Source organism: Scyliorhinus torazame, chromosome 3 (genome assembly GCF_047496885.1).
Source record: "Scyliorhinus torazame isolate Kashiwa2021f chromosome 3, sScyTor2.1, whole genome shotgun sequence".
NCBI classification, from domain to species: domain Eukaryota; kingdom Metazoa; phylum Chordata; class Chondrichthyes; order Carcharhiniformes; family Scyliorhinidae; genus Scyliorhinus; species Scyliorhinus torazame.
Genome location: NC_092709.1, coordinates 320321163 through 320393251, shown reverse-complemented (window position 1 = coordinate 320393251; position 72089 = coordinate 320321163). Strand labels below are relative to the sequence as shown.

The window sequence follows — 72089 nt, the reverse complement described above, 5'->3', positions numbered from 1 at the left end:
TGGACATTAAGGATCACCTCCATTACACACTGACCCTCTTGACCCACCACGGGATTCATCACGTCAGGGTCACGCTTACAAATACCTGCACCAATGCCGACCGTATGCATGTCGTCTGAGAGGCCTGGCGCATGACAGGGGCCTGGAGAATCGGGCTTCCAGCCCATTAATCGGATGAAAATGGATGCAAATGACCCATGTGCATCATCCCGCTGGTGCTGTTTCCAACAGGGGAATGGACCATCGGATGGACTGGCACCAATCCAGTATCTAGGCTGCGCTCGATTCTCCGCCGGATCGGGGAACCCGCTACCGCCTGCGGGTGGCAGAGAATCCATCCCCTTAACTCTGATTCTGTCTCTACAGATGCTGAATGACTTTCTGAACCTTTCTGCATCCAGATTTTCTTTCAGGTTTCCAGAATGCAAAACCGCTTGCTTTTTTAATATTATTTTACGTCTCTCTTATTGAGTCCTATTATGTTACAGCATGCGAGCAGATAGAATGCTTTCCTTTACTGGTGAGGTGTTGACTACAAAATCAGGGCTATAATGATGAAACTATATAAACCACTGGTTAGGCCACAGCTACAGCTTTGTGTGCAGCTCTGGTCACCACATTACAGGAAAGACATAATTACTCTGTGGAACGTGCAGAGGAGATTTACAGGAATGGTGCCAGGGCTTGAGAACTGCAGCTATGAGGAGAGATTGGATAGACTTTCCTCAGAACAGAGGAGGCTGAGGCGTGATCTAATTGAGAGATACAAAATTATGAGGGGCCTAGATAGGGTAGACAGGAAGGACTTAGTTCCCTTAACGGAGAGGTCAATTCCTAGGTGACATAGATTTATGGTAATTAGTAGAAGGATTAGAATAAAGAACAAAGAACAATACAGCACAGGAACAGGCCCTTCAGCCCTCCAGGCCAGCACCAATCATGTGTCCCATCCAGATCAACCGCCTGTATCCTTCTATACCCCGTCTATTCATGTGTCTATCTAGATAAGTCTTAACGGTCACTAACGCATCCTCCGGTTGCTAACGTATCTGCCTCAACCACCTCACCTGGCAGTTCATTCCAGACCACCCTCTGTGTAAAAAAAACTTCCCCCGCACATCTCCACTGAATCTATTCCTCCCCTCATCGTGAACTTGTGCCCCCTTGTAATTGTCATTTCCGCCCTAGGAAAAAGCCTCCAACTGTTCACCCTATCTATACCCCTCATAATTTTATAAACTTCTATCCGGTCGTCCCTCAGCCTCCGTCTCCCTCGGGAGAACAATCCCAGTTTATTCAATCTCTCCCCATAGCTAATACCCTCCATACCAGGCAACATCCTGGTCAACCTTTTCCAAAGCCTTCACGTCTCCTTAGAGGGGACATGAAAAAAAATCTGTGGAACTCTTTACCGCAGAAGGCTGTGGAGGCCAAATCATTCAGTGTCTTTAAGACAGAGTTAGATAGGTTCTTGATTAATAAGGGTATTAGAGGTTATGGGGGGAAGGTAGGAGAATGGGGATAAAAAAATATCAGCCATGATTGAAAGGTGGGGCAGACTTGATGGGCCGAATGGCCTAATTCTGCTTCTATGTTTTATGGTCTTATGGAGAAGGGCTGGGGGGTTGAAGGGGGGAGTCCTGGAAGCGGGGGTCCTGAAAGGTGAAGGTAAAGAGATTGGGGCAGCAATTCAAAATGGCACCCCGATCCTCGAGGAGCCGGTGCTGCTGGTGAGCTCAGCTCCCCAGCGCAGGAAAACATTCTAAGTGTGACCTCAATGGGGAAAAACTCCCCGAGCCCCAGAAAAACGGCTAAGTACCGTTGAATAGCAGTGTCAATTTTGGGATGACAGCCATTGAGAAATACCCCGCTAAACATGTCCGGAACAAGATATTGAGGTTTTTCTGCTGTATCGCGCCCTAAGTGCTTCCGGCAGAGTAGAATCTGCGTTGGCACAAGGAGCAGCGCTCAGGAGTGATTCCCTCTCCTTTTCCATGAAAATTTATGCCTGGAGGGGAACTTATAATAATAATTATAATCGCTTATTGTCACAAGTAGGCTTCAATGAAGTTACTGTGAAAAGTCCCTAGTCGCCACATTCCAGCACCTGTTCGGGGAGGCTGGGTACGGGAATTGAACCCACGCTGCTGGCATTGTTCAGCATTACAAGCCAGCTGTTCAGCCCACTGTGCTAAACCAACCCCTACTTGCAAACTTGCGGATTCTATCAGAATCCCGGAATCAGGGGCGAAATTCTCCGGAAACGGTGCGATGTCCGCCGACTGGCGCCCAAAACGGCGCAAATCAGACGGGCATTGCGCCGGCCCAAAGGTGCGGAATGCTCCGCATCTTTGGGGGCCGAGCCCCAACATTGAGGGGCTAAGTCGGCGCCGGGCGAATTTCCGCCCCGCCAGCTGGCGGAAAAGGCCTTTGATGCCCCGCCAGCCGGCGCGGAAATGACATCTCCGGGCGGCGCATGCGCGGGAGCGTCAGCGGCCGCTGACAGCTTCCCACGCATGCGCAGTGGAGGGAGTCTCTTCTGCCTCCGCCATGGTGGAGACCTCCTTAGAGGGGACATGAAAAAAAATCTTTTTCACCTAGAGGGCGATGGGTGTCTGGAATTCACTGCCTGAACTGGTGGTTGAGCCATAATCACTCACCTTATTTAAAAGGTTCCCGGATCTGCATCTGAAGTGCTGGAACCTGCTATTGGCCAGGTGCTAGAAAGTGAGATTAAAATCAGCGACAAGTTTATTTTTTTTCTCTTTTTTGGATGGTGCAACCAGGATGGGCCTCTTTCTGCACTGTAGCATTTCTGTGGCTCAATGTTATCCATTGTATTGATGGCCTGCATTGAGAAAAATAAAACAGAAACACGGGTCACTATTTTGTAGGTATTACAGTAGTTGATCTTTCTACTTCGAATGTCTTATAATTGTTTGGAGAAATCAGAGGTCATCAAGACATATCAGTAAGACTTTATCAGGCAGGGTCAAACGTCATCAAACAGATTTCTTTGATTGTCAGTGCACAGAATCGGAGAATCTTAGAATGCAGCATAGAAGGATTTCATTTTGATCACGATTTCCGTGCCGACTCCTCAATTCAATTCACCTAGTCCCACTCCCTTTTCCTTTTTCCCATAACTTTGTAAATTATTTCATTTCAAATCATTATCCAATTCTCATTCGCAGCTTTCAATTGAATATCCAAGGAGAACCCCTCCAACATCTCCAACTGTTCCTGGAATTGACGTTCCTCAGCCCCGGAATCATTCCCGTGAATCTTCTCAGCACTCTCGCTGATATCTTAACATCCTTCCCGAATGTGATGCCTGTGGTAAACCACTGTGGCACCTGTATTAGGTGATGTACGGTAGGACCTGTACTACAGGTTCGCCGGTAGTCCCTGCCTGCTGGCTCCGCCCAGGAGGCGGGGTATAAATATGCGTGTCCTCCAGCCAGCAGCCATTTCGCCAGCTGCTGTGGAAGGCCACACATCTGATAGCAATAAAGCCTCAGTTGGATTCAACTATCGTCTTTGTCCAATTGATCGTGCCTCAATTTATTGCTATCAGTTTCTGAGGATGGACCTGCGTATCGCCTGCAGCTGGATCCGCACTCAAGCGACGCCAGAAAGGACTTCCAGCACTGGCTAGCTTGCTTCGAAGTGTGTATCAACCAATCCCTGTTCCGGAGGCTCAGAAGATTCAGATTTTATATTCCAGGTTGAGCTCCAAAGTCTTTCCGTTAATCCAGGACGCGCCAAACTACGCCGAAGCCATGACTCTACTCAAGGACTACTACGCACAGAAAACGAACACGCTCTTCGCCAGGCACGTACTCGCCACTCGCTCTCAATCCCCATGGTGAGTCCATAGGAGACTTCTGGCGAGCCCTAATCCCACTAGTCCGGGACTGTGACTGTCGGGTCGCTACGGCCACAGAACACTCAGACCTCCTTATGCGGAATGCTTTTGTGACTGGAATTGGGTCAGATTTCATATCCCAGCGTATGAGAAGGGGCCTAGAAGGGGCCACGCGCGATCTCGCAGAGGCTAAAACGCCAGCGCTCTCCATGACGGTTGCCCCGTGCAACGTCCGGTCCTACACTCCCAGCCATGCGGCCCACCCCTCCTACGCTTCGTGGACCCCACAGACAGCCACCCCAGCAGGGGCGCTGCCCACCCAATACGCCTGCGCTGCATGCTTGCCAGCGAACCCCAGGGGCCCCCGACGCTATTTTTGCGGCCAACAGAAGCACCCCCGCCAACGCTGCCCGGCCCGCGCTGCCCTTTGTAAAGCCTGCAGGAAGAAGGGCCAGTTCGCCGCGATGTGCCAGGCCCGCTCAGTAGCTGCTATCGCCCCACCCTCCTCGGTCACGGACAATGGACGCCGCCATCCCCCCCCTCAGACCACGTTCGGCCAGTGAGCGCTGCCATCTTCCCCTCCGCGCAACACATGCGTTCCATGTGCGCCGCCATCTTGTTCCACCCCCGCAATGTGCGTTTCATGGGCGCCGCCATTTTGTAACCCTCAAGATCTTCGGGCGCCGCTATCTTGTCTACCCCTCAGCACATGGGCACCACCAGCGTTCCAGGACCCGGGCTCACCAGCTGCCCCATTACCCGAAGACCAACCAAGACCCGCCTCCATGTCAATCGACCAGTCAGTCTCGTCCGCATAACCTGACCAACGCATCCACCAGCGTGAACGTCGACGGACATGTAAACTCCTGCCTGCTGGACTCCGGGAGCACTGAAAGCTTCATAGATCCGGATACGGTAAGGTGCTGCTCCCTCACAATGCACCCCGCCAACCAAAAAATCTCCCTGGCCTCCGGATCCCATTGCGTCGCGATCCGGGGGTACTGTACAGTCACGCTCACAGTCCAGGGCATAGAAATCAGCGGCTTCCACCTCTACGTCCTCCCTAACCTCTGCGCTGCACTAATCCTCGGCCTTGACTTCCAGTGCAACCTCCAGAGCCTAACTCTGAAATTCGGCGCGCCTCTACCAACCCTTACTGTGTGCGGCCTCGTGACCCTAAAGGTTGACCCACCTTCCCTCTTTGCCAATCTAACTCCAGATTGCAAACCCGTCGCCACCAGGAGCAGACGGTACAGCACCCAGGACAAGACCTTCATCAGGTCCGAAGTCCAGCGGCTGCTTCGGGAAGGCATCATCGAGACCAGCAACAGCCCCTGGAGAGCTCAAGTGGCAGTAGTTAAAACTGGGGAGAAACACCGAATGGTCGTGGACTACAGCCAGACCTTCAACCGGTACACACAGTTCAACGCGTACCCCCTCCCACGCATATCTGACATGGTTAACCAGATTACGCAGTACCGAGTCTGCTCAATGGTGGATCTGAAATCCGCCTACCACCAGCTCCCCATCCATAAATCGGACCGTCCATACACCGCCTTCGAGGCAGACGGCCGTCTATACCACTTCCTTCGGAGTCATGTGCCCCCTCATGGAGCTTCCCCTCCCCCACTGCCCCAAGGCCCTCAAACGCTGCCTGGGGTTCTTTTCGTACTACGCTCAGTGGATCCCAAACTATGCGGACAAGGCCCGCCCACTCATACAGGCCACCCAGTTCCCCTGACGGTCGAGGCCCAACAGGCCTTTCCCCGGATTAGAGCTGATATTGCCGAGGCCACAATGCACGCTGTAGATGGGACACTACCCTTCCAAGTAGAAAGCGACGCATCAGACGTCACCCTTGCCGCCACCCTCAATCAGGCAGGCAGGCCCGTGGCATTCTTTTCCCGCACCCTTCATGCCTCAGAAATTCGGCACTCACCCATCGAAAAGGAGGCCCAAGCTATCGTTGAAGCTGTGCGGCATTGGAGGCATTACCTGGCTGGCAGGAGCTTCACTCTCCTCACTGACCAACGGTCGGTAGCCTTCATGTTCAACAACACACAGCGGGGCAAGATCAAAAATGATAAAATCTTGCGGTGGAGAATCGAGCTCGCCACCTATAATTACGAGATTATGTATCGCCCCGGCAAACTCAACGAACCTCCAGACTGCCTAGCAAGAGGTATATGTGCCAGCGCAAAAGTAGACCGACTCCGGGCCCTACACGACAGCCTTTGTCACCCAGGAGTCACACGGTTGTACCACTTCATTCAGGCACAAAATCTGCCCTACTCCGTCGAGGAAGTAAGGACAATCATCAGGGACTGCCAGGTCTGTGCGGAATGCACGTCGCACTTCTACCGGCCGGACCGCGCGCGCCTGGTAAAGGCCTCCCGCCCCTTTGAACGCCTTAGCCTGGACTTCAAAGGCACCCCCACTCTCCACCGATCGTCACACATATTTCCTCAGTGTGATCGATGAATACCCTCGGTTCCCCTTCGCCATCCCTTGCCCGACATGACATCTGCCACCATCATTAAAGCCCTCAATTCGATCTTCACTCTGTTTGGTTTCCCCGCCTACATCCACAGTGACAGGAGATCCTCATTCATGAGTGATGAGCTGCATCAGTTCCTGCTCAGCAGTGGTATCGCCTCCAGCAGAACGACAAGCTATAACCCCCGGGCAAACGGACAGGTAGAAAGGGAGAATGGGACGGTATGGAGGGCCGTCCAGCTGGCCGTACGGTCCAGAAACCTCCCGGCCTCCCGCTGGCAGGATGTCCTCCCTGATGCACTCCACTCCATTCGCTCATTATTCTGCACTGCTACTAACAATACACCCCATGAACGTCTTTTTGCCTTCCCCAGGAAGTCCACATACGGGGCATCACTCCTGACTTGGCTCACAGCTCCGGGAACAGTGCTTCTTCGTAAACATGTCTGACTCCACAAGGTGGACCCGTTGGCGGAGAGGGTGCACTTGCTTCACGCAAACCGCCAGTACGCCTACGTGGCGTTCCCCGACGGCCGCCAGGATACTGTTTCCCTCAGGGACCTGGCACCAGCAGGTTCCACCCCCACACCCCCTCCGCCCCCGGCGCCACCCTCCCCTCCCCCGTCGCTCCCAACAGCACCCCCCCAGGACCATCCATCCCCCCCCTGCCTACGTCCGATGCTGAAGAGGATTTTGGCATGCTCCCGGAGTCACCATCGACCAGATCAGCACCAACATCGCCGACACCACTGCATCGCTCCCAGAGGAACATCAAGGCCCCGGACCGGCTAAACCTCTAACCGGTCCACCGGACATCAAAGGACATTTGTTTGCTCAAATCTTGTAAATATTAACTCATTGTTGTATATAGTTATCCACCACCCCCGCCAGACTCAATCTTTAACAGGGGGGTGAATGTGGTAAACCATTGTTGCACCTGTATGAGGTGATGTATGGTAGGACCTGTACCACAGGTTCGCCGGTAGTCCCTGCCTGCTGGCTCTGCCCAGGAGGCGGGGTATAAATATGCGTGTCCTCCAGCCAGCAGCCATTTCGCCAGCTGCTGTGGGAGGCCACACATCTGATAGCAATAAAGCCTCAGTTGGATTCAACTATCATCTTTGTCCAATTGATCGTGCCTCAATGCCCAGAAGTGATACAATATTCCGGGTGAGGCCGAATTGATATTTTACCCAAGTTTATTGTAACTTCTTTGCTCTTGTACTCCCCTCCATCTGCCCTTATTAAAAAGCCAGTGCTCCTGTATTCTTATAACCACATTCTCAACCTGTCCTGTGACCTTTAATGTTTTGAACACATAGATACCCTGGTCCTTCTGCTCCTGTGACTCTATAAGAATCATTTTATGTGTCTCTCATGCATTCAGAACAAATCTCTTCACACTTCTCTGCATCAGATTTTATCTGCGTCTTGAATGCCCATTCCACTCACCGGTACTTTTGAAGTGCTACACTATTCTCCACACAGTTTGCAATGCTTCCAAGTTTCGTTTCATCCACAAAGCTTGAAATTGTGCACCAAAATCTCCTTCATTAATATGTATCAGGGAGAGGAAGGGTGGCAGCAGCTACCCCTGGGGAACTCCACCATCAATCTTCCGCCAGCCCCCGAAACATCCATTGACCATGACTCTCGGGGTTGGATTCTCCTGCCCCGCCTGCCGCAAGAAAGCCACGGATGAGCCGAGTACAATGACCTTGGGCGGGATTCTCCGGTCGCACATGGCCAGAGAGTTCCGCCCTCTGTTCCTGTCGCTCAGCCAATTGAATTGATCCATGTTACCACTGTCCCTTCTATTTCATGAGCTATAAATTTTCCTACAGGCCTGTTGGACAACTTTATCAAATGCCTTCTGGAAGCCCGTGTGTCCTCGACAAAATACTCCAGCAAGTTAGTTGAATGCAACTCACTCCAAACAAATCCATGTTGGCTTTCCTTCATTAACAAGCATTCACCGGAGTGACTGTTAATTTTGTCCCCAAATTATTATTTCTGGAAACTTTCCCACCACGCCGGTAAACCCTAATATCCTTTTTTGAACAAGAGTGTCAGTATAGTATAAATGGTTAATGTTAAATATGTAAATATATAGTCTACATGATAGTGATGTGAGATCACATAATTACAGAGCATGGAGAACTTTGTGTAAAGAGGACAGCATGGTGGCTCAGTGGTTAGCACTACAGTCTCATGGCGCTGAGGTCCCAGTTTCGATCCCGGCTCTGGGTCACTGTCCGTGTGGAGTTTGCACATTCTCTCCGTGTTTGCGTGGGTTTCACCCCCACAACACAAAGATGTGCAGGGTAGGTGGATTGAACACACTAAAGCTACTAAAATGTTATTTGTTAACACGGGAATTCTTCAAAGCTGAATCGTGTTATTAAATAGTTCACAGGCAACTGCTAAAGGTTAGTAGTCCTGCATAATGTTGGATTTTCTCTGCAGAGAACCTTGTGTAAAGACTACCTATAAGACCATAAGGCCAGAAGATATAGGAGCAGAATTAGGCCATTCGGCCCATCAAGTCTACTTCGCCATTCGATCATGGCTGAAATGATCCACGTCGTCATTTTCCTGCCTTCTCCCCATTACCTCTGATCCCCTGATTATTCAAGAAATCCCCTTATTAACCAAGAACGCCAGATTTGTGCGTGAGCTGTTGTTACCGACAGGGCCACAGACCAAGAGCTGGAAAGTGGAATCAGACAGAATAGTTCTTTCTTAGAATATAAGAACATAAGAACAAGGAGCAGGAGTAGGCAAATTAGACTCTGAAGTCTGATCAACGGTTCAGTACGATCATGGTTGATCTCATCATGGCCTCATCTCCACTGTCCTGCCCGTTCTCCGTAACCCTTCAACCCAATACTAATTAAAAATCATTCTAATCCCTCCTTAAATATACTCACTGTCCCAGCATCCACCGCACTCTGGGGTAGCGAATGCCACAGATTCACAAACTTTGGGGAAAGCAGTTTCTCCTCATAGATAATCAGCTCAATGTTAATAAAAGATAGTTTGCTGACTATATTGCCTCCCACCTTTGCTATGGTTCAAGGCCCATGACTACCACATATCAGACCAAAGACAGCAATGACAGAGTAATATTTGTAATTCTTCAGCCCTCTGCCATCACCTCTGTCCCTCTATTCCTTTCCTGATTTATCTTCAGTTCTTTATGTGCCTGTAAGCTACTTTACTGTTTCCTTTCTATTCCTCTGCAATTTACTTGCAAATTTTGTCTTTCCTTTCTTTTCTTTAACTTCTTTCTTAATCTTTTCAAATTTCCTTTTTGCCTCAGTAATTAGTGTCTGCCTTCATCTTTAGTTTCAATTGCATCCTTATTTCTTATTTATCCATGGTGACTTTTTACTGGCCAATTTGTACTTACTTTTTATTGGGATTTATTTCTCCTGAATTTTATTTCTCACTATTTTACAGACTTTCCACTGTTGTTTATTTCTTTGTTTGTTGTATATTTGCCCATTCTCGTTCCATTAAAATCACCTTTCGCCCAGTTTATTATTTTGATCTTATTTTCATTTATGGTCTTTGGTGGGATGTGGATTTTTTTTGGGCTGAAGCCAGCAGTTGTTGCCCATCCCTGATTTCCCCGTTGTGGGGAGCTGCCTTCTTGAACCGCTGCCGTTCATGTGGTGTAGGTATACCCACAGTGCTGTTAGAAAGGGAGTGGCAGGATATTAACCCAGCGGCAGTGAAAGAATGGCTATAGAGTTGCAAGTCAGGATGGTGAGTGACTACGAGGAGCATCTCCAGGTGGTGGTGTTCCATTTCACCTGCTGCCTCTGCCCTGATAGATGGTAGAGGTTGTGGCTTTGGAAGGTTGTGTCTAAGGAGTCTTGGTGAGTCAACATGGTGCATCATCTTGGTACACACTGCTGCTACTGTTCATCAGTGGTATCATAGAATTTACAGTGCAGAAGGAGGCCATTCGGCCCATTGAGTCTGCACCTGCCCTTGGAAAGAGGACCCTACTTATGCCCACATCTCCACCCTAGCCCCGTAACCCCACCTAACCTTTTGGACACTAAGGGACAATTTACCATGGCCAATCCACCTAACCAGTACATTTCTGGACCGTGGAAGGAAACCGGAGCACCCGGAGGAAACCCACGCAGACACAGGGAGAAAGTGCAAACTCCACACAGACAGTCACCCGAGGATGGAATTGAACTCAGGACCCTGGAGCTGTGAGGCAGCAGTGCTAACCACTGTGCCACCGTGCTGCCACTGTGCGTGGTAGAGGTGAATGATTAAGGTGGTGCATGGGGTACATAGCCAGTGGGCCACTTTGTCCTGGATGGTGTCGAGGTTCCGATGGGTTGTTGAAGCTGCATTCATCCAGGCAGCTGGAGAGTAATGGCTGTGATACTGGGTTAGTAATACCAAAAGGTTGGATTAATAATGTAGTAGAATGAGCGTTCAAAACCCATTGTGTCTGGTTGCGAATTTAAATTCAACAACTTACATTTATGTAACACCTTCAACCAAGTAAAGTAGCCTCTGATGCTCCATTGGAGTGATAGCAAAGAACATTTAACACTGAGCCAAAAAGGGAGCTATTTGAACAGGGCACCCGAAGCTTCAGTTAAAGGGCACGTTCTATGGAGGGTAGGCAATGAGGAGATGTAAATAGAAATGAACAATAAGAAACGTGTAGTGTTGATGGACTTGGGAATGTCGTGGCAGCCAACAGGCGTGTGTGAACGGACACATGGAAACCTATATTGGCACAGTTACATAGGGCTGCGTGATAGAGCTTCGGAACAATGGAGAGCTGCCAACTCAGGAGACAGATCAAAATGAGTGGAATTCCTGAATCAAAATATTGGGGTGGGGGGGAAGAATTGTCATCAACGACCTCAGGTAGAACACAGTGCTTTCTTCCCAGCTGTGTTCTGTTCTGATCCCTCTAGTGCTGTGATATTGAAGGAATAACTTTATTTCAGTCCCAGCAAACATGGTTATTCTCCATGTATCCATCCTTCCGGCTCCAATTACAAACCAGCAACAAAATCTTCCAGTGAAGTCAGACATTCAAAGGGGTAAGTGATATTTAAATCTCACAATGTTACAAGGTTGTGGCCACTTCGGTCAGCAGTCCTCCCTATTTACTCAGCTTATTGAGAGAAGGTACGCTAAGAATTGGGCGGAATTCTTTCAAAAAATGACTAAGGGGCTGATTCTCCTCAAAAATGACTACGGCTGGGATGCTCCACTTCCCCCGTTAAAATCGTGAATCCCAATCGGGCAGAAAATTCTGCGCTGGTTCAAAATTGGGATCAGCGTCAGGCGGCAGACATGTCCCGAGTCTCCAGTCCCGCTCTGCCGGCCAAAATGAGCTTCCCGCCTAGAGTGGGTGGGAAGCCTCTAATTATGTGAAACTACCTCGTTTTCATACAATTGGCGGGCTTCAATCCTGATGCTAAGCACTCCCATTCTGCTCCACCAGACCCCAGTGAGAACTCCATCGGGCGGGCTTTGGTGCAGGTCTTGACAGGCGTAGACCTGGCACGATGGACGCTGAGGGGGGTGGGCAGGGCCAAGGTTCTTGGGTGTTGGGAGGGCTTGGGCTGAGGGTAAAGGGTTAACCTCAGGACTCTCCCCCCTGGGAAGGGGGTCCTGCGGCTGGACATTCCCTTCTCGCCCTGCAAAACCTGAAGATCACTCTTGGCATGGTGATTTCAGACAGCTCTCTGATCAAATCATCATCCTTCTTGTCTCCTTTGAAAACATGTCCTTTAAAGTGGTCTGCTCACTTTGAAATGCTCTGCTTGACAGCTGGTGAGCAATCAGTTCACTGAGGATACAAGCCAGGAAGCTGCAAGTATTTTCCCTTTACCCACATCAGTTCACTCACCCCATGCTTTTAACACTCAGCTTTTTGAAGTCCATGAGCCTTCAGAAAATACTCACAACCCTTGAAAAGCTTTGAAGTCCCCTGAGAGCCTTTGAAATGCTTTGTTTTCGTTCAATTTGATGGCCCCGTAACCTTAACTAGCCTTTGAACAAAGAACAAAGAAAAGTACAGCACAGGAACAGGCCCTTCGGCCCTCCAAGCCTGCGCCAACCATGCTGCACGTATAAACTAAAATCTTCTACACTTTCGGGGTCCGTATCCCTCTATTCCCATCCTATTCATGGATTTGTCAAGATGCCCCTTAAATGTCACTATCATCCCTGCTTCCACTACCTCCTCCGGCAGCGAGTTCCAGGCACCCACTACCCTCTGTGTAAAATATTTGCCTCGTAAATCTACTCTAAACCTTGCCCCTCACACCTTAAACCTATGCCCCCTAGTAATTGACCCCTCTACCCTGGGGAAAAGCCTCTGGCTATCCACTCTGTCTATGCCCCTCATCATTTTGTAGACCTCTATCAGGTCGCCCCTCAACCTCCTTCGTTCCAGTGAGAACAAACCGAGTTTATTCAACCTCTTGTCAAGGCTAATGCCCTCCATACTAGGCAACATCCTGGTAAATCTCTTCTGCACCCTCTCTAAAGCTTCCACATCCTTCTGGTAGTGTGGCGACCAGAATTGAACACTATACTCCAAGTGTGGTTTAACTAAGGTTCTATACAGCTGCAACATGACTTGCCAATTTTTATACTCAATGCCCCGGTCAATGAAGGCAAGCATGCCGTATGCCTGCTTGACTACCTTCTCCACCTGTGTTGCCCCTTTCAGTGACCTGTGGACCTGTACACCTAGATCTCTCTGACTGTCAATACTCTTGAGGGTTCTACCAATCACTGTATATTTCCTACCTGCAATAGACCTTCCAAAATGCATTACCTCACATTTGTATTGACAGCTTAATGGTTTTTGCATAGCAGACAAGAGCTTTGTTTATTTATCATTCCCTTCACAGTTGAATGGATCTGAAGTACCCCCCCCCCCCCCCCCCCCCCGTTGTTTCAAACTGCAAGATTATGAGAGGCATAGATAGAGTGGATGGGCAGACACTCTTTCCCAGGCTGGAGGAGTCAGTCAATAGGGGCATAATTTTAAGGTCTGTGGGGTAAAGTTTAGAGGAGATGTGTGAGGCATGTTTTTTACACAGAGGGTGGTGGATGCGTCGAACATGCTGCCCGGGGAGGTTGTGGAAACAGGTACATTGACGGTGTTCAAAAGGCATCTCGACAAATACATGGAAAGGATGGATATAGAGGGATACGGCACAAGGAAGTGCTGAGGGTTTTGGCCAAGGGTTCATGACCGGTACAGGCTTAGAGGGCCGAAGGGTCTGTTCCTGTGCTGTACTGTTCTTTGCAATGCTTATCAACACCCTTGTTCTAATAGACAACTGCAGGCAACTTCAGACATGCTAAGTGCTTTCAGTTGTTCTTTCCGAGGCGGTGTTTTGGTGTTTCAACTTACCTTCTTGATTGCACCCCCCCCAGCAACCGGGATTCACTGAGTCAGGAGAAAGTGTCACTACCAGGGGTTCAGTGTCAGGGGAAGTGCACTGTTGGCAGTGCCATGGGGTGCGGCCTGAAGGGGGGGCCGCAGTATGATTTCACAGGGACTGTTGGTCTCAGGGGGTTGTGGAGGGGGCTGAGGGGGGTGTGGCTGAAGGGGCTGAGAGGGTGGACTGATCGGGGTTCAAGGACAATTAGGGATCGGCAACAAATGCTGACCTTGCCAATGACATCCACATCCCATGAAAATTTTTCTTTGCAGATCTGCGGAGCCTTGCAGCATGGTGTACTGTCAGCGAAGTTACACTCCTAATAACATCACCAAGTGAAGACACACCTCCTGAGCTCAGCATACAGCTCAAAGACAGGTTTTATTATGATTTTAAATACTTTCAAATACTTTTCCAGTGGTCTGAAAAGGGCTGATATATGCAACAAGACAATTTAATTTGTTACAGAAAAGAACTCTCCAAATCTGCTAGTGATCTGACTATACGATTGTCCAGGCTTTTTTCCCTCCAAGTTTATAATGTTGATTTACAGATACATGAAGGGCTATGTGCACATTGATTCTGGCATGGTACTAGGTGTTGCGGTGTGGATGTATTGATGGTTCAAAAAACACTTTATTAAAAAAAGAACTGTCGTAATTATAGCTGGCAGATTTTAATACCTCATTAAATATTGAGAGACTGGGGCCTTGGGGATGTGGTTTTCATTTTCCTCATCTTCAGCAGAACATTAGCTGCATCCTTAAGACTCAAATTGATTTCCTTCCCACACTGTTTGAAGCAAATTTGTGAAGGATCGAAGAAATAGAATTATGCTTAGCTGAGAAAGCATGGAGTGGACCAGCCCACAGAGTGAGTGAAGAGTCGCTAAGCTCAGTAAAATAGAAATGCTTCAGAATCCAGATCATGTTGACTCAGGTTTATAAAATGATAATGCATCAATTTTCTTCCCTCCCACCCTCTGTCGCATCTGTTTTTCCCCCCATCAAGATCGTGAAATATCACTACATCATCCATTTGGAGAAAAACTATTCTGTGATCCAGTAATTATTGTTGTGGTAAGCACACAGCTTCCCCGAAAACAAAGATGGAACAGGCCATTAAAACGCAGCGTGATTTCACGGGGACCATTACAGCCGCACTATGTTCTCGTGAGCTGTGATCTGATGTTGTCATGTTGAACATGAAGTGCTGGCAGGGTTAACTTGATAAAACAGGCGACACGAACAGCATAGTATTGGATTTGGACAGATGATGAATAATTGCACTTTAATGAAAGACACTCAACCAATTACAGCAATCAGACAAGAATAGATTCAATCACAAGGAATAACTTCTTCAACAACGGTTAAAAATCACTAAAATAAAAACAGAAAGTGCTGAAAAGACCCAGCAGGTCTGGCAGCATCTGTGAAAAGAGAAACAGAGTTAATGGACTCAATTCTCCTGTTTCGAGTCTTAGTGCTCCCGCCACGGTTTCCCACTGCCGTTAGGAGCGATGCTGACCTTCCATTCAATTGCACTGAAATTTTTTTTTCCACAGGATCGGGTTTTACATTGGACTTCTGGGGGCAGGGCCTGAACTGTTGACTGGTCCTGTTCCTCAGAGATCCATTTTTAAATTGCTCCCCAATCTCAGAATAATGTTGCAGCTTCCCCCCCCAATCACTGGAATGGCCAACCCAATCCATAGAAAGGGGCCCCCAATCACTGGAAAGGCAGCCCCCAAGAAAGTGACATCCTGTTATGGGATTACCCATTCGGATCCCCTTCAGCCACCCCCCCCAAAAATCCGCCTTTCACCCCCCTCAGCACACCCTTGGCAATGCCGACTTGGCACCTTGCACTCCAAGAGAGGGAAAGGGGGTGAGTACCCTCCCTACAATTGCCTCCAGGGTACCCTGAAGGGTCCTTCAGGGGACGGTGGATCAGAGGGGCTTGGGCTGGCCTGACCTGGGGGGGCTCAGATCGGGGGTCTTTCCCAGGATCGGGGTCATTTTGCTGATCTTCCCATTTGAAGCCATAAAATTTATCAAGCTGCTTTTCAGCATGTCAATTGTCAGTTTAATGTCTTCCCTGATGTGTTGGAATCTTCCAGAATATCAATATTAATGATCTGCAAGAGGAAAGTGCAAGTTTTCTTTCTGTAGCCTTAAATCCTGAGTTCTGCCCCCACACTGGGTGTTTCTGCGAAGCTCTTCTGAACAAAGAGACAACCTCTTTAAAAAAAAACGCAGTTAGAAAGAACACCTGCTCAAAAGAGGAAGTACTTCAGAGTTAATGGATCCCTCGAGAGCTATGTAAATAAACAACGGTAAGCCTTGCTTTGCAATTGCCTGGACCTGTCAATCACGATGCTTGTAAAAGGCAACGGATTGTGAAATTGCATGTAACCAATGTAGTTCAAAGCTTTTAGAATTCTAAGCATGCACAGAGGCTTGAAAAAGTGAAAGGGCAATGATATTGACTGTGAAAAAAAGCGCTTGAAAGGTTTCCACCACATTAAAGAGAAGACGTTCACCTTATTCTTACAGATCATTGATTCACATGCTGGGAGGGAGTTTAAAGGTGACCCGTCATTGTTCGGTGGCGGTATCGTCTGGTTCCACCACTGTCAATGGGATTTCCCATTGAATCCATCTCCCGCTACCAGGAAACCCGTGGTGGGGGTTTGCCGCTGGCGACACCGGAAGATCCCGCTGGCGAGAATGGCTGGAAAATATCCCCCATTAACTAATAAATGTAAAAGATAATCAGGAGAAATGTATTTACCCAAATAGAGCATTGCATGTGGAGCTTGCTACCACAAGGACTGGATTATGGTAAACACCATTAGTGTACAAGATCAGGACACGAGGGAGAAAAGGATAGAAGGATACGTTGCTGGGGTGCTGGGGTTAGACGAAGATGGCTATTAAGAGGCTTTTATGGAGCATAAATAGCAAGATGGAAATGGCTGGGATGAATGGTCTGTTTTCAGTGCTGTAAATACTTTTTAATTGACAAAGTTGCACCGGATTCTCTTTTTCTACCTCGAGCTAACAAAGTGAAATTCAATTTGTGTTTGAAGTACCAAATCAATACCATTCTCACTTCTGCTTTTTAACAAACACAATTTGATTATCACGAGCAATCCAGAGTCAATTGTTTATTTTGGCTCACCTTCTTTCTTCCTCTTACACTCAATTTTGTCCTCTTGATTTTGGGAACTCTTTTTTTCTCTCTTACTGATGAATAGCTTCCCTTGCATCAATCTCCCTTTTCACTTCCCTGCACTGCTTACCTATTGTACACAAGTACTGTGTACAATAGCAGATTATTGAGCACATTTCCTCCCACACAGCGCCCTTCAAAAAGACGTGGTATTAACTGTGCAGAGGTTTGCACAGTTTAACCTTTCACAGTGTATGACCATCTCTAATTGAACAAGCCCAGTGTTGGCATGGTTGCTCTGTACTCGGTTCATATATTTTTTTTGATGTATTTACAATTTAACAATGTTTCTTCCTTCCTCTTAGCTCGATTTATGCTTGTGAGGTTCAGGGTGCGGTGTCAGGTCACGCTGGCAGCCTCCAGGTTGTGTGGGCGATGAGGCACCTCGCATGCAAGACACCCATTTCAGACCCTAAAACAGGACCTCAAGGAATTTCAACCATCCGCCCACCACTAGTAGCATCATTGCTACCATCCCGTCACTTTGCTGTTCTATGCATGGACTCAGGACCCCTTCTGTGAAAGGAGCCCTCCAGTTTCATAGGCTGCCACTGTTTTTGGCTTGGACACCAGAAGGATTGAACTAAAAAAATGACAGAAATCAAGGTGAATGTTGACTGAAGAACAAACACAGTTCCACCATTCCACACAATCACCTTTGAGGGAAATTGCCAGCAGTTAATTAATTAAAATCAATCAATCATTGATGCAGTCCTCGCTATGATGTCTGGTTCTGCTCGAAATTGTTAAATTGGTAATACAAATGGATCAGCTGAAGCCATTGAAGTAATTCATTAACCATTAATGACAACAAAATGCATCATTGATTCAATAAGTCCTTTAAAGCTTGGGATGAAGGACATCAGGCATGAATTCCGGAGGATGCAAAGCATGTCAGAAACATTAAGTATGAAAGCTCAGCTTCAGACAAACATTTGCCAGACCTTGGGCTGGATTCCCCGTGACATCACGCCGAAATCAGAAACGCGATCGGCCGGAGAATTGGCTCCGATGCCGAAATCGGGCTTGATGCCGATTTCGCGCAGATTCGGCATTCTCCAGACCCCCCAACTCCATGAAATTGCAGCGCCCACCGCGCAGCCCGGAAGTACAGTATGCATCTAATTATCTGCCTGACAACTGATTTTCCGGGGCCTCAGCGATTCTGCGCCTCGGATGGGCCGATTTCTGGATGCCGTGATTCTAATGTGCTGTAAAAAATCGTGAAGCTGGTGAACTGGCTTAGGCGGCTGCGAGAGGAGGTAGGACTGTAGGCTCCAGTATCGGACACCGGCCACGCTTTCTGTGTGTGTGGGGGGGGGGGCTGCTAGGGCCGGGGGGGCGGGGTGCCTGCCAGGGCCGGTGGGGGGCGACAAAAGTGGGGGGGGACAGCCCGAGCGGCCGCGGAGCTCCCGAGCGCCATTACGGTGGCCATCTTGCTGGCCGCCCACCCTGGCCCCTGGATGGACGCACAGAAAACGGCCGTATGAGTGGGCGCCTGCCCCCCTCCCCGGCCATTCCACTCAACCGCTGACACCAACCAGGGCCACACCGACGGACCCTGTGAGGGCTGTGCCATCAAATGGTGGCCCTGGCAGCAGGGACAGGCACCGGGACCAGGGACACCGATGGGGCCGTGGTGCGGAGGTGGGGGGGGGGGGGGGGGGGGGGGGGGGCTGGGCTAGGGTGCGCGGTGACAACCGGGGCCATTGTGCAAACCACGGTACCTGGTTGTGCACGGGTATATGCGCCATGATTACATGTTTTCCACTCACCTCCTGCAGGTAATTATGTTCGGTCATCAACCAGCGATGTTGCCTGCCGTGGCGATGGCTGCTGCCCTGCATGCAGCCCTGTGGCAGTGTGAGCGGGGGCGGCTCAGAGAGGAGGGGGAGGCTGTTGCAGAGGAGCAAGCTGCAGAGGGACAGGTGCCAGCCGCTCAGGCTGGAGGGCCGGCCGCCCGACAGGATGAGGGGGAGGAGGAGGAGGTGGTGCCAAGGAGGCATCGGATGAGGGCACGCGTATGCTGCGACCACATGCCCTTTAGGACCTCCCGGACCGGGCATGCAGGAGGAGACTGTGGCTGAGTAGAGAGACAGTGAGACACATCTGCCACATGATGACAGACCTGGGGCCGCATGGGTATGGGGGAGGACACCCGCTCCAGGTGGCCCTCAACTTCTACACGCTGGGGTCTTTCCAGTCGCCAAGTGGGGACCTGTCCGGCATCTCACAGTCATCGGCTGCACAGGTGCATCCATGCCGTGACTGACGCCCTGTATGCCCTTGCGGACCGGTACATCCAGTACCCAGTGGACCGCTCCCACCAGGATGCCCGGGCAGCGGGGTAATCGATGGGGTGCATGTCGCCGGGCGGCCATCGGCGGATAACAGGCCGCTGTTCACCAACCGAAAGGGGTACCACTCCATGAATGGTCAGGTGGTCTATGACCACCAGATGCGGATCCTGCACGTCTGCGCCCGGTACCCGGGCAGTGTGGATGACGCATTCATATTGGCACAATCGTTCATCCCGGATCCCAGCATGTTCGAGGGACACCCCCCACCGGCTGCGGGGCTGGTTGCTGGGCGACAGGGGTTCCCCATTACGGTCGTGGCTGATAATGTCGATGCCCAGGCCACAGGCCGATGCGGAGCACCGCTACAATGATGCCCATTGTGCGACCAGGGGCATTGTTGAGAGGTGCTTCAGGGTCCTGAAGATGCTCTTCAGGTGCTTGGACTGTTCTGGACGGGCCCTCCAGTACGGGGCAAGCAGGGTCGGCCCCATCGTGGTGGTCTGCTGCATCCTCCACAATATAGCAATCTGTGCCCTAGCCTCTATAACCCAACTGTGCCCTGCACCCATGCCAACTTAACTGGTGTCTAACTTTCTGGTCTTACGGGCCCTACCACTATGTCTTTGTGGTTCCCCAGACGGTACAGCAGGAGTGGAGGTGGACTGCTGTGACTCCTGCCCTGTGATCCCCGTTGGTGCACGCCTCCTGGGCGGCCTGGCCTGGATGGGCCCAACTGCTCCTCGGATGTCCCAGTTGGCATGGTGCTGCCCTGTTTTGGCCTCCGCCCACCAGCTGCACCAGAGACAGGATGTGGCGGGGGGGGGGGGGGGGGGGGGGGGGTGGAGTCCGAGGTGCTGCAGTGTTCCGGGACCTCCCCTGCAGGAGTCACTGGCATGGGGCCAGCACCTCCTCCTCCCTCGGGGTGCCCGATGGCCCCCGGGCTTCTCCATAGGATGGGGGTGCGAGCGGAGCCATTTCCCGAGGCCCCCCCCAAATCCCTCAGCAATGGCCTGCTGTGACTCAGCCACCCTGAGGAGCGCCGCTGCAATCTCCAGCTGGCTCTGGAGAGGGCAGCCCTGACCTGGGCCTCAGGCCCCGCCTGCACAGAATGCCCCAGGCCATGCACACGCTGACCCATGTCCGACACCGTCGCCCCCATTGCCTCCACCGTGGACACCACCCGTGTGGTTTCAGCCTGGATTGGCACGATCCCCTGCTCCTGCAGGCGGTTGGACTCCTCCACCTGCCTCTGCAGGTGCTGGAAGCCGGCCGTCATCCCCTCTTGTGGGCCTTGAGTCTCTGCCTGCACCTGCACTGTGGCTGGGACTGGATCTTCCAGGAACCTGGGACCCATCTGGGCGGCAGCTAGTTCCTGGGGCAAGATTGCCCTCCGACCATCCGGCCCCGCGGCTGCTCCTACCTCCACCTGCTGTACTGGAACGACTGTATGGTGCGCATCAGTGAGTGTCCCAGGAGCCTCTTCACTAATTTGCCCAACTGAGGTGATAGTCCCGAAGATGATGGACAGTGTTACAGATAGCAATGACAGAAAATCAGTGTCCTCCTCTGACCCAAACTCCGTGGTGTCCTGGGTCATCTCGGGCAGACAGCTGGTGTTCCGGCTGCTCTCCCCGTCGGTGCTCGGCTGGCTGGGGGGCACCGGCACTGGATCTGGCTGGGGGCGGGAGGTCTCGGATGGTCCTGTAAGATACAAGTCAGCACGTATGGTTAGATAGCAGGATGGGGGTGAGGCTTGGGGTGGTGAGGGCTGGGGTGAGAGGGGTTGGGGTGTGGGGTGAGCAGGTTGGGGTGTGGGGTGAGGAGGGGGGTTGGGGTGAGGGGGTTTGGGGTACAGGGTGAGGTGTGTGGAGGGTTGGGGTGGGCACATATTTGTCATGGGGACACGCAACCAGGCAAGGGATCTCACTTTGTGGTGCGTCTCCGACCTCCGCGTCGGCGACCTCCCTCTCCTCCGGCCCGCCGACAATGTCTAGTGCCCTCTGCTCGGGAATGGTGAGGGGGCACAGGTCTGGCGGTCCCCCTCCAGTCTTTTCCTGGCGGTTGTGCACGGTCATGTCCTGGGGGTACAAACACAAACAGCAACAGTGTTAGTCGGCCCGACGTATGCAGCCCGGGGGTTGGGTATCTGATGGCACGGTGGCCAGGGCACCCAGCCATTGTGGCTGGCATGGGTGCAGCCATGTGGGTCAGGGTAGGGGTTCGGCCGTCCCCCCGGGGGCGGTTTGGGGGTCCGGGTCACATGTGGGTGCTTGGTGCCAGGGGCTCAGTGCTGGGTAATCACCCTGGCCGTCCTGAGGAGTTGTGCAGTTTTATTCTGCACTGGTCTCCAGTCCAGGCCATCCTGATGCCGTTGACTGAGCCTCCCACCTCCGCCCAGGCAAGGTGAACGATGGAGCCTGATGACCTCTGTCCTGGCCCAGGGTACAGCACCAGCCTCCGCTCCACCATGGTGCCAAGGAGGTCTCCAGTTTAGCATCCTCGTAAATTTCTTCTGCACTCTTTCTAGTTTAACAATATCCTGGAGCTGGATGGAGCAGACAGGAAGCAAAAGTTGGAATAAATGGGTATTTTTCCGATTGGCAGGCAGTGATTAGTGGGGCATCGCAGGGGTCTGGTCTTGGACCTCAACTGTTCACATTATATATTAATGATTTGGACGAGGCGACTAAATGTATTCTCTCCAAACTTACAGATATACAAAGTTGGGTGGGAGGGTGAGCTGTGAGGAGGATGCAGAGATGCTTCAGCGGGATTTGGACAGACTGAGTGACTGGACATATGCATGGCAGGTGCAGTATAATGTGGATAAATGTGAGGTTATCCGCTTCGGTAGCAAAAATAGGAAGGCAGATTATTATTTGAATGGGTGTAAATTAAGAGAGGTGGATAGACAGCGATACCTTGGTGTCCTCGTGCATCAGTCGATGAAAGTAAGCACGCAGGTTCAGCAGGCAGTAAAGAAGGCAAAAGAGGATTTGAGTGTAGGAAAAGAGATGTTTTACTGTAATTGTATAGGGCATTGGTGAGACCACACCTGGAGTTGTGTGGAGTTTTGGTGTCCTTATCTGAGGAAGGATGTTCTTGCTATGGAGGGAGTGTAGCAAAGTTTACCAGACTGATTCCTGGGATGGCGGGACTGCCATATGAGGAGAGATTAAGTCGGTTAGGATTATATTCATTGGAGTTTAGAAGAGTGAGAGAGGATCTCATAGAAACTTACAAAATTCTAACAGGATTAGACAGGGTAGATTCAAAAAGAATGCTCCCGATGGTGGGGGAGACCAGAACTTGGGGTCATAGTTTGAGGAGAAGGGCCGAAGAATCCAGACCGAGGTCCCCGGCTGTAGATTTTCAGTGAACGGACTCTTGGACCTGGCATGGCTCACACATCAGTGAAGGCCAGTAATAGCTTACCAAGAATCATAGAATGACACAATCATAGAATGTACAGTACAGAAGGAGGCCATTCGGCCCATTGAGTCTGCACCGGCCCTTGGAAAGAGCACCCTACCTAAGTGCCCACACCTCCACCCCATCCCCATTCCCTGTAGCAACCCCACTTAACCTTTTTGGACACTAAGGGCAATTTACCATGGCCAATCCACCTATCCTGCGCATCTTTGGTCTGTGGGAGGAAACCGCAGCACCCGGAGGAAATCCACGCAGACACGGGGAGAACGTGCAAACTCCGCACAGACAGTGACCCAGCCGGGAAGCGAACCTGGGACCCTGGCACTGTGGAACAACAGCGCTAACCAATGTGCTACCATGCCGCCCATACCTCAACTCTAAGTTTTATTTACATTGTATGAAACTAGAGAGTGCTCTGGATTGAAGAGAATTATGGATTCAAAGACTCTCAAAACTTTGAATACCTGCATCGTGTATCTCCAGTTTTTCACCCCGGTTTAGGGACATTACTAATGTTGCTCAGCCCACAGGTAACCGACATGGTTATGGCTCCAGCTGATTGAGCTAAGAACACATTCTGCCTGTAGGCAGATGATCTCCCCTCCGGGTGATTCAATGTTCAAACTGAAAGATTTCTGCTAAATATAATAATAATATCAATTAGTGTTACCATATATTCCCGCTGCCTTGATTATTTTGTTCATCGTTGGGGCCTGAAGAATCTGAGGGAACTGGACTAACATCGGAGGAGTTGTGCTCATTGTGGACTGCCTCAGCAATCTTGTGATTTGAAAATTGTGTAAAATCATCTCCCTCCCACTGCCACGCACATTAAGCCCTCTCACAGCTGGTGTCTCTGATGATGGCTTCAATACCTACTGTTTAACAAATGGTTTGAAAAAAAAAGAACAGAAACAGACAGGGAAAAAACACACAGTAAATTCCAGCATGATTCTAACTCACTGCCTGACTTCAAAGAGGTTCTGAAGGTAATATTCAATCTTCATTACAACAGCGACTACACTTTAAAAAGTATTTAATTGGCTGTGAAGCACTTTGTGATGTCCTGAAGGCATGAATCATAGAATCATAATTCTCCAGCTTGTGGGGAAGATATAGAGAGGCAAAGTTGCAGTGAAATTACAAGGACATGTCAGAACGATAGAACAGTGATAATATGGGATCTTAGTGGGATAATAATAATTGTGTTAAGGACGGAGAGGGAGAAGAGTGCTTGTAGTGTGTTCAGGAGAATGACCAGTCCATTGAAGAAGGAGGCATTGTCGGACCTGGTTCCGGGGAATGAGATTGTTCAAGTGGATCAAGTGTCATTGGGGGAGCATTTAGGAAACAGTGATCATAGTATTATTTCATATCTATGGAAAAGGGGAAAAGATCATTTGGAATTTAAAAAAAACTTAATTGGAGGAGGGCCAATTTTAGTGGGGGGGGGGGGGGAGGTGGACTTGATTCCATTAAATTAACATGAAAAACCTGCAGGAAGGAAGAAATGGTCAAAGATATTTGGCATTGGCTAATATCTAATAATAACAATCTTTATTGTCAAAAATAGGCTTATATTAACACTGCAATGAAGTTATTGTGAAAAGCCCCCAGTCACCACACTCCGTGCCTGTTCGGATACACTGAGAGAGAATTCAGAATGTCCAATTCACCTAACAGCATGTCTTTGGGGACTTGTAGAAGGAAACTGGAGCACCCGGAGGAAACCCATGCAGACACAGGGAGAACGTGCAGACTCCGCACAGATAATGACCCAAGCCGGGAATTGAACCTGGGACCTTGGCGCTGTGAAGCAACAGTGCTAATAGGATTAAACAAACTAAACCTTTCTAAGTATGACTGCTGCTACTATGACTTGCATTAATCACAGTAAAATATCCCAAGTTATTTCACAGGAGCAATTCCGAAATAAATTTTAACATCAGGGCGCATGAGGAATTATTAGGATCAGTGCGCCTTTCCTTTTTACAATTCATAATGACTTGGATGAAGGGACTGAAGGTATGGTTGCTGAATTTTCTGATGACACAAAGAGAGGCAGGAAAGTAAATTGCGAAGAGGACGTAAGGAGGCTACAAAGGGACATGAACAGGTTAAATAACTCGGCAAAAACCTGGCAAATGGAGTATAGTGTGAGCAAATTAGAAATTGTGCATTTTGGCAGGAAAATGAATAAAGGAGCGCATTATCTAAATGGTGAAAGGTTGCAGAGCTCTGAACAATCTCGCTGTCCGAGTGCACGCATCACAGAAGGCTGGATTACAGGTACAGCAAATAGGAAAGCGAATGAAATGTTACACTTTATTCTGAGGGGAATTAATTAATAATAATAACCTTTTATTGTCACAAGTATGAAGCTACTGTGAAAAGCCCCTAGTCGCCACATTCCGGCGCATGTTCAGGTAAGCTGGTACGGGAATTGAACCCGCGCTGCTGGCCTTGTTCTGCATTACAAACCAGCTGTCTAGCCCACTGAGCTAAACCAGCATCTACAAAAGTACTACAAAATTAGGGACGCTGTGCTTCTGTTCTACAGGACCACATCTGGTGTACTGTGTACAGTATTGATCTCTTAATTAAAGGAAAGATGTAAATGTATTCGAAACAGTTCAGAAAAGATTTACTAGACTAATCCCCAGAATTAATGGATTGTCTTATGAAGAAATGTAGCAGAGATATGTTTGTATCCACCAGAGTTCAGAAGAGAGAGACGACCTGATTGAAGCATTTAGGATCCGAAGGGGTAGTTGACAAGGTGAATGTAGAGAGGATGTTTCCGCTTGTCGGAAAATCCAGAACTGTTTAAAAATAAGGGGTCGCTCATTTAAGACAGCTATGAGAAGAAGCTTTTCCTCTCCGAGGCTCGTCAGTCTTTGGAACTCTCCTCCGCAAAAGACCCGTGGAAGCGGATACTTTGAATATTTTCATGGCAGAGCTCAGATTCTGAATTGACAAGGGGGTGAAAGGTTATCAGGGGTAGGCAGGAATGTGGTTGAAGGCTACAATCAGATCAGCCATGATCTTATTGAATGGCGGAGCAGGCTTGAGGGGGCCGAGTGGACAACTCCTGCTCCTAATTTGTCTGTTTGTATGTGGTAAAAAGAGGTAGATTTTAAGGAATGTCTTCAAGGAAGTGAGGGGGATTGATTGTTTAGGAAGGGAATACCACTAATTTGAAGAGAAATCAGAAAATATTAAGCACAGAATTTCAAGAAACCCATCAGATTTGAAACGTTGGATATTCTCAATCTATTCTTCCACACAATTGGGTCACTATGGAATCATTTTATATCGGAATACTCGTATAATTTCAACTGAGAAAGTGTGGCGGATTAAAGTTGTGTATTTCCGAGTAAATAAAGCATCAGCAACATTCTTGTGGATGTGTTATCAGTCAAGAACATTGGAATGTATTCTCCCAAAATGGGGCTATGTCCTTTTACGCTGGTGTTTCACCCCGGACTTTCCATATAAAAATTTACAGTGATTCTCCTACCTGCAGGGGGCTGGCAGGGCCCCAGAATGCTTCTCGCAGCTCTGGCTGCGGATAAGGTCCCCCGCACTTCAGGTTGGGAGTCCGCGCGCGCACACGGCGGCGGCCTGCAGCGGCCACGCCGTGCGCCATGGCGGACTCAGACCGCGGACCAACATCGACAATGTAGACCCCCCCCCCGAGATGCAGGGCGCCCGCAGATCCGAGCCGCCCGATCGCTGCCCCGGCCTCCCAAGAGGATTCCCCCCCGGTGCTCGATCCTCCTGCCCCCACCAGGGCAGCCACGGGCTGAGTCCGCAGCAGCCACTCGAGGTTCCCGACCGGCAATACGTGGTTAGAACCATGCCGGGAACTCGGCCAGTTTTGCCCGGAGAATTGCTGGGGGGGGCCTCCAATGGCCCCCCAGCCGCGCCGCGTAATCCGCGCCCGAGCGATTCCACGGGGACCGGAGGATCGCGGGAGCGGTGCCGGCTATGATTCCCGCGTAAAGATCGATTCTCCGCCCCTGTGCCATATGCGATTTCGGCGCGGGGCTGCGGAGAATCCCGCCCATGATTTATGAATCTCTTCTGCGCAGCCTGAAATTTCTAGAGACCTGGAGATTATGCTGCAGTTGTATAGAAACTTGGTAAGGCCACACTTGGAATATTGCGCACAATTCTGGTCGCCACACTACCAGATGGATGTGGAGGCTTTGGAGAGGGTGCAGAGGAGGTTTACCAGGATATTGCCTGGTATGGTGGGTGTTAGCTATGTGGAGAGGCTGAATAGACTCGGACTGTTTTCATTAGAAAGACGGAGGTTGAGGGGTGAACTGAGAGAGGTCTACAAAATTATGAGAGGCATGAGTAGAGTGGATCGGCAGGCATTTCCCACGGTGGAGGGGTCAGTCACCAGGGGCATAGGTTTAAGGTCCCTGGGGCAAAGTTTAGAGGAGATGTGTGAGGCAGGTTTTTTACACAGAGGTTGGCGAGTGCCTGGAACTCGTTGCCAGGGGAGATTGTGGAAGCAGATACATTAATGGCATTCTAAAGGCATCTTGAAAAACACATGGATAGGATGGTATAGAGGGTTACGGCACAAGGAAGTGCTGAGGGTTTTGGCAAAGGTTGGTCTCATGACCGGTACAGGCTTGGAGGGCCGAAGGGCCTGTTCCTATGCTGTATTGTTCTTTGTATGTCCATATTAATAGCTTGAAGTCTATCTTGCATGTGAAACTAATACACTTGGCAAGTCAATATGTTGCATTTTGGGGGAAAGCTGCCCAACTTATAACTGAGACATTGCACGGTGGTTACTACAGGATTTTGTAACAGCTGTTAAATGAAGAGATGACTGTTCCACAAAATGACCCTGGAACATTCCATACGCTGGGACTTAATGTTAAAGATGAGGAGGCTGGATGCGGAGAAGGCATTCAGCCAGGAGGAGTTGGGGTATCTTTTTGAAGTGTTGGAGAAGTTTGGGTTTGGACCTGGGTTTATGTCGTGGTTGTGATTGTTGTATGCGGCCCCGTTTGCTAGTGTTTTCAACAACACCATTGTAGTCATCTCTGTATATGTATATAGATAAAGGGTTAATCTGTAGTCAGTACAGCCAGATGATCACTAGAGGGCAATACTAACAGGGGGTATAAATACAAGCTCAATCTGTTTTCCCGCTTTCTTCAGGCGTGTTGTAACTAGAGAACAGAAGTGTAGAGTTAGATCAGAGCGCAATATAATATTCATAGTTTAATCTAATTCTATCTTGTTTAATTAAACTGCTGGTAAAAGTATTAAAGAATCAAACCCACAAGTTAACTGATTGGTTACTCAATAAATGATTTGTTATCACTGGACGACTTTGAGTATAACTTCTCGGCATAAACAAATGAGTAACATGTATTACTCCAAGGAATATAACAACCATGAGCTCCGTGTCTTTTGGGGGTGCACCAGGTAGGGGTGTCCAAGGTCTCCATTGCAGTTTGTGTTGGCAATTGTGACATTGGCCATTTGCTTTGAGGGCCTCATATGTGAGGAATGGGATCATTAGAGGTTGGGTGGAACATAGGGGTGTCTTTAAATGCAGATGATTTTCTGCTGTATGTTCGGGACCCCATGTTCGTCAATAGAGAATATTCTGGGTATTATGCCAGAGCATCGGTGCCTTCTCTAGATACATGGAGAAGAGTGAATACTTTGGGGTCAGTGTATCCGGGAGGGGAGCCAGATTTGGGCGGTTTGCTGTTTCGGTTGGCGGGGTCTGGTTTTCAATATTTGGGGGTCCAAGTGGCAGAGGGTTGGACGCGGCTTCGGAGGTTGAATTATACAAATCTGATGGGTGGAGTTACGGTGGACTTGCAAAGGTGGGATGGTCGCCAGTTATCGCTGGCAGGCCGGGTCCAGTCAGTTAAAATGAATATCTTGCCAAAATTTCTATTTTTATTTCAGTCTCCCGATGTTCCTGCCCAAGTCTTTTTCTGAAGGGTGGACCCGCTCATTTCCGGCTTTATTTGGGTGGGTAAGGTCCCGAGGATATGGAGGATGATCCTTCAAAGGGAGAGGCAGACAGGGGGTCTAGCACTGCCAAATCTGTTGTTCCAATAATGGGTGGCCAACGGGAAGAAGATGTTGGGGTTGTGCAGGTACCCGGGGCTCTCCGGGTTCAGCTGAGTCGGGGTCATGTAGGAGGACTGGTTTGGGGGCATTGGTAACAGTGCCACTTCTGTTTGGCACCAGCAAAGTACTCAACGAACCCAGTCACGGCCATATTAAAAATATGAAGGCAACTCCGCCAGCATTTTAAGTTGGAGGCAGTTTCAAGGCTGGCTCCCATTTGTGCTATCCACCTGTTTGAGCCGGCAAGGCTAGATGCCACATTTGGTGCATGGAGAGAGAGAGGGCTGGAGAGAGTGGATGATTTATTCTTGCAGGGACTGTTTGCCAGCCTGGAGGAGCTAAAGGAGAAATTTGGGCTGTTAGGCCCGGACATATTCAGGTACCTCCAGGTGCCAAGAGGTTTTTTTTTGGATTTCCTGGTGGTGCCGCCATCATCTATATTGGAGAGGATTCTCTCCAGTTTGGGGTCAGAGGAGGGCAGTACTAGCGGCATGTATGTGCAGATCACAGGGGAAGAGTTGAGTTTGGTGGAAGGGGTGGAACTTAAATGGGTGGAGGAGTTGGGGCCAATACTGGAGGAGGTGGTGTGGAGTGAGGCGTTGCAGAGGGTGAATGCTACGTTGTCATGTGCTAGACTTATCCAGCTAAAGGTATTGCTTCAAGTGCACCTCACTAAGGCGAGGAATAAGTTGTTTGCCTGAGGGGGTGGAGGATTGGAACAGCTGGCACGAGTTTGTGCATGCTCGTGCGTTGCCTTCTCGGCGCCCGCCCCAACGCAACATGGTGGAGACCTACAGGGGCCCGGCACGGAGGAACATAGGCCCCCACTGGGATAAGTCCATCCGCCGATCGGTAGGTCCCGGTCGCGGGACATACCACCATGGAGGGCCCCCACCCCCCTGGAGTCGGATCCCCCCCTCCCCCCCCCCCCCACCAGGCCAGCCCCCGCAGCACGAACGGCGAGGTCCTGCCGGGTAGGGACAATACGAGAACGGGGGGACTCGGCCTAACTCGGCGGAGAATCGGCGGAGCGGCGTCGGAGCGGCGTCGCGTGATTGGCGCCCCCTGAGCGATTCTCTGACCCGGCGGGGGGGGGGGGGGGGGGGGGGGGGGGGCGGGGGGGTAAGTAGGGGCTTTTGTTTTTGTTTTGTTTTTGATGTTTCAGGCTGTGTTGGGGATATGTTTGGAGGTGGTGTTTGGTTCAGGGTTTTTTGTTTCTATGTTTTGCAAGTTTGTGTAAAATGTTAAACATTTAATGAAAGTATTTCCAAAGAAAAAGATGAGGAGGCATTTTCTGTTTTATCATAGCTTGTGAGTTTTAAATGGTCATGAAGATTTTTTTCATTAAGTCATGAGTTTGGATTCTGAATTTTGATAATGTGAATAGAGTTGAGCGACAGATTCCATTCCAAATCTGCACTGAGGCAGATTTGCATCTGTTTCCATAGCCAGTAATTCCTGGAACAGGTCACTAACCTGTCACCAGGGGCTTATAACTTGAGGGGTACCAGTCCGCATCATGCATGTGTGACTGACAAATTTTGAATTCTTTACCCGTCAGTCTGGCCTCAATAAAACTCGAGATGGATTTGTAGGCATAGTATTATTTATTTTTACCCGACTTGCAAGTCTGACTCGCTTCACAAAAACCCAGAACACAAGCAGCCTCCTGGGTCTTCAGAATCAAGGGCTATTGGAGACAAAGGAATCTCTACAAATACATTCAAATGGCATCAAGTTTCACATAAACGATTCCCATAGGTCATCCTATACCCCTCCTGACCTGGCCATACATCCTAATTGGCTCACTTCTTATTCCTTTCCCCCGGCCTCTTGTTACCCAGCATCCTTTTCTCCTCCTCTACTAGACACCCCTCCCCCTTCCATGCCATGCTTTCTGAAATCCTTTGTCTGTGAACTCATGAGAATTAGACCGGCCTACATCTACATTACTGTAACTAATATATTTAAACTAACTATTTTATATCACATTCATCATGACCAAGAGTCTCTCCTGCTTTTACCATCAGTCATTGGCATATTGGAATGCTCAACCTGTCTGGCCGCGTCATGAGCACACCTTCCTTGGTCATCAATTTTGGGGTGAGACTTGAACCCGGAGTTTCTGGTTCAGAGGCAGGGATGCAATGCATTGTGCCACAAGCATGATGGACAGATTAGCCCATATTTTACTGAATGGCAGGACAGCCAGAGACGCTAAGTGACCGACTTGTATTTATATATTCTGAACCGGCAAAAATCATCCATGAAATGGATCAATTATTGTCAATCCGGGCGGATAAAGGGAAATCAGTTGATTTGGATTTCCAAAAGACATTCGATTAAGTGCCACATAAAAGTTCATGGTGTTGGGGTAAATATATTAACGTGGATAGACGATTGGACTAATTAACAAGAAACAGAAAGTCAGCTGAAACGGGTCATCATCAAGTTGACAAACTGTAATCATTGAGTTGTCTCAGGGATCAGTGTAGAGGCCTCAAATATTTACAATCTATATCACTAATTGGATGATGGCAACAAACACAAATGCATTGTCGCCATATTTGTTGATGCTAGGTAGGAAAACAAGTTGTGAGGAGGTCCAAAAGAGTCTGTGAATGGATATCAATAAGAACATAACAACATAAGAACGAGGAGCAGGAGTAGGCCTTCTGGCCCCTTGAGCCTGCTCCCCCATTCAATAAGATCATGGCTGACCTTTTTGTGGACGTAGCTCCACTTACCCACCCCCTCACCATAACCCTTAATTCCTTTCCTGTTCAAAAATCTATCTATTTTTCCCTTAAAAACATTTAATGAGGTAGCCTCAACTGCTTCACTGGGCAGGGAATTCCACAGATTCACAACCCTTTGGATGAAGAAGTTACTCCTCAACTCAGTCCTAAATCTACTTCCCCTTATTTTGAGGTTATGCCCCCTCGTTCTAGTTTCACCCGCCAGTGGAAAAAACCTCCTTGCTTCTATCATATACATAAGTTATGAGTGGGCAAAGATTTGGCAGATGGAGGGACAATGTGGGAACAAGTGAGGTCAGTAGGAAGATTAGAAAACAGAATATAATTAAAAATGGAGAAAGACTACAGAGTGCTGCTGTACGGAGGGACCAGGGTGTCCGTGTACATTAGTCACAAGTTAGGATGCAGGTTTTTTTTTTAATTGTTCATGGGATGTAAGTGTTGCTGCCTGGGCCAGCATTTATTGCCCATTCCCCCAATCCCTGAGGGCACTTACCACATTAATGTGGACCTGAAGTCTCATAAAGGCCAGACCAGATAAGGACGACAGATTTCCTTCCCTAAAAGACATTAGTGAACCAGATGGGTTTTTGCGAACATTGGCAATGGTTTCATGGTCATCATTAGATTTTGAAGTGAATTCAAATTTCACCCTCTGCCACGGGTGGCGATTTGAATCCGGGTCCACAGAACTGAGTTTCTATATTGCTAGTCCAACGACAATATCACTACACCACTGCCTCTTCAAGGCACAGCAAGGAATTAAGAAGGCAAATGGAGTGATGGCCTTTATTGCAAAGGGGATGGAGTAGAAAAGTAGGGAAGTCTTATAACTGTACAGGGTGATGTGTTGGGTATGCTGGGTCTGCGAGGACTGCGTTTACTGTAGCAGAGAGACAGGCTTCCAACACTTGAAGAAATGCAACTCTATTTTATTAAACTCTTAACTATTAAACATGCTTGAACTGTGGGTTGACACTATGCTGCGTTGACTGGAGACCTGAGGCTGACCAGACTATCTTACTACCACATGGTGGATGTTCTAGTTGTTGCTCACGGGCTCTGACTATCTCAGAGGCTGCATCCCAAGAGTGCGGGAAAACTAGTGCCCCCTGGTTATATAGTGGCTGTGTTCTGTATGTTCATTGGTCATCCTTTGTGTCACTCACTGTCTGTCTGCACCATCATATACTTGCATGTATATTATGACACAGGGCACTGGTGAGTCTACACTAGAATATTGTGTGCAGTTTTGGTCTCCTTGTTTAAGGAGGGAAATACGAGCATTGGAAGCAGTTCAGAGAAGATTCACTAGGGTGATTTCTGAGATAATGGGGTTATCATATGAGGAAATGTTGAGCACATTGGGCCGATACTCAAGTTTAGATGAATGACAGGTGATCTCAGTGAAACATATTTTTGTTTCAAGGCCTTTTCCGCCAGCTGGCGGGGCGGAAATTCCTCCGGCGCCGACCTAGCCCCTCAATGTTGGGGCTCGGCCCCCAAAGATGCGGATGCATAAAAGTTTGCAGAAACAGCAAAGAGAAAGAATAAGTATAAAGAAATGAATGCACTTCATGGATGTTAATGCCAGCCTCTTTATATATTGCCCAGTTGGTTGGTTATTTGGCCAAAAATGCGATTGATGATGTTATGACACCCTGGGCTAGTGTGCGGTCAATTCCAGCTCCACTTGACCTGGAATCGTAACAGAATTGAAATTAATTGTTAATTCTTCGAAAATACCCAAAGTTATTACCCAATAACTACAGTCACCAGGTTTGTAAATGTAAACACAATTTTTATTAACAACAATAACTATAATTCAATAGGCAGCAAATACAGCTGGTTAACTATTATCTAACCGCCTCTCTTTAACTCTCCGTGTGGAGTTTGCACATTCTCCCCGTGTTTGCGTGGGTTTCGCGCCCACAACCCAAAGATGTGCAGCGTAGGTGGATTGGCCATGTTAAATTGCCTCTTAATTGGAAAAAATGAATTGGGTACTCTAAATTTAAAAAACTTAAATTAAATTTAAAAAAAGATATGGGGCGGGATTCTCCCCTACCCGGCGGGGCGGGGGGTTCCGGCGTAATGGAGTGGCGGGAACCACTCCGGCGTCGGGCCGTCCCAAAGGTGCGGAAGCCTCCGCACCTTTAGGGGCCAAGCCCTCACCTTGAGGGGCTAGGCCCGCGTTGGAGTGGTTTCCGCTCCACCGGCTGGCGGGAAAGGCCTTTGGCGCCACGCCAGCCGGTGCCGAAAGGTCTTCACCGGGCGGCGCATGCGCGGGAGCGTCAGCAGCCGCTGACGTTCCCGCATATGCGCAGGGGAGAGGGTCTCTTCCGCCTCCGCCATAGTGAAGACCATGACGAAGGCGGAAGAAAAAGAGTGCCCCCACGGCACAGGCCCGCCCGCGGATCGGTGGGCCCCGATCACGGGCCAGCCCACCGTGGGGGCACCCCCCGGGGCCAGATCGCCCCACGCTCCCCCCCAGGACCCCGGAGCCAGCCTGCGCCGCCTTGTCCCGCAATTCAAAAGGTGGTTCAATCCACGCCGGCGGGAGAGGGTTGACAGTGGCGGGACTTTGGCCCATCGCGGGCCGAAGAATCGCAGGGTGTGGGCCCGCCGACTGGCGCGGTGCGATTTCCACCCCCACCGACTGGCGTGGCACGATTCCCACCCCCGCCGAATCTCTGGTGGCGGAGAATTCGTGACACAGTGGGGGCGGGATTCACGCCAGCCCCCGGCGATTCTCTGACCCGGTGGGGGGTCGGCGAATCGTGCCCAAGGAGACCAGAACTGGATACAATATTCCAGGTGTGGCCTGTAGCCACGTAAAATGGCTGCGTCCCGATTAATCTGGCCAAAACCCATTTTGAAATGGCTAACCCGAAAGGCTGCTGGGAAAAACAGCTAACAAGACACAAGCAGGCAGCTGCAGACAGTATTGCATATTCGGCTCTGGGGAAGTTGGCGCAGATCGATACTCAGGGCTGTCAACAGACCATCAACCCAGATATTTGCAGTTACATTCAGGACTGTTAGCAGCCCATCTATCCAGACACCTGCAGTTAAATCGGCTATCCCCGGGAACAATTGCAACATATTAGCAATTGAATACCGGGCCAGACCTGTCGGCGCCTGCAGTGGCCGAATCAAAGACAGGTGAGCGACCACCCCCCGATCGAGGAATCGCCTCACCATTGGACACACCGACCCCAGGGATTGGGGACAAATCCAATCACTTGGGACTCAGGGTCAAGGGCCGCCCCGGGAGGCGGGAAGCCCCTGGGCCCTATAAAAGTGAGGGGCCAAGTTCAGATCTCTCTCTCTCTCCTCTTCGCCTGCTCGAGACCTTCGCAAGACCAGCAACCGGCAACAGTAAGTTTGAATCCAGCGATCGCTATCCGGTAGAGACACCTAGCCACCGACCTGTAGCAGCCTTTTGAATCCCGCGGGCCAGATCTGATTGGACAAGCCATTCGTTTCCCTGACCTGGTGGGCTCTTCCTAAGTTAAGTATAGGCCAGTAGTGATAGGTTTATTATATAGATAGTAGTATTCGTGTATTAATATTGCTTGTTGTATATAATAAATGACCGTTGTTTTAATCCTTACTAAGCGGTGTGCTGACTTATTAATCATAACTCGAGCTTGAACCACGTGGCGGTATCATAAAGATACCTGGCGACTCGTGAGCAAAGGTGACGTAATCAGAGCAAATAGACTAAGGCTAAAAAGAGCAACAGGCCTCACCAAGGCCCTGTATAATTGCAGCAAGACATCTCTGCTCCTATACTCAAATCCTCTCACAATGAAGGCCAACATACATTTGCCTCCTTTACCCCCTGCTGCATCTGCATGCTTACCTTCACTGATGTATGAGGGCACCCAGGTTTCGTTGCACATTCCCCTCCTAATTCATGGTCATTTGGATATTAGTCTGCCTTCTCATTTTTGCTACCAAAATGGATAACCTCACATTCCTGTCACCTCTGCATATCTCAGAGACATAAAACACAATAATTGGCAATGTGATGAAAAGTAGTTTAAATTTACCAGCTCCAGCACCTTTCATTTCTTTGCTGGGTGATCCACTAAGCGGTGTCATCAGTGGATTTCAGGGTTCATTTTTGCCAAGACCATCCTTCGGGAACCACTCTAGCTGACCTTTATGACTCATGCCGACATTCGCGATCCACGCCGGCCGACAATCGCAACCCACGCAGGCCAACCTTCGCGACCGACCATTTTCACTTATCTTTGACAGATAAGTGACAGGTGAGCCTGCTTGGTCCTCACAATCTCACTTGCTCTGTTATTCAATGTTACATTTATGATAATTACTTCAGCTGATGATTTAAGTTCTCACTCCATCCGTTAAAAGAAATCAAGAGGTTTGTCCTCGAATTCGCCATGCCTTTGAAGTTTTGAGGGTTTTAATCTTTCATTTGCCAGTACTCCCTGCATATAACACACATGGGCTTTGCATCCCGATTTGGCACAATTAATAAAGCCATACCGTACAAAAATCATCTTTATGCTGCTTTCATCCTGGATTTCAGTTTCTTCTTAATGGACTGTTCATTAGAGGTCCCAGAGCTCACACCAACATTGCTTTGTACTGTTATGGACTCTCCTGAACAGCTCACACCAGCAATACTTTGTCCTGCTGTGGATTCTTCTGAGCCACTCTCAACAGCAGATTTAGTTGTGTGATCCTGGCCTGTTTATGTGTCTGGCCCTCTCTTCCTTATTACAAAATTATCCATTTTAAATTCTTCAGTCCTGTTGCTAGCTTGCAGCTAACAAAATGGAGGAATCTCTCTTCAACCCAGGGCACATGACATCAGTGTACCAGGCAGGAAGACTCCATCGATGTTTTAAAAAAGAAATCGGCTCCTGGGTCAACACGCTGGAGGCAGGCCGAGCCTGCGCACTGCTGAGGAGGTACACATGCATTGGACACTAATTCCCATGACGCATGGCCCCACGATCATGGGTTTGAAAATGACTGGCCCACATTCAGTGAAATATCTGTTAAATCCATGTCCTGCACCTTTACATCCCTCCCCATGGCACCATCTCTACCAGGACCACAGCAGATCAAACAGCTGCTTGTGCCAACCATTATCTGTTGGGTGACAAAACAAAGTGGATAGAAAACCAGGATATTTCGAGGACAGTGATTATGATGATACATTTCCTTTTCCGATGAGATACTGCAATGTTTATCATCCCCCTCTTCGAGCTTATCATACAGAACCACTACCTCAGGTTTGTAGATCCCAGCGCCATCATCAACACTGAAAGTCATCATAGTCTCCAAGGACTATAGGCTACACTCCCCTTTTGAGAAGGAGAGCTGACTGGTCGTGATTTGTCCTGAGGGTCACTACACCTTAGGTGAGGTGCAAGGTTCAGAAGGTGGGGTCTTCATTAATAACCTCAGTCGTTACGGGGATTGAACTCACGCTTCTGGTGTCGCTCCACATCACAAACCAGCTGTCCAGCTAATGCACGATCAATGACCACTAAAACGAGGTTGTAGTACAACTGAAGGCTTTAATAAGCTAGATGTTTCCCCCAGCAGCTCAGGTACAGAATGAGGGCTGCTGGGATGGCACGGGTTCTTATACTCCGCCTATCAGGGTGGAGCTATTATGCACCCTAGCCAATGGCAAGCATATAGGTTCTACCAATGGTACTTCAGCCTCTCAGGTACCGTAATACCTATAATACCACATTCACCCCCTGTTAAAAAACATCCGGCAGGGGTGGTGGCCAGAAACCACAAAACATAACAACATGGTATAATTAGTTATGGAGGTACCGTAATACCTCTGTACAGTGTTTAGTAACTATTTACAAGTCTGGTAGCTGTGTACATTCGGTGTTTTATATTTACAGATTACAGTTAAAATGAAGCAATCAGTCGATCGGGGGACCTGGTCATCCTCTGTGATCGTCGGAGCCTCGGTGGTGACTCAGTTGGAGGCTCGGGCGTCTGCGATTCGTGGCTTCAATCTCCATGGCAGCTTCGTCACCCCGAGACGGCGCTGGTGGGGAAAACGGCTGATCTGGGAAGGGAGCGCCTGCGGGGGGGCGTCGGTGGGTCGGGGGGGCCTAGACGGGGCCGGCGGAAGGACCGATCCTCCTGTAAGGTGCTATGGTGGAGGGGAGGGTGGGACTGGTGGCTGGAATGTAAGTGGCGTTCCAGCGGGCGGCAGGTCCCGTAGGGAGGCCGTCGGGGTACGCCACATAGACGTACTGGGGGTTAGCATGGAGCAGATGGACCCTCTCGACCAACGGGTCTGACTTGTGCACCCGCACGTGTTTTCGGAGCAGGATGGTTCCGGGTGCTGCCAGCCAGGTCGGGAGCGAGGTCCCAGAGGAGGACTTCCTGGGGAAGACAAGGGGTTGTACAAAAGTAGTGACCGGATGGAGTGGAGGGCATCCGGGAGGACTTCTTGCCAGCAGGAGACTGGGAGGTTCCTGGACCGTAGGGCCAGTAGGACGGTCTTCCAGATCATTCCGTTGTCCCTCTCTACCTGGCCGTTACCCCGGGGGTTTTAACTGGTCGTCCTGCTCGAGGCAATGCCCTTGCTGAGCAGGAATTGACGCAGTTCGTCGCTCATAAAGGAGGACCCTCTATCGCTGTGTATGTAAGCGGGGAACCCGAACAGTGCAAAAATGCTATGGAGGGCCTTGATGACGGTGGAGGCGATCATGTCGGGGCAGGGAATGGCGAATGGGAATCGGGAGTACTCGTCAATCACATTCCGAAAGTACATGTTGCAGTCGGTGTAGGGGAGGGGCCTTTGAAGTCCATGCTGAGGCGTTCAAAGGGATGGGAAGCCTTTATCAGGTGCACTCTCTCTGGCCGGTAGAAGTGCGGTTTGCACTCCGCGCAGATTTGGCAGTCCCTGGTGGCTGTCCTGACCTCCTCGATGGAGTAGGGCAGGTTGCGGGTCTTGACAAAATGGAAAAAGCGAGTGACCCCCGGGTGGCCGAGGTCCTCGTGGCGGGCTCGGAGGCGGTCCACTTGTGCGGTGGCACAAGTGCCGCGGGACAGGGCGTCAGGAGGCTCGTTTAGCTTCCTGGGACGATACAAGATCTCGTAGTTGTAGGTGGAGTTCAATCCTTCACCTCAAGATCTTGTCGTTTTTTATCTTGCATTATCGAACATGAAAGCCACCTACCGTTGGTCCGTGAGGAGAGTGAATCTCCTGCCGGCCAGGTAATGCCTCCAATGTCGCACAGCTTCTACTATGGCCTGGGCCTCCTTTTCGACTGAGGAGTGGCGGATTTCGGAAGCATGGAGGGTACGGGAGAAGAAGGCCACGGGTCTGCCCACTTGGTTGAGGGTTGCCGCCAGAGCTACGTCAGACGCGTCGCTCTCGACCTGGAAGGGGAGGGACTCGTCGATGGCGTGCATCGTGGCCTTTGCAATGTCTGCTTTGATGCGGCTGAAAGCCTGGCGGGCCTCTATTGACAGGGGAAAAACTGTGGTTTGGATCAGGGGACATGCCTTGTCTGTGTAGTTGGGGACCCACTGGGCGTAGTAGCTAAAAAACCCTTGGCATCGCTTCAGTGCCATAGAGCAGTGAGGGAGGAGGAACTCCATAAGGGGCGCATGCGTTCAGGGTCGGGGCCTATAACTCCATTTCGCACTACGTAGCCGAGAATGGCTAGAAGGTCAGTGCTAAAAACGCATTTATCCTTATTGTACGTTAGGTTAAGGATCTTTGCGGCCTGGAGGAATTTTCTGTGGTTGGTGTCGTGGTCCTGCTGGTCGTGGCCGCAGATGGTGACATTATCGAGATACGGGAATGTTGCCCGTAAAACGTACCGGTCAACCATTCGGTCGGTCCACCTCGCGTTGGAAGACCGAGACCCCATTAGTGACACCAAAGGGAACCCTTAAGAAGTGATAGAGCCGCCCGTCTGCCTCGAAGGCAGTGTATTTGCGGTCACTAGTGCGGATGGGGAGCTGGTGGTAGGCAGACTTGAGATCCACCGTGGAGAAGACCTTGTAATGCGCAATCCTGTTTATCAGGTCGGATATGCGGGGGAGGGGGTACGCGTCCAGCTGCGTAAACCTGTTGATGGTCTGACTGTAGTCGATGACCATCCTACGCTTCTCCCCGGTGTTTACCACCACTACTTGAGCTCTCCAGGGACTGTTGCTGGCTTCAATGACTCCTTCCCTCAGTAGCCTTTGGACCTCTGATCTAATAAAGATCTGGTCCTGGGCACTGTACCGTCTGCTCATGGTGGCGACGGGGTTGCAATCCGGGGTGAGGTTCTCAAACAGGGAAGGCGGGTCGACCTTGAGGGTCGCGAGGCCGCAGACAGTAGGGGGGGGGGGGGTATAGGGCGGCCGAATTGGAAGGTCAGATTTTGAAGGTTACACTGTAAGTCTAAACCCAGGAATGCAGCCGCGCAGAGGTGGGGAAGGACGTAGAGACGGAAGTTTTTGAACTCCCTTCCCTGGACTGTGAGGTTTGCTAAACAAAACCCTTTTATCTCCACTGAGTGGAAACCGGAGGCCAGTGAGATTTTTTGATTAACAGGGTGGATGAGGAGGGAACAGCGCATTACCGTGTCAAAGTGTATGAAGCTCTCCGTGCTCCCAGAGTCAATTAGGCAGGATGTCTCTTGGCCGTTGATGAAAACGGTCGTCGGAGCGGTTGAGTGTGTTCGAGGTTGAGATTGATCCAGAGTCACCGAGGCCAATCGCAGTAGTTGAGAATTCTGTTCAGGCAGTGTGTGGTCAGCCGAGCTGGGGTCCTGGGGGCCCAACCAAGATGGCGTCTCCCATTGGTTGCACATGGCAGGGGGTGCACAAAATGGCGGCGCCCATCCCTCAAGCGTGGCGTCTGTGGAACAAGATGGCGGCGCCCGGGGTCCGCACGTGGCCCTGGGATATGGGGGTGATGGCGACCGCTGGCCACACGGGGCCCGTGAAGGAGTTTGTGGTGGCGGTCCGGAGTCGCCGCTGGAGACCACGGCCACCGCTCGGGCCTGACATACCCCCACAAAATGGCCCTTTTTGCCGCATCCCCTGCAGGTGGATGTGCGGGCCGGGCAGCGCTGGCGGGGGTGCTTGGCCTGCCCGCAAAAGTAGCAGCGGGGCCCCTCAGGGTTGGCAGGCTGCCTTGCAGCGCAGGCCTGCTGGGTAACGGGGGAAGTCTCTGGGTCGGCCGCTGCGGGGTTCCACGCTGCCCAGGGGGCTGCTGCACAATCGGGAACGTAAGTGCGGGCGTTCCTGGAGGCCACATCCAGGGAGCCTGCAAGGGCCCGTACCTCCCTAAGACCCAGGGTGTCTTTCTCTAAGAGGCGCTGGCGGATTTGAGATGAAAGCATACCTGCCACAAAAGCATCCCGGACTACAAGTTCCGTGTGCCCGCTCGCCGAAACTTGCGGGCAGCCGCAGCTTCTGCCCAGCACCAGGAATGCGTGGTGGAATTCCTCCAGCGATTCCCCAGGGGTTTGCTGTCTTGTTGCAAGCAGGTGCCGGGCGTAGACCTGGTTTACCGGGCGAATATAGTGTCCTTTTAGTAGCTCGATTGCTGCATCGAAGTCTTCCGCTTCCTCGATGAGGACGTGCAGTTTCTGCTCTCCCGTGGGTGCGTTTTCTGCCGTCTCGAGGTACCCTTTAAAATATGCCAGCCAGTGCTTAAAGATCGCCTCTGAGTTCGCTGCGTGGAGGCTAAATTGCAGACCTTCCGGCTTGATTCGGAGCTCCATCCTTTCTTCTTAAAATCTAGCTTATTAAATTGATGCACGATCAATGACCACTAAAATGAGGTTGTAGTCCAACTGAAGGCTTTAATAAGCTAGATGTTTCCCCCAGCAGCTCAGGTACAGAATGAGGGCTGCTGGGACGGCACGGGTTCTTATACCCCGCCTTGCAGGGTGGAGCTATTATGCACTCTAGCCAATGGCAAGCATATAGGTTCTACCAATGGTACTTCAGCCTCTCAGGTATCGTAATACCTATAATACCACACCAGCCAACTGAGCTAAACCGACCCCCTATCATCAACAGTATTCACATCTCAAGACTATTTCTGTACTTAGGCACTCTGGTCGCTATGAAATTGCTCATTGGGGGCAATTCTCTGGAAACTTTTCTGAATGTGGTAGCGAGTGGGAATTGCCGTGAGCTTCCCGACTGCTCAGCCCAACGAGGTCGGCAACGCAATTCAACGTTAATTGGTCCACTTAATGAGGCCCCACAGACTTCACGCCACAAATGAAGTCTCGCCAGCTGATTCACCGGCACCGCGCTCGCCAGCCCCCCGCTAACAAGGTCGAGCAGCACTTAAGCTACACTTGCTCAGCCAACCCCAGCTAGCTCGCAACAATGGCACCGAGGAGACCATTAATTGCTTTAAGGCAAGAAAGACTCCTGCCCTTTCTTGGGAGCAAATCCTGGCTTCGAGAGATTGTGGCCAATCAGATGGCTGGAACCTCTGAAGTTTCAGCAGTGCCAGGTGGGAGTCATTGCTGGGATTCAAAAACAGTCCACAATGCTGAGGTGTCTGGACCGACAGGTAAGTGCAGTGGTTAACACGGTTGCTTCACAGCGCCAGGGTCCCGGGTTCAATTCCCGGTTGGGTCACTGTCTGTGCGGAGTCTGCACGTTCTCCCTGTGTCTGCGTGGGTTTCCTCCGGGTGCTCCGTTTTCTTCCCACAAGTCCTGAAAGATGTGCTGTTAGGTGAATTGGACATTCTGAATTCTCCCTCCGTGTACCGGAGAACAGGCGCCGGAGTGTGGCGACTAGGGGCTTTTCACAGTAACTTCACTGCAGTGTGAATGGAAGCCTACTTGTGACAATAAAGATTATTAAAGATTAAAGAAATCTGCCATCCTTACCTGGTCTGGTCTATATATGACTCCAGACTCACAGCAACGTGGTTCACTCTTAACACCTCTAAAATCTTCAGTCCAAGGGCAATTGGGGACGGGCAACAAATGGAGGGTTTGCCAGCGATTGACATGCCTTGAAAGTATAAAGGTAAGAAAATCATTACTTTCTGATTTCTGTCACTCACAAAATGTCATATCCATGCTTCCATTTTCCCTCTTAATCCAGATGCTCCAACTTTACTGACTCACTTTGTCGCACTTCCTCTGCGTAATGTCTTTGGACAATTTATTGCTTCAAAGGAACCCTATGAACACAAAGTTGTTGTTAAATTCGGTAACATCCAATTTGCAACGTGTTCCCTGTCCAAGTCGGGCTTTTACACCATTTGTCAAGGTGAAACCCTAATGTGCTAAGCAAATAGCGGTTACTTTATACAACTTCCACACAAGAAGTTAGAACGGAAAGTACACCAGTTCCATTTATCTGTTTGACTTTTGGTAGTGTTAAAAGGAATGCCAGAGTGAAGGGTCATAAATATTGCTGACTCGTTGGATACAAAGCACATTGCCCAGACGTACCTCAGCTTCCTCTGCCAGATCTTTCTATGAAAACTAGCAGAAATTGCTCCATTTTCAGCACCTCAGCTGATTACTATCACTGTTAAGTAACAATCCAACTGTCCGTAAATTTTATCAGTGTTTCTGACATTGTTTGATCCCAAATTATAAAAATAGATAAGTCTGCAAATGGACAGCTGTTTGGTTGGCAGTGAAAGGGGGCGATTAGATTAATCTCTCGTGTGCGTTGTATTTGTGTTTTACCTCATTTGCTGGTCTTCCTTTAACTTCGCTAATGCGCGTTTAACTGAACAAACACAAGAAATTGCTAATCGCATCTTCTGCAGACAACTCAAACACTTAGTCATTTCCTCTTTACAGGGGGAGGATAAAACCGAGGATAAACGGTTTGCATTCCGTCTAAATTCTGTTCACAATTGATGACTCTCCACTGACAAACCTGAATGGGTAGCAGCACTGAGACACAGTCCAGGGAATGTAACTTTACTGGCAGTGGTGAAAAAATAACAACTGCAACAATGGAAAAGGTACCAGAGGGGATATGAGGGGAGCTTTTCTTTTTTCATACGGTGAGTCATTATGATCTCGAAGACATTGCCTAAATGAATGCTGTTCACCTGCCAAGAACTGTCCAGCAGTAAAATACAGGCATAGTATCCTTGGCGCCATGGCTGCATTTAGTTTGCCAAGAACCAAACGTTTGCTGACCTTTTCCCCTTTCTGATAGCTGGTGAGAATGAGCTTTGTACCTCTGCTTTTTCGCGATTCTATCTTTGTATGAAGTGCTTCACAACGGTAAAGATCATTGGAAGGATGTGTTCCTCGACCAGGCTGCACTGTTGCTAAGATTATGGGGAACGAATTGAACTTCACTGTGCCTATTTTCCCATTTCCAACTAACCTCTGACCGGACAGTAAGGTCCCATCTCCAATCTCCCTTTCCTTTCAAGAGTCCTTGAACTTATTGTCGCCTCCCATCATTCTTGTGATTCCATGGGGTGAATTTTTCAGTGTGGGGTGTGTATTGCAATCCCCCCCATGGAAATGTTGGTTTTCCATTCATTAACTTTAAAAATGGCTGCCCTGCTGCGCTAGCATGTTCTGACCTTAAATAGGCAAGTGTCGGAGGTCCACCGCTCAAGGAAAGGAAGTTGCAATGCGATTGGCTGGCAGCTGAGTCATTGTAGCAGCCCCAGAGTGCAGCAGTGGATCCCGTGGCACTATTTTGAAGAAGAGCAGGTGAGTTGCCCATGTGTCCGGCCAATCGTTCTCTCTCAATCAACATCACAAAATCAGCTTGTCTGCTCATTCGCGCATGTCTGTTTGGGAACCAGAAAATTCCGGCATAAATCAGTTTGTTTGCAACTTTGATGTCACATATCCTGTGATGCGCCTCCAAGCTGAGATTCATGCCATCACTAAGACTGCCTAGTCCCTCCTCCGTAACGTCGACCAACTTTACCCCTGTTGTCTCCTATTGCTGAAATTCTCATTCTTGCCTTTCTTACCTCTAGACTCGGCTATTCCAACGCACTCCTGGCTGGTCACCTGCATTCTACACTCCTTAAACCTAAGGTCATCAACCTAAAGCTCTGTTGGTGGTGTCTGAACTCACACTGTCCGATTTACCCTACTCACTACTGTGTTCACTGACTCAACTCTCCCGCCTAGTCATTCGCACAAGAAAAGACCCGAGCAGATTTTCACCCCAATGCTGCTGAAGTTTCCTTAGTTGACTTCCCAATCTAATTTAAGCAACTCCAAGCAATTATTATCATTCATTTTGCTTATTTAATTTTTTTTCCAGGACATTCCCAGCACATAGTCCCTTAAGGTGTTACGAGAGCAAGTTTGGAAATCGGTGCAACGGTGTGTCAAACACAACTGGATTGGTAGTGCTGTTGCCTCTAAGTCAGAAGCTTGTGTCTTCAAGTTGCAATCTACTCCAGTCTGGTGCTGCTTTCAGGTGAGGCATTAAAACAAGGGTCACCGGTGAGATGTAAAAGATCGAAGGAGAGCAGGGGAGTTATACCCTCGGCCATTAGTTATCCCTCAATCAACAACACAGAAACATCCCATATTTGGCAACATAGTTGGCGCAGGCTTGGAAGGCCGAAGGGCCTGTTATCTCCAAGTTATCTTTAAATTTGCAAATGACACCAAGTTGTGTGGGGGGGCAAGCTGTGAGGAGGATGCAGAGATCCTTCAGTGTGATTTGGACAAGTTGAGTGAGTGGACAAATGAATGGCAGATGCATTATAATTTGGATAAATGTGAGGGAATCCACTTTGGTATAAAAAGCAAGAAGGCAGATTATTATCTGAATGGCCATACATTGGGAGAGGGGGACGTGCAACGAGACCTGGGACCAGTCACTGAAGGTAAGCATGCAGGTGCAGCAGGCGGTAAAGAAGGCAAATGGTACGCTGGCCTTCATTGCGAGAGGATTCAGGTACAAGAGCAGGGATGTCTTGCTGCAATTATACAGGACCTTAGTGAGGCACTACTGGAATATTGTGTGTAGTTTTGGTCTCTTTATCTGAGGAAGGATGTTCTTGCTCTCGAGGGAGTGCAGCAAAGGTTTATAATAATAATAACAATCTTTATTGTCACAAGTAGGCTTACATTTACCCAGCAATGAAGTTGCTGTGAAAAGACCCCAGGTGCCACATTCTAGCGCCTGTTCGAGTACACGGAGGGAGAAATCAGAATGTCCAAATTACCTAACGGCACGTCTTTCGGGACTTGTGGGAGGAAACCGGAGCACCCTTAGGAAACCCGCGCAGACACAGGGGGAACGTGCAGATTCCGTACATACAGTGATCCAAGCCTTGAATCGAACCCAGGTTCCTGGTGCTGTAAAGCAACAGTGTTAACCACTGTGCTACCGTGCTGCCCACTGATTCCTGACTGATTCCTGAGATGGCAGGACTGATGTATGAGGAGAGATTGAGTCGGTTAGGATTGTCTTCGCTGGAGTTCAGAAGAATGAGGGGGGATCTCACAGAAACATATAAAATTCTATAAGGACTGGACTGGACAGGGCAGATGCAGGAAGGCCCGATGGTGGCTATGTTCAGAACCAGGAGGTACAGTCTAAGGATACGGGGCACACCATTTAGGACAGAGATGAGGAGAAATATCTTCATCCTGAGAGTGGTGAGCCTGTGGAATTCATTACCACAGGAAGTAGTTGAGTCCAAACATTGTATGGTTTCAAGAAGCAGTTAAATATAGCAGTTAGGGTGAAGGAAATCAAAGGATATGGGGGAACACGGGATTAGGCTATTGAGTTGGATGATCAGCCATTATCAGAATGAATGGTGAAGTGGGCTTGAAGGGCCGAATGGCCTCCTATTTTTTCAATTTTCCTTACTGTGCTGTAGTTTTCTTTGATCTTTGTATTCTTGTTTCTGGGAACTTGCTGTGACAAATTGGCTGCCATATCATTACAACATTGGCTACACTTTCAAAAAGTGCTTCATTGGCTGTTAAAGTGCTTTGGGATATCCAGTTGCTATCAAGGTGCTAATTAAATGCAGGTCTTTCATTTAATAGTGTTTATTGGATTGTCCCACCCTAAATATAAAAACAAAGATGTTTACTAATATTCCTACTTCTATTCCTGCGATATAATAGTGACCATATGTGCTCAGACTCAAAATAGCCAGTTATCATCTCATCCAATAATTCCCCTCAGAAGAATATAAAGATTTATGGGTGTTAATTTTGGCTTTGGATGATGGCGTAAAACAGGAAATATTGATTCAGCCGCCAATATGCATCTCCGCGCTTTCTCAATTTTGATTTAATCAGTCAGGAGAGATCAGGAATGGAGCTGAATCAATATTGTCTAATTTCAAACTTGTGGTGTTGGGTGTTCTGACACACAGATGAGCCAACACGGTTGCATATGGTACAACGCTTCTTTATTTAAACTTACTATTTACAGTTTGGTCTTTGCACTCTGCATGTGGGGGTTCCCTGCTTGTGATGTTTTAACAGCTCTTTCTTGTTCCCTTCTCCCCAGACCTACTGACCACCAGGTGTCGTGCTCGTGCTTTTTATGTGGTTGGTGTTCTTGTCTGTGATTGGTTGTGGTGTTGTGTACTCTGATTTGCCTGTTAGTGTGTCCATCATGATGTGTGTGTTTGAATATCATGACATCCCCCCTTTTTACAAAGATATGTGCCTACGTGGTAATAAATATGATCGTGTCGTGAGTGCATCTAAGAGTGTGTGTGTGTCGTGTGCAGCATGTGCATATGACGGAACTATGTACATGGGGCGATGTCGGGTGCGTCACATGAACCAAGTTGTACCATAACATAACATAAATGCGAACGAGAGAAGAAGAAAAAAAACTTGAACAGTTGTCCAGTCAGACGACATCTGGAACGATAAACAACAACAGGTTATCATGTAAAATTGTGCAACTTGTTAAACATATGAACGGTATTATAAGTCCAGTCTAATGGGCTTGCGACGAGTTCGGGTTGACCGTCTCAAAGGTGGATCAAGAACCACCGGCTGCTGTGCAGGCATGGCCATGGGTGGCGATGGAAAGGGCGTGATGTGCGGCAGCTCCACAAAGTCATCCTCGGAAGCCTGTTGAGGATCTGGCGTGTGTGTGCTGTGTGGCTGTGAGCGTGGAAGTCGGCGAAGGGCGCGCCGATTGCGGCGACGCACGGAACCATCCAGCATGCGAACCAGGAACGAGCGGGGAGCCACTTGTCGGAGGACTTCGGCCGGTGCTGACCAGCCACCATACGGTTGATGGACGCGTACTTTGTCTCCGGAGGACAGGGGGGGCAGGTCCGTCGCTCGTGTGTCGTACCGACTTTTCTGGCGATCACGCTGCAGTTGCATGTTCCGAAGAACCGCCTCATGGTCTGTTGTTGGTGCCAGGATGGAAGGTACCGTCGTCCTGAGGGAGCGACCCATTAGTAGCTGCGCTGGCGAGAGACCCGTGGATAGCGGGGCCGATCGATAGGCCAGCAAGGCAAGGTTAAAGTCCGATCCGGCAGCAGCCGCCTTGCACAGGAGCCGCTTGGCGATGTGGACACCCTTTTCAGCCTTCCCGTTCGATTGTGGATGCAGAGGGCTGGATGTCACATGAGTGAAACCATATGCTGCGGCAAAGGACGACCATTCACGGCTGGCAAAACAAGGTCCATTGTCTGACATGACAGTCCTTGGAATGCCATAGCGAGCAAATGTTTCCTTGCAGGCCCCAATGACTGCGGACGACGTCAGATCATGGAGAGGCATGACTTCCGGGTAGTTTGAGAAGTAGTCTATAATAACAATGTAATCTCTGCCGAGCGCGTGAAATAGGTCAACACCCACCTTCGCCCAGGGGGACGTCACCATCTCGTGTGGTAGAAGTGTTTCCGGAGGTTGCGCCGGCTGAAACCTCTGACAGGTTGTGCAGTTGAGCACCATGTTGGCTATGTCTTCATTAATACCCGGCCAATATACCGCCTCCCGGGCCCTTCGTCTGCATTTTTCGACGCCCAAGTGGCCTTCGTGTAGTTGATGAAGAATCATCTGGCGCACGCTGTGCGGAATAACGATCCTGTGTGATTTCATAAGGACCCCGTCTATGTTGGTGAGATCATCTCGCACATTATAAAACTGGGGGCACTGCCCTTTTTGCCACCCTTCCGTCATGTGGCGCATCACTCGCTGCAGAAGGGGGTCAGTCGCCGTCTCTGCGCGTATGTGGGCCAGACTAGGATCATCAGCTGGCAGATTTGCTGCTGTCAGAGTTACGTGTGCCTCAATTTGACGCACGAACCCCTCCGCATCTGGTGGTGTGCTCACTGCTCGGGAAAGAGTGTCCGCCACGATGAGCTCCTTCCCCGGAGTGTAGATTAGTTCAAAATCGTACCTCCTGAGTTTAAGTAAGATGCGCTGGAGGCGAGGAGTCATGTCGTTCAGGTCTTTGTTAATGATATTGACCAGGGGGCGGTGGTCAGTTTCGACCGTAAATCGTGGCAGGCCATACACATAGTCGTGGAACTTGTCCAGTCCAGTTAACAAGCCCAGGCATTCTTTTTCGATTTGCGCGTAGCGCTGTTCGGTAGGGGTCATGGCTCGTGAGGCATATGCAACCGGGGCCCATGACGACGTGCTGTCTTTTTGCAGGAGTACCGCTCCAATACCAGATTGGCTGGCGTCTGTTGAGATCTTTGTAGGGCGAGTCGTGTCAAAGAAGGCCAGCACTGGTGCCGTGACCAGTTTGTGCTTGAGCTCCTCCCATTCCCGCTGATGCGATTGGTGCCAGTTGAATTCTGTCGATTTTTTTACGAGATGGCGCATATTTGTTGTATGAGAAGCCAGGTTGGGAATGAACTTCCCAAGGAAGTTGACCATGCCCAGGAATCTTAAGACAGCCTTCTTGTCAGCCGGTCGTGGCATGGCTGTGATGGCGCTAACCTTGTCTGCATCGGGACGGACCCCTGACCTTGAGATGTGGTCCCCGAGGAATTTCAGCTCCGTCTGGCCGAAGGCACACTTCGCACGGTTGAGACGCAGGCCATTTTGTCGTATGCGGGTAAAGACACGTCGTAGACGATGCATGTGTTCCTGCGGAGTGGTGGACCAAATGATGATATCGTCCACATATACACGTACCCCTTCGATGCCTTCCATCATCTGCTCCATAATGCGGTGGAAAACTTCGGATGCCGAAATGATGCCGAATGGCATCCGGTTGTAGCAGAATCTGCCGAAAGGGGTGTTGAATGTGCATAGTCTTCGGCTGGCCGGGTCCAGTTGGATCTGCCAGAATCCTTTGGACGCATCCAATTTAGTGAATATTTTGGCTCGCGCCATCTCGCTGGTGAGGTCTTCTCGTTTCGGGATGGGATAGTGTTCCCGCATGATGTTGTTATTCAGATCTTTAGGATCTATACATATACGGAGCTCGCCAGAGGGCTTCTTTACACAGACCATGGAGCTGACCCATGGCGTGGGCTCCGTGACCCTGGATAGGACCCCTTGGTCCTGAAGAATCTGCAGTTGTGCCTTGAGGCGGTCTTTGAGAGGCGCAGGAACCCTGCGAGGTGCGTGAACGACAGGGATGGCGTCCGGTCTGAGTTGAATCTTGTACGTGTATGGCAATGTCCCCATGCCTTCAAAAACCTCCTGGTTGTGAGCAAGGAGGGAATGGAGATTTGCGTGGAACTCAGCATCCGGGAAGTCGGATATCTCATCTGGAGAGAGAGACATAATGCGCTGTACCAGGTGAAGGACCTTACACGCCTGTGCGCCCAGTAACGAGTCCTTTGATGAGCCGACAACTTCGAAGGGGAGTGTGGCCGTGTACATCTTGTGAGTCACCTGTAGCTGGCAAGATCCTATGGACGGGATGACGTTCCCGTTATAGTCAACCATCTTGAGCCGGGATGGCGTGATGGGTGGTTTGACCTTCATGGCCTGGACTGCAGAGTAAGCAATCAGGTTGGCGGATGCGCCGGTGTCCAGACGGAAGGCGACGCGCGATCGGTTGACCGTCAGGGTGGCACACCACTCATCGGCTGGATTGATGGCATTGACCTTGTTGACATCAATGACGGAAACATGGAAGGCATCCTGGTCATCTGCATCACTTAACTGGAAGTCTTGATGCGTGGGCTGGACGGTCCTGACTTGTCTGCGAGGTTGTCGAGGATGCGCCGGATCCATGGGTTGAGCCGAACGACAGTGGGCTGCGTAGTGGCCCAACTTGCCACATCTGTGGCACGGTCGGTTTTTTGCAGGACATTGCCCTTTTAAATGTAGAGCTCCACAATTGCCGCACGTCATGACGTCACGGCGTTCGTTGCGCCACTGCGCATGCGCAGTGCGATCTTGCGGTGGGCGCGCCTGCGCAGTGCGTCCCTCGTTGTGGCCGTTATTTTTGGCGCGCACCTGCGCGGGAGACCGCGAAAAGCGCGGGAAGCGGCCGCTGTCGTCCGGGCCGTGGGTCGGGAAGTGATTGACGGCCTGGATGCGTTCGACGTCGTGGGCGGCCTGGCTTGCCGATTCGACGGCTGGGGACCCCCTCCGTGCCAACTCGGACGCCTGAAATCGGGCAAAACGGCAGGTAGCATTTTCGTGGAGGACACAGGCTTCCACAGCAGACGCTAAGGTGAGGCTTTTCATTTTAAAAAGCTGCTGGCGTAGGCCACTAGAGGCAACGACAAAAACAATCTGGTCCCTGATCATGGACTCTGTGGTGGTGCCATAACCGCAGGACTGCGCTAGAATCCGGAGGTGCGTCAAGAAGGGTTGAAAAAGCTCCTCCTTACCTTGCAGGCGTTGCTGAAAGAGGTATCTTTCAAAACTTTCATTTACTTCAACTTGAAAGTGCTGGTCCAGTTTGAGGATGACCGTGTCATATTTGGCTTGGTTTTCGCCTTCTTCGAACACCAGTGAGCTGAGGACGTCGGTGGCGTGCGGACCTGCGTAGAAGAGGAGCATTGCAATCTTCGTGTCATCCGAGACATTCTGTTTTTCGGTGGCACGGATGTACAGGTCAAATCGCTGCTTGTAGAGCTTCCAATTGGTGCCTAGGTTCCCCGCGACTTGCATCGGCTGCGGTCCGTCGGTGTGGTCCATGTCCAGAATGGCAGGTTAGTAGGCAGGTATCGATCCACTCCTGTACCATGTGGTGTTGGGTGTTCTGACACACAGATGAGCCAACACGGTTGCATATGGTACAACGCTTCTTTATTTAAACTTACTATTTACAGTTTGGTCTTTGCACTCTGCATGTGGGGGTTCCCTGCTTGTGATGTTTTAACAGCTCTTTCTTGTTCCCTTCTCCCCAGACCTACTGACCACCAGGTGTCGTGCTCGTGCTTTTTATGTGGTTGGTGTTCTTGTCTGTGATTGGTTGTGGTGTTGTGTACTCTGATTTGCCTGTTAGTGTGTCCATCATGATGTGTGTGTTTGAATATCATGACAAAACTGACCCCTGATGGATCTCATGTAGGACAATGTTCAATAACGTAAGGCTTTTCTCCATGAGAAGATGTGGATCAGCCCATGTTTACAAGCCTTCTCTCCATTCTCCCTCATTTTAACCCACACCCTCGCTTTCAGCTGTCGCATTGCCCCCTCCAGCACAGTGACTTCTAAAGGCATGTCCCCTCACTCGCCCCACTGCTGCCTCGCTGGGCTGCCGCTGATGTTCAATTAGCTGCAGGAACTGGAGTCAAAGTTGGGAGCTGGAAGTCTGGAGGAAAGTTGGCATCAAACGATCACAGGACAGGAGGAGTGCAGCAGCTGTCGACAGCAATTACCGACAAGAATGCATTGGGTTTGCAATGTTGTCGCTCAGTTCATGGTCTTCACTGAAGTGTTTGTGGATGGAAACGAGCCAAGAGAGAAACCTGAGGGAGGACATGGCTTGAGCAGCAGACGGCCTCCTCCCTTCTGGCTCCAAGCAGAAAATAAACCTTCACTCTTATACTCCAGTGTGTTATCCAGTCCATGTTTCATTCCATTTATAACCATGCAATCACTCATCTTTCAATTAACTTTGTCTGTCATTAAATTGATAAAAGTCGCAGGCTGTGGTTAGCAATGTTATTGGATAAACACTTAAAAGGGTATGCTCATCCCCTCTACCCAATGCTATTAATGTGGTTAGGGGTGCGGTGGGGGGGGGGGGGGGGAGCGAGATGAGAACGTGTCTTCAGGAATAGCTGCTGCAGGTGATAGCGGAGATAACTGGGGCTGGTTTAGCACAGGGCTAAATCGCTGGCTTTGAAAGCAGACCAAGGCAGGCCAGCAGCACGATTCAATTCCCGTACCAGCCTCCCCGAACAGGCGCCGGAATGTGGCGACTAGGGGCTTTTCACAGTAACTTCATTTGAAGCCTACTTGTGACAATAAGCGATTTTCATTCATTTCATTTTCAACTACTCTCTGGTTAAAAACGTCTCCCCAACCCCCACTCCATGCCCCCACAGAAGTGGAAACACCTTCTCTCCGTTTAGCCGGCAAATCTTATTCATTAGATTAATTCAAAGTTAACCAGATGATTTGTGGAAACAAGGCAGTATGTTTTTCTCTGTAATTGCTGGTCACTACCACAGTACGTTCGCCCGACAGAATGAGTAAAGATCTCCCACTACTACATGCCAATCTTCAAGCAACAACTGTTCATATCGATATGGTGCCTTTAACATGGAACAAAATCTCAAGCTCCTGATCAAAAGAGATGTAAAAAATCTGAAGACTGGTGTGTAACTCTCCAGCTGCACGGGTGGGATTTTCGGCCCTGCCACGCCACATTTCCTCCCCGACCGGCCGGCGGGATTCTCCGTTACGCCAGCCGGTCAACGGGGTTTCCCATTGTGGGGCAGCCCACAATGTTGGGAAATCCCCGGGCGCTGGAATAACGGAGAATCCTGCCGGCGGAGAATCCCGGCCCAGATTCTCTTCAAATATTGAGCCTCTCAGGAAATAAAAAATGAGTGGGTGTGGTTTATACTGTGGCTCTGGCATGTCAAGAGTCTCAGAGAGCCCGCAACCGGCTCCACAGAGATCAGGCCGCCATCTTTTAAGGACCCCTGATCAGCACTGCAGGCCGGCACGGTAGCACAGTGGTTAGAACTGTTGCTTCACAGCACCAGGGTCCCGGGTTTCATTTCCCAGCTCGGGTCACTGTCTGTGCGGAGTCTGCACGTTCTCCCTGTATCTGCGAGGATCTCCTACGGGTGCTCCGGTTTCCTACCATAAGTTGTGAAAGACATGCTATTGGGTGGATTAGACATTCTGAATTCTCCCTCAGTGTGCCCGAACAGGCGCCGGGTAGTGGCGACTAGGGGCTTTTCACAGTAACTTCATTGCAGTGCCAATGCTAGCCTACTTGTGACGCTAATAAAGATGATTCATTCTAATGGCTCCCAGCCCCCATCGTAGAGGTATCGGGGGCTCTGCCCCCAACCGCCCCATCCCGGCAATTATCACCGGCATTCCACCCCCCCCACCCCATGAACACCGCAGAAGAATAACCAGCATTCCCACCTCCACCCTCAGTATCCATCCACCCCCTGACCTCACCACACATCAATGCACCCCCTCTCCCCCATGGAGCTCCTACTATGGCACGACTCTGGCATTGCCCCAGCACAAGTCTGTGCCAGCCTGGAAGGGCCAACCTGGCAATACCAGCCTGTGTCAGGGGCAGTTCCAGGCATGCCTCCCTCCCTCCCCCCCCCCCCCCCATCCTCCCCGTGGGCAACCGCTAAGCTCCCAGAGGGTTCCCCTCGACTGCTTCTCGTCTGACCAAACCTAGCGAGAACCTCAATGATGTGGGCTTAAATATTTAGTGAGGGGGAAATTATGCGATCGATAGGGGGGCACGAGGTAATAAGATTACAATTGATGAAATGTATTTAAATGAGCTTTACGCTCATGACTCCACCCACGAGGGCCAGGGAAAATCAGGAAATGCAGGTTCTCCAGCACAAAATGTGTTTCCTAATTCTCGTAGGATTTTCTACCTGTGCCGCCGATCCCGTGCACGGCTACTGCAGGATCAAAATGACTCCCATAGCAACGAGTACTACCTTTGATTTCTTGGGGTATATACTCATATGTACAAACCCCAAACTTTCCATTAAGTTGGAGACCACTCTGAACCTCTCTGTTTGATTCCCCATTTTCCCTCACATATTATTGTTCCACATTATTGTTGACCTCAGTCTGATTTCCCAGGTATGATGCAGCTGGATTTGGTCCTACCGTAGTAATTATAGAATTCCTACAGTGCAGTAGGAGGACATTCAACTCATCGAGTCTGCACCGACTCTCTGAAAGAGCTCTCGACCTAAGCCCACTTCACCGTGACCCCACCTAACCTTTGGACATTAAGGGCAATTTAGCAATGGCCAATCCACCCAACCTTCACATCTTTGGCCTGTGGGAGGAAACTGGAGCACTCGGATGAAACCCACACAGACACGGGGAGAAAGTGCAAGATCCACACAGACAATCACCCGAGGCCGGAATTGAACAGGTGATTAAGAAGGCAAATGGAATTTTGTCCTTCATTGCTAGAGGGATGGAGTTTAAGACTAGGGAGGTTATGCTGCAATTGTATAAGGTGTTAGTGAGGCCACACCTGGAGTATTGTGTTCAGTTTTGGTCTCCTTACTTGAGAAAGGACGTACTGGCACTGGAGGGTGTGCAGAGGAGATTCACTAGGTTAATCCCAGAGCTGAAGGGGTTGGATTACGAGGAGAGGTTGAGTAGACTGGGACTGTACTCGTTGGAATTTAGAAGGATGAGGGGGGATCTTATAGAAACATATAAGATTATGAAGGGAATAGATAGGATAGATGCGGGCAGGTTGGTTCCACTGGCGGGTGAAAGCAGAACTAGGGGGCATAGCCTCAAAATAAGGGGAAGTAGATTTAGGACTGAGTTTAGGAGGAACTTCTTCACCCAAAGGGTTGTGAATCTATGGAATTCCTTGCCCAGTGAAGCAGTAGAGGCTCCTTCATTAAATGTTTTTAAGATAAAGATAGATAGTTTTTTGAAGAATAAAGGGATTAAGGGTTATGGTGTTCGGGCCGGAAAGTGGAGCTGAGTCCACAAAAGATCAGCCATGATCTCATTGAATGGCGGAGCAGGCTCGAGGGGCCAGGTGGCCTACTCCTGCTCCTAGTTCTTATGTTCTTATGTCCCTGGCGCTGTGAGGCAGCAGTGCTAACCACAGTGCCACCGTGCCATTTCTCTGTCCCGCAACATGGCATGATGTGTGGTCTTCGTGAGACACAGAAAGAGGGGAAACTGAAGAAATGATTTGTTTTGTACGAAAAGATGTGGCGGTAGAAATTCCTCTCTCACAATGTAAACCATCCGCCACTGTTCAATGCTCATTTTTCTCCATTAGAATTATTTGACCTTTTTGGTTTCCGATGATTGGATTGCTCAGAGTCTTTGTCATAAATCTAACCTGTCGTGCCGAAGCAGCCAGATGTTAGTAATTGGGAACTTGTTAAGTACGTGCCCTGCAACATGTGCAATAAAGTAATTGTTCACATCTTGTCAGCCAGCGAAGTTCAATCGCCCTCGATTGTTATTCTGGCAGATCTGAAAAAAAGCTGTGAAAGTTGTTAACTAATTTATCCTCAATGATGCTGTCTGGCACTCTTTCAGCATCGACTCCCCACATACCTGAACAAAGTATAGTTCTGGAACATACTGAAAACACTTTCCATTCATTCATTCTGCTAAAATGATCAACAAAGCACAGCACTTCAATGCAAGAACAAAAAAAACAATCTCACTCATGAATTAAACCTGTCTCAATTATCTGCTCTTCAATAGACGGCAAATGCAAACTGGAGGTCAAATTGCGCCCGCATTCACATTCTGGAAACCAAATTGCTTCTGTGAACAAAAGAAAAAACACCTGAATGTTACTGAATGCATATCTGTTGTTTAGAATGTGATTGAATTGCTGAAACAGGTTATTACTAAACAGATTGCACTGCAGGCACCTATTTATAATTTGCATTTTATATCCTGATCCAAACTCAGGCCTGATTCAAGCGTACAACTTCTTGGCAGGCCAGTTGTGAGTTTTAGGAGGGTTCAGCTGCAATCGTGTTTTACCATTTTAGGTATTATGCGGCTTGAAGATACATTTCTGATTCAGCTACTTCATCCCCTGTTGATACAACTATTTGGAACAGGTCGCCGACGGGAGAATTACCTTTCACGAAAGGATAACCAATCGGACATTGTGTTATTGCAATGTGTTATCAATCACTCAGCTCAATAATTGGTATGGATGGTCCAGTTAGTGCTTCTCCCAGCGAGCGCAAAACTGAATCTCAGCTGGATCTCCATTCTTTGGTTAACTTCAACCTGGATCCTGGAGGAATAGAATCAGGAAGGACTTCCATTCCTTATTTCTATCTCACAACCTTTGAAATGAAAAATGAAAATCGCTTATTGTCACAAGTAGGCTTCAAATGAAGTTACCGTGAAAAGCCCCGAGTCGCCACATTCTGGCGCCTGTTCGGGGAGGCTGGTATGGGAATTGAACTGTGCTGCTGGCCTGCCTTGGTCTGCTTTCAAAGCCAGCGATTTAGCCCTGTGCTAAACAGCCCCTTACTGTACGTGCATGGCTGTGTGAACGTCTAATGATATGTGAAGTTGCATCATTGTTTTGGATATTTAATTGTTCATGGACTCTGGACATTAGCTCTATATTGAACTGTGCAGAGTATCATTGTAACGTAGTATGGGAACAGCAGTAGGACACTTAGCCCCTCAAGACTGTTCCATCATTCAACTCTTCTCCGCAACTCCATTTCTCACCTTGATGTCGAGGCAGCATTTCTCCAAATATGGCACTAAGGAGCCCTAACAAAACTAGAATAATTGAGAATCAAGGGAATAACTCTCCACTAGTTGCAATCATACCTAGTACAAAGGAAGATTGTTTTGGTTGTTGGACATCAATCATCTCAGTCTTGGGACAATGCTACAGGAGTTCCTCAGGGTAGGCACAACCATCTTCAGCTGCTTCATCAATGGCCTTCCCTCCATCACAAGGTCAGAAGTGGAGATGTCCGCTGATGATTGCACAATGTTCAGCACCATTTGTGACACCACAGATACTGAAGCAGTCTGTGGAACCAGACCTGAAGAACATTCAGGATTGAGCTGACAAGTGGTGTGTAATATCCAGGCACACAAATGCCAAGCAATGACCATCTCCAACAGCATTACCATCACTGAATCTCCCAGAATCAACATCCTGGGGCTTACCATTTACCGGAAACTGAACTGGACTAGCCATATGAATACTGTGGCTATCAGTGCAGGTCAGAGGCTAGGAATCCTGCAGCGAGTAACTCACCTCCTGACTCCTAAAAACCTGTCCATAATCTACAAGGCATAAGTCATAGAATCATAGAATGTACAGTGCAGAAGGAGGCCATTCGACCCATTGTGTCTGCACCAGCTGTTTGAAAGAGCACCCTACCCAAGCCCACACCTCCATCCTATCCCCATAACCCAGTAACCACACCCAACACCAAGGGCAATTTTGGACACTAAGGGCAATTTAGCATGGCCAATCCACCAGGAGTGTGATGGATGCGTGGATGAATGCAACTCCAACAACACTCAAGAAGCTCAATGTTTTCCAAGAAAAACCAGCTCACTTGATTGGTACCCCATTTACAAATGTTCACTCACACCACCACCGATGCACAGTTGTCGCTGTGTGTAACATCTACAAGAAGCACTGCAGGAACTCACCAAGGCTCTTTCAACAGCACCTTTCAATCCCACAACCGCTACTACCTTGAAGAACGGGGACAACCGATACATGGGAACATTTGGAAGTTCCCCTCCAAGTCAATCAACATCCGGACATGGGAGTATGTTGCTGTTCCTTCACTGTCACTGGGCCAAATTCCTAGAACTCCCTCCCTAACAGCATTGTCAGTGTACCTACATCCATGGGCTGCAGCAGTGGAAGAAGGCGACTCACCAGCATCTTTCCAAGTGCAATTAGGGATAGACAATAAATGCTGGTCTAGCCAGCGACACCCATATCATAACAAAAACTCTTACTTCACATAATTCTAACGTCAGTCTTGAAAGTTTCAGAAGTTCCAGCATCTACAGCTTTCTGCAGGAAAGCCTGCAAAGATCCTCTGAAAGAGCAGCCTACCTGTGCCCGACCCCGGAAACTTACCTCGTCCAAATATTAACTCTGTCAAGGCGCTTTCTGATTCCCAATCAGTAATGGAAATCTAGAATGTTCTCCCCTACACAACAGAAACATTAAAAGCTGGATTAATTTTAAATTTTAAAACCGAGATTGATCAGCAAGGGTATTTTGAGATGTTGTTGAGCCAAGGCAGGGGGACCAAGTTAACAGACAGATCAGCCATGATGTAATTGAAACACAATAGTTTCTACAAAGAGAGCATCAGTTAGTTAACCCAGGGGGTTTCAAACTCAGGGTCGCGACCTGCTGGTGGGTCGCGGGCAGGTTTCGGGAGGGTCATGCCGGATCAAGCTGTGCGCAGGCCCGGAGCCCAGCAGGTGGACCGCCTCCTCCTAATGTCAGCACGCTGTCCAGGGCCAGTTTTTTTTCAGCAAACTATGACGTCCTCCCAGCAGAAGTGGTGGCAGAGAGCAGGTCACATGCCCCTTAGGCTGACGTCACATGTTCTGGTCGCTAGACAGATTCCTCCATTTTGTCGCTGCCAGCAGTGCTGGTGTGAACTTCAGGACCTCTGATGAACAACCCATGAAGAAGAAGCTAAAATCAGAACCAAAGCAGCATAAAGATGATTACTTGAGTTAAGCATTTATTAATTCTGCCACTGCAAATCAGGATGCAAAGCTCATGTGTGTTCTAATTAGTGGGGTGCTTCAGGCATAGTGGATGCATTGATTATGATATTTCAAAATTCCCTGGATTCTGGAATGGTCCCGGTGGATTGGAGCACACTATTGTAACTCCCCTATTCAAAAAGGGAGAGAGGCAAAAGTAGGAAAGTATAGACCAGTTAGCTTGCCCGCTGTGGTGGGGAAGTTGCTGGAATCAATCATTCAGGAGGAGATGACTGAACATTTGGAAAGACAAAGTTCAGTTTGTCAGCATGGTTTTATGAAGGGCAAGTCATGCTTCGCAAACTTGCTTTGAGTTCTTTGAGGACGTAACCAGCAAAGTGGTTAATGGGGAACCTGTGAATGTGATATATCTAGACTTCCAGAAGGCGTTTGATAAGGTGCCACGTAAAAGATTGATCAAGAAGGTGAAATCACAGAGGATTGGGGGTAGAATACTAGATTGGATTGAGGATTGGCTGACTGACAGAAAGCAGAGGGTCGGGATAAATGGATCCTTCTCTGGTTGGTGAACTAGCGGGTTGCCGCAGGGGTCAGTCCTCGGACCTCAACTGTTTGCAATCTATATAAATGATCTGCAAGCAGGGACAGAGTGTAACATAGCAAAATTTGCAGATGATACTGAAATAGGTGGGAAAGCAGACAGTGAAGAGGAGATACAAATTTTACAGACGGATATAGATAGGCTCGGAGATTGAGCCACAATATGACAGATGGAGTTTAGTGTGGATCGGTGTGAGGTTATCCATTTCGGCCAAAACAAGTCAGGCAAATTATTATCTAAATGGAAAGCAAATTCAAAATGCATCTGGGCAGAGGGTTCTGGGTGTCTCTGTTCATGAATCGCAGAAAGTCTGTGTGCAGGTACAAAATGTAATAAGAAAGGCAAATGGAATGTTAGCGTTTATTGCAACAGGACTGAAGTATAAAGTAGAGAAGTATTGTTGCCATTGTATAGGGTGTTGGTGAGACCACATCTGGAATATTGTGTCCAGTTTTGGGCTCCTTATTTGAGGAAGGATGAGATGGCATTGGAGGCAGTTCAGCGGAGTTTCACCAGATTGATTCCGGGGATGAAAGGGTTGACGTATGAGGAGAGATGAAACAGTTGGGGCTTATATTCGCTGGAGTTTAGAAGGATGAGAGGGCGTCTGATCGAGATGTGTAAAATACTAAAAGGGATTATAAAATAAATGTAGACCAAATGTTCCCCCTTGTGGGCAATCTAGGACAAGAGGTCACAGATGTAAGTTCAGAGGCGATAGATTTAGAAATAAGATGAGGAGGCACTACTTCTCGCAGAGGGTGGTGAATTTGTGGAACTCGCTGACCCACAGTGTGGTGGAGTCAGATTCATTATGTGGTTTCAAGAGGGAGATAGTTATATTTCTGATTTTAAAATGGGTTAAAGGGAAAGAGGAACAGGCAGGGAGGTGGATATCAGACCAGGAAGTGATTAGCCATGATCTGGTTGAATGGCAAAGCAGCTCGAAGGGGAGAATTGCCTATTTCTGCTCCTAATTCCTATGTTCCTATGATCCGACATTCCTATATGCAGGGAAGCACTGGCAAATGAAATTTTAGAACCCTCAAAATCTCACAGACATTTTAACACTAAACATGGCGAGTTCGAGGACAAATATCTTTATAGTTTTCAAAGAATGCAGTGAGAACTTATATCATCAGCTGGAGGGGCTGGTTTAGCTCAGTGGGCTAGACAGCTGGTTTGTGATGTAGAACAATGCCAGCAGCGCGGGTTCAATTCCTGTACCAGCTGAGAATTCTGAATTCTCCCTCTGTGTACCTGAACAGGCGCTGGAATGTGACGACTAGGGGCTTTTCACAGTAACTTCATTGCAGTTAATGTAAGCCTACTTGTAACAATAAAGATTAGAAAATAAAAATAAATGTAACATTGAATAACAAAGGAAGTGAGAGATCATGAGGGCCCAGCAGGCTCACTTGTCACATAGAATTTACAATGCAGAAGGAGGCCATTCAGCCGATCGAGTCTGCACCGGTCTTGGAAAGAGCACCCTACACAAGGTCCACACCTCCACCCTATCCTCAGTAACCCCACCCAACACTAAGGGCAATTTTGGACACCAAGGGCAATTTATCATGGCCAATCCACCTAACCTGCACATCTTTGGACTGTGGGAGGAAACCGGAGCACCTGGAGGAAACCCACGCACACACGGGGAGGATGTGCAGACTCCGCACAGACAGTGACCCAAGCCGGAATCGAACCTGGGACCCTGGAGCTGTGAAGCAATTATGCTATCCACAATGTTACCGTGCTGCCCCTTAAGCTGTCACATTAAAGGTAAGTGAAAATGGTGGGTTCCGAAGGTCGGCCGGCGTGGGTCGAGAAGGTTGGCAGGAGTGGGTCACGATAGTCAACCAGCATGGGTCTCAAAGGTCGGTCAGCTTGGGTTGCGAAAGGTCGGCCAGCGTGTGTCGCGAAGGATGGCCAGTTGGTAAAAATGTGTCCCGGGCAAAAATGTTTGTAAATGAGTTAACCCATCACCAATGTCTCCAAAAGCAATAAGTACCCTGACTCCCACTGAACCTCAAGAGTCCAGGATCCTGTGGCCAATATTGAGAAGGTATGTTTCATGACCTCCCCAAGCTGTATTGTGATCTCGTCTGTTGGAACTGAATCCCAGCAGTTACTGTCTGACATTTGGGCTGGGATTCTCCCCTACCCGGCGGGGCGGGGGGTCCCGGCGGGATGGAGTGACGGGAACCACTCCGGCGTCGGGCCGCCCCAAAGGTGCGGATTTCTCCGCACCTTTAGGGGCCAAGCCCTCACCTTGAGGGGCTAGGCCCGCGCCGGAGTGGTTGGCGCGCCGCCGGCCGGTGGGAAAGGCCTTTGGCGCCACGCCAGCCGGGGCTGAAGGGACTCCGTCGGCCGGCGGAAGTCCGCGCATGCGCGGGAGCGTCAGCAGCTGCTTACGTCATCCATGCGTATGCGCAGGGGGGGGTCACTTCTGTGTCGGCCATGGCCGAGGCAGAGGGAAAAGAGTGCCCCCACGGCACAGGCCCGCCCGCAGGTCAGTGGGCCTGATCGCGGGCCAGGCCACCGTGGGGGCACCCCCCGGAGCCAGATCGCCCCGTGCCCCCCCCCCAGGACCCCGGAGCTCGCCCACGCCGCCAGTACCGCCGGTAAGAGAGGTGGTTTAATTCCCGCCGGCAGGACTGGCATGACAGCAGCGGGACTTCGGCCCATTGCAGGCCGGAGAATCGCCAGGGGGGGCGATTCCCGGCCCCGCCGAATCTCTGGCGCTGGAGAATTCGGCGGCCGGCGGGAGGGGGATTCACGCTGCCCCCCCCCTGGCGATTCTCCGACCCGGCGGGGAGTCGGAAAATCCCGCCCCTGATGTCCAATCTCTCCGCCCCCGTCACTGGGGGAGCTCATACTTGGGATACCCATTGTCCCCAGCCAACAGGGAGGAAACCGGAGCAACATCCTGACGCACAGCGAAACGACTCATGGATAGTGTTGAGGATTGATTGTAGTTCAGGTTAAATCGTTAATTACCAACAATCAAACCCCCTTCCGCAGCAAGACTGGCCTCAGCAGGACCAAGGACTTACAGAAACATTTGAATTTCTGTTAGGATAATTGATTTCTTGTTGTTAGGACTCACTCAGAAATTGGAACATAGATGGATTTTGGGATAATTGTACTCTCAATCTGCAAATCACAGACATTTGAGGCCCCTCCCACCCGATGGGCTAACACGGTCCCACCAAAGTAAGTGGGAATTTAAATGGCCCACTGCATCAGCCAGAGGGAGACAAGCCATGACAGGGGCAGAAAATCCTGGCCATAGAATCTCAGATGGTTGCTGTTCGGCTGACTGTACTTGTTTGAAGGAGCTATCCATTAAAATCCAATCTCGGCTCTTTTCCCCATTACCCTGCAATTTCTTTTCCTTGTAAAGTAATTTTCTAACTCCTTTTCGAAAGTTATTATTGAATCTTCTTCAATCACCATTTCAGGCAATACATTCTGTATCACAACATGGCATTGTGCGCATAAACTTTTTATTGGCCTCTCGTTCTTTTGCCAATCACCTCAAGTCTGAGTTCTCTCCAGACCTCTGAATCCATGTCTACTGCAGCTTACTGAAACAACATTGTGCCTGTAATAGAGTCATAGAGTCCTACAGCAGAGAAAAGGCCCTTCGGCCCATCGAGTCTGCGCCGGTCAAAAACAACCACCTAACTATTCTAATCCCATTTTCCAGCACTTAACCCATAGCCTTAATAAGAACATAAGAACTAGGAGCAGGAGTAGGCCATCTGGCCCTTCAAGCCTGCTCCGCCATTCAATGGGATCATGGCTGATCTTTTGTGGACTCAGCTCCACTTACAACAGGCCTTGTATGCCTTGTCATCACAAGTGCAAATTCAGATGCTTCTTAAATGTTATGAGGGTCTCTGCCTACCCCACCCTTTCAAGCAGCAAGTTCCAAACTCCCACCACCCTCTGGTAAAAATATTTTCCTCATATCCCCTCTTGCCGCTTACCTTAAATCGATGCCCCTTGGTCATTGACCCCTCTGACAAGGGGAAAGGTTTGTTTCTGCCAACTGTCTCTATTTGTGCCCCTCATGATTTTAAACATCTCAATCATGTCCTCTCTCAGTCTCCCCTGCTACAAAGAAAACATTGCAGGTCTACCTTCTGGGAGCAGAAAGGAGTGGACCTGCGCAGGACACTGGCTGCAGGGGAGAGGATAAAGGCAGTGCCAGGCTCGAGGCCTTCACTTACCTACCGGGAGCAGAGAGAAGCGGACCTGTGCGGGACACTGTGCTGCAGGGGAGAGGATAAAGGCAGTGCCAGGCTCGAGGCCTTCACTTACCTACCGGGAGCAGAGAGAAGCGGACCTGCGCAGGACACTGTGCTGCAGGTAGAACAGCTGCTTGTTTGTTTGTTTATTTCAAAATTGAAAAAAACCCGGTAAAGTGACATCACAGGAGACTGTGACCTGATTTGCTGAAAGGCAGACTGGGCTAAATTTGAATATTTGTAGAGTTACTATTTTTAATTTAATTTGAATTACTATTTTTAAAATTTGACTTAGATTACTATTTTTAAGTTGATTTGAATTATTATTTTTTAATTTTTAAATCTCACTTAAATAACTATTTTGGGTTGATTTAAATTACTATTTTTAAGTTGATTTAAATAACTTTTTAAATTTTAATTAAATAACTTTTTCATTTCAATGTATTAACTATTTAATTTGTTGTCAGATCAAGCAAGATAAATACTCAGGGATAAAGCTAATTAAATAGTTTACAGGAGATTGGATATAATCAGACACAAAAACATCTTTCTAAAGTTTAATTTCTAAAGTTTAATTTAAAGGAATAAATCATGGCAGGACAGCTCCAAGCCGTGGTCTGCTCCTCTTGCTCCATGTGGCAGGCTGGGGACAGTTCCAGTCCCCAGGGTCAGCATGTGTGCAGGAAGTGTGTCCAATTACAGCTCCCGGAAGCTCGGGTTTCAGAGCTGGAGCGGCGGCTGGAGACACTGTGGAGCATCCGCGAGTAGGAGAGCATCGTGCATAGCACGTATAGAGAGATGGTCACACCGCAGGCTCAGGCTCCGCAGGCAGGAAGAGAATGGGTGACCACCAGACAGAGCAAGAGAGCGAGGCAGGTAGTGCAGGAATCTCCTGTGGCCATTCCCCTGCAGAACAGATATACCGCTTTGGATACTGTTGAGGGGAATGGCCTCTCAGGGGAAAACAGCAACAGCCAAACTCGTGGCACCACGGTTGGTTCTGCACAGAGGGGAGGGGTGATAAATGTGACAGTGCAATAGTTATAGGGGATTCAATTGTAAACTATATCAAATGCATTGCCTCATCGACACACCTGGCCACCTCTTTGAAAAATTCAATCACGTTTGATTAGGCATGACCTCCCCTTAACAAATCCATGCTGACTGTTCTTGATTAATCCCTGCCGCTCCAAAAGCAGATTAATTCTGTCCCTCAGAATTGCTTCCAATAGTTTCCCCACCACTGAGGTTAGACTGACTGGCCTATAGCTTCCTGGTTTATCTCTTCCTCCCTTCTTGAATAATGGCACCACGTTGGCTCTCCTCCAGTCCTCCGGCACCTCTCCTGTGACCAGAGAGGAATTGAAAATTATTGTCAGTGTCCCTGCTATTTCCTATCTTGCCTCACTCAAAAGCCTGGGATATATTTAATCTGGCCCTGGAGATGTGTCTACTTTTAAACCTGCCTCCTCTCTGTCTATGTTAATTTTATCCTTCTCCCTGATTTCTATACATGCGCTGTTCCTCCCATGAGTGAACACTGACACAAAGAGTTTATTTAGAGCCCTACCTACATTCTCCGGCTCCACACACAAATTACAACTGTGGTCCTTAATGGGCCCGCTTCTTTTCCTCGTTATCCTTTAACCCTTAATGCACTTGTAAAACAACTTTGGAATTTCCTTTATTTTACCTGCCAGTATCCTTTCATGACCCCTTTGTGCTTTCCTAATTTCCTTTTCAACTTCCCTCATGCACATTCTATCTGCTTCTAGGGCTTCTGCTGCTCAGAGCCCTCGATATCCTGAAGTGTCCTGAAATGTAGGCCCGATAATTGATGTCACTATCTCGCATGGAATGGAATTAAGACAAATGAGTCTATGATTACCTGTGTGTGTCTTGTCCGCATTAGTCTATTTCCAAGCCATCGGGTGCTTGCCAGAGTTCAGTGACTCCACAATAATGAAATAACTTCCTCCCTTGTGTTGCATTGTTCTGTGGGATTAAATGTGGTCCATTCCTGAGGATTCATTTCCTTTCAACCCTGTTCGACTGCCTCTGATTTCAACACATTTACAACAGGTTCATCAGTTCTGCTTCAATTATAGTTATTTGTTGTGCCCGGCTTCCTATCAAGGCAGGCAAGAAGCAATCAATCAGAATATTAACGATCTTCTGGCTAATCGTCAGTTTACTCCTGTTTGCATCTGTTGTGGTTCTCAACTCCTGTCTTTCTGCCCCTGTATTGTTAAAGTTCTGTTCTAACTGATGGCTGTTAATGAAAGGAGTAAGTCATTAGAGTGAAAAATGATCACAGATGCAGTTTGCAATTGAATTGCGCACCTGATTTTTCTTCGCTTTGGTGAATCTATCTGCTCATTATACTGACAGATGTTAGCTCTGGAAAATTGAACATATTCTCATCCCACTTGGTTCAAATCAAGCATTCCCAGTGAAGGTATAGTTTTACTCTGTCCCAGTAATGTGCCGTGGACCTTGGCAAACCCAATATTAACTATGTTGTTAACATTAACCATGTAAGAAGCCCATTCCAGTTATTGAATGCTCCTTGTCCATCTCGCTAGCTAATTAAATTTAGCTGTGCTGTATTAAACTCCACCAATTATGAACAAAATGTACTTTAAAATATTCCTTTGCGTCTGCGTTTTTATAGCAAGTTGGTCAGAAACATCTGAAAGTGTTGTCTGCACAATAGGTCATTTTAAAGTAAATGTGGCAGCTGTTTGGACACGGCAAGATCCCTTAGGAAAAATGAAATAAATGACTAGTTCACCTGTTCTTGATTGAGGAAGAACATTGGTCAGGAAACTAGGAGAACTCATGGACGCCATTCTCTGGCATTGTTGCGCTCTCGCTTGAGCGAAACGAGGCCGGTGAATGGCGGGAGAGGCTGAAAAGGAGAACTGCGCCAGGCGGCAAACAGTTTGTGATGCAAACAACCTGCTCCCGTCGGTGAAATCAAGATCGTGCCGTAGCGTGGCGAGAAACCAATTATCACCATTTATCACCCATCTCCGTACAATTAACAGGAGCCACCAGATATCCTCCAACAGCCTCCTGTCATTCATTGGCCTCCCCAGCAAGTGGTCACGCTGGTGTCGATTAGTACTCCTTTTGTAAAATGTGAACCTGGTGGAAGGGTTTCTGTGGGGAGCCGAGGAGGTGAGTAGCCATCTTTGCTCACAGGCAAAGAGCTCGGGGGCGCTGGGTTTGCCATCCCAGTGCTTGGCGGGGGGTTGGGGACCCTTGGGTGGATAGGGAAGGCACGCTCCGGAGGGGTGGGCCACCATGGGAAGGGGAGTTGGAGGGGGAAGGATGAGAGGCGCGAGATTGGCAACCACTCACGGCATCAGCATGTCAGCACCTGGATCGTGTGTACCCATTCCGGGGGCGCCCCTAGTCCCTGACTGTCTGCCCCAACGATCACACATAACCCCCAGTAGCCATGCTGCTGAAGGTTATTGCTATCGGAGAATTGGCAATCGTGGTTAAGCAAGCACTTCAAACAACCCAAGTGGATTCTCGTGGGTGAATGGGCCATGTAGCATGTGGGAGTCATTGCCTAGCATCCCACTCACACCTTGATGCCTGGACACTGTGCCTGTACACTGCGGGAGGCAGCTGCCAGCATCTGAACACCCAAAGGATGGAACACAGCTACGGGAACACGTCCAGGCTGGAGGCTGGGTGATTGATATGGGGAAGGGGAGATGCCTAGAGAGCTGGGCCAAAGGTTCAGAGGTCAGCTTGCATTGGGGAAGAAAGCGACAGAGGCATCATACTGGTTGTGGTCAAGGGTGTTTATATTTTTTTACAATTCCCCACTCTCCCAATGGTGCCGCCTATTCTCCAGAGGGTGCCGTCCCCATCCATAAAAGCTTGGCATGAAGGGATGAGGGATCAAGGAAGATGGGTAGAGGGGCATAGGTTGGCATTAGTTGGCATGGATGAGGCATGGAGGGGTATGTGGGGAATGAGTGTATGTGGGCGGAGATGGCGAGAGGGCTATTTATTTTTCACTGTTTTCATTATAACTGAGCCAAAGTCCCAGAGCATCGAGATGGGCCTTCCAAAAAACCCACCTCAGCACTCAGCATCCCCTGTGGCTGCTTCTGCACCATTGCCAGGGGTGGCGGCTTGATTCCATGTGTATCTGCCTTCCCACTCCCTCATTCAAATGCAAAAATCTGGTTGTCCAGGACATTTTCCTCCAAGCCGGGTGTGCAGCCAGGAAATATGACGCTTCATGTCCAACTCGGCAATGAAAATTCTGGCCAAGGTGTACAATAAGGTGGAGGAGTATCGCGCCAACTCTTTTTTAAGTGATTCCAAAGAAACTTTCTAGAATACGTCTTGAGTTGGTCTTGACAAAGAGCCCCAGAACATCTCCCAATGTTGTTCAAAAGGGGGCAATGATCAGTGTTCTCTTACTTGGGGCTGGTTTAGCACAGGGCTAAATAGCTGGCTTTTAAAGCAGACCAAGGCAGCCAGCAGCCCGGGTTCAATTCCCGTACCAGCCTCCCCGAACAGGCGCCGGAATAGGCGACTAGGGGCTTTTCACAGTAACTTCATTGAAGCCTACTTGTGACAATAAGCAATTTTCATTTTTTTTCATTAATGCTTCATTTACTTGTCCTCATTCCCACCAACCAGCTTGAGCAGTGCCTTATTTCTTATTGGACTGGAAAGATGCTGCCGTAGAAATTGTTTATGAACATACTCCAGGAACCCTTGCCCCTTTCTGCTCTTTACATGGCGACTATCTTAGTCTACATTTGGGTGATTAAAGTCCCCATTGTAACCACCTTGCACCTTTCTGCAATTTCTTTGCAAATCTGTTCCTCTACACCTTTGCAGCACTGCAATTTCAACTTCTTTGTTCTTTGTTCCTCATCTCTAAGCAAATAGATTGTAACCTTGACCCCTCTGTGACACACTCTATCACCGGCATTGCAATGTTCTCCTTGATCAATACTGCCACTCCCCTCCCCTCCCTTCCTTTCCTACCTTTCCTGAGTAGCGTGCAGCCAGGAATATTTAACACACAGTCCTGCCTTCTTTGAGCAGGTTTATGTCCTCGCCACAACATCATCTTCCCACATGACAATCCACGCCTTTAACTCACCAATTAATTAACTACAATCCGCGCATTCACATGCATGCACAGTAACCCTAATTTAGTTGGATAGTAACTAATTGAACAGGTCTTTCAAAGAGCCGGCACACAATTGAATATCCTCTGTGCTATATGACTCTATGAATCTATGATTTGGATTCTCTGACCTTTAAATGCTAAGAACACCTTTTCACTTTGTGCAGAAGTCAAATGAATAATCGCTACTGTATGGAAACAATAAAATGCATCCGAGTAAGTGGACCTGCTCCAATCTATCCCTCATTGTCAGCAAAATTAAAGAGCTGGTCATTGACTTCAGGAAGCAAATTACTTTACACACCCTTGTTTGCATCAACGAGGCAGAGGTGGAGATGGTTGACAATCTGGTGAACTGGTGCGACGACAATAATCTCTCCCTCAATGTCAACAAAACGAAGGAGGTTTTCATCGTCTTCAGGAAGCGTAGTGGAGAACATGCCCCTGTCTACATCAATGGGAACGAAGTAGAAAGGGTCGAGAGCTTCAAGTTTTTATGTGTACAGATCACCAACAGCCTGTCCAGGTCCCCCCCCCATGCCGACACTATAGTTAAGAAAGCCCACCAACAACTCTACTTTCTCAGAAGACTAAGGAAATTTGGCATGTCAGCTACGACCCTCACCAACTTCTACAGATGCACCATAGAAAGCATTCTTTCTGGTTGTATCACAGCTTGGTATGGAGCCTGCTCTGCCCAAGACCGCAGGAAATTAGAAAAGGTCGTGAATGTAGCCCAATCCATCACGCAAACCAGCCTCCCATCCATTGACTCTGTCTACCATTCCCACTGCCTCAGAAAGGCAGCCAGCATAATTAAGGACCCCACGCACCCTGGACATACTCTCTTCCACCTTCTTCCGTCAGGAAAAAATACAAAAGTTTGAGGTCATGTACCAACCGACTCAAGAACAGCTTCTTTCCTACTGCCATCAGACCTATGAATGGACCTACCTCGTATTAAGTTGATCTTTTCTCTACACTTCTCCTTCCTTCCTTCCCTATGTACGGTATGCATTGTCTGTATAGCATGCAAGAAACAATACTTTTCACTGTGTACTAATGCATGTGACAATAATAAATCAAATCAAATCAAAAGCTTCAAATTCCTAGTTGTGCACATCACCAAAAATCTGTCCTGGCCCACCCATGTCGACGCTACCACCAAGAAAGCACAACAGGGCCTATACTTCCTCAGGAAACTAAGGAAATTCGACATGTCCACACTGACTCCCACCAACTTTTACAGATGCACCACAGAAAGCATCCTATCTGGCTGCATCACAGCCTGGTATGGCAACTGCTCAGCCCAAGACAGCAAGAAACTTCAGAGAGTCGTGAACACAGCCCAGTCCATCACATGAATCCACATCCCATCCATTGACTCCATCTACACCTCCCCCTGCCTTGGGAAAGCAGGCAGCATAATCAAAGACCTCTCCCACCCTGCTTACTCACTCCTCGAACTGCCATCGGGCAGGAGATACAAAAGCACGAACAGATTCAAAAAAAGCTTCTTCCCTGCTGTTACCAGACTCCTAAACGATCCTCTTATGGACTGACCTGATTAATACTACTCTCCTGTATGCTTCACCCGATGCCGGTGTCTATGTATTTACATTGTGGATCTTGTGTTGCCCTATTATGCATACTCTTTTCTTTTCATGTACTAAATGATCTGTTTGAGCTGCTCGCAGAAAAATACTTTTCACTGTACCTTGGTACATGTGACAATAAACAAGTCCAATCCAATCCAACCATATATCCTTGCTAATACCAAAACTGCTAATTTCTCCCCTATATCATTGAGAAGTTCTGTTGTAATTTGCCTTTAAGGGACTGCAGCATGTCATATGATCCAGTCTCAGTTTCACTTTGGGCTGTGGGCTGAATATAGCTCTGCTGCTGATGTCTTCAAACTTTCTACCTTTATATTGCTGTTCTTATGTGCTTAGTGTCATGTGAGAGTACCTTTAAGACATGGATGTTTAAGCAATGTACCTTTAAGAAAACAGTGATGTCAGAGAGTGGGTGGGGCTGAGGTCAGGTCAGCCATTTTGCAGTTTAGTTTTGCAGGTTTGTAGTTTCAGTTTTGAAAAGAGCTGGGTGTGTGTCTGTGTTTTGCAGTGAGCTGGATCTCTGCAATGAAAGACTATCTCTGCATCATTTAGGTGATTGAAACTTAGAATAGTGAAGCCTTTAACCTGATGTGATTTTGTTTAAAGGTGTTAAGTCTCTTGGAAGTTTGAAGGAACATTTTAGGGAAATATTTACTGTTGCAATATTTTCTGAGTTATCTTTGAAGTAAGGGGTGTTAAGAGATCCAATGTTTATTTAAGATGTTAAGTTGAGTTCATGGAATAAACAGTGTTTTGTGTTTAAAAACCCACGTGTCCATAATTGTAGTCCACACCTAGGGAAAAAGCCGTGTGCTCGGAAAAGCAACAAATCCATTAAAGGGAGAGGTTGGTTGAACTCCATGAAACATTTTGGGGTTCTGAAAACACCTCGCCCATAACATTAGTCTAAATGAATGAACTGCAAAGTGTTTACCCAATCCCTTATGAGCGATTGATGCCTTTATATCATAACAACACAAGAAGGTGT

The 72089-nt window shown here is 49.0% G+C and overlaps 1 long non-coding RNA gene across 1 annotated transcript; it reads left to right on the top strand.

The window, feature by feature from the left end:
• Nucleotides 1-18178: 18178 nt before the first annotated feature.
• On the top strand, nt 18179-70547 carry LOC140409630 (uncharacterized). The gene is made up of 3 exons (XR_011940446.1): nt 18179-18314; nt 64167-64430; nt 69650-70547. It is a non-coding gene; the product is annotated as an uncharacterized lncRNA (long non-coding RNA).
• The last annotated feature ends 1542 nt before the right edge of the window (nt 70548-72089 follow it).